The sequence below is a fragment of the Eutrigla gurnardus genome (genome assembly GCF_963514095.1).
Source record: "Eutrigla gurnardus genome assembly, chromosome: 8".
NCBI classification, from domain to species: domain Eukaryota; kingdom Metazoa; phylum Chordata; class Actinopteri; order Perciformes; family Triglidae; genus Eutrigla; species Eutrigla gurnardus.
This window is the reverse complement of record NC_139922.1, coordinates 11165230-11237318: the sequence shown is the minus strand read 5'-3', so window position 1 is coordinate 11237318 and position 72089 is coordinate 11165230. Positions and strand designations below refer to the sequence as shown.

At 42.7% G+C, this 72089-nt stretch overlaps 2 protein-coding genes across 2 annotated transcripts in view; one reads left to right on the top strand and one right to left on the bottom strand.

Annotated features, from left to right (window-relative positions):
• LOC311016651 (protein Wnt-2b-A) overlaps nucleotides 1–10498 on the top strand; it is a 13400-nt gene extending 2902 nt beyond the window's left edge. The window contains exons 3-6 of the mRNA XM_084014498.1: nucleotides 1243–1463; nucleotides 4521–4798; nucleotides 5969–6233; nucleotides 9239–10498. Of these exons, the coding sequence (XP_083870624.1) occupies nucleotides 1243–1463; nucleotides 4521–4798; nucleotides 5969–6233; nucleotides 9239–9468 (994 nt within the window). The 3' untranslated portion in view covers nucleotides 9469–10498. The remainder of the gene's footprint in view (nucleotides 1–1242; nucleotides 1464–4520; nucleotides 4799–5968; nucleotides 6234–9238) is intronic.
• Nucleotides 10499–36037: 25539 nt separating this feature from the next.
• Nucleotides 36038–54517, bottom strand: LOC311016751 (rho-related GTP-binding protein RhoA-D). The gene is made up of 5 exons (XM_084014673.1): nucleotides 54390–54517; nucleotides 42157–42312; nucleotides 40084–40204; nucleotides 38634–38764; nucleotides 36038–37896 (listed from the first exon to the last, which is right to left on the bottom strand). The coding sequence occupies exons 2-5, from the start codon at nucleotides 42310–42312 to the stop codon at nucleotides 37723–37725; spliced, it is 582 nt and encodes a 193-aa protein (XP_083870799.1). The 5' UTR covers nucleotides 54390–54517; the 3' UTR covers nucleotides 36038–37722.
• Between the last annotated feature and the right edge of the window lie 17572 nt (nucleotides 54518–72089).

Here is a 72089-nt window from a genome sequence, read left to right as displayed (position 1 = left end):
ATGCATTATATACCATTGCACTACAATTTCTTGAATATAAAGTTTCCAAGTATTTGTCAAAGGTAATAATCTAAACAGGAACAATTCGTGTGCATATCTTTGCAAGTTTTCTAACATAACAGAAAAGTGATTTTGCTCATTTGCTGCAAAACTTGGCAGAACATCCCAACAGTAAAGTGCAATGATTTTTAATGATAATGCTAGAAAAATGATCTGATTATTAGCCCTTTTTTTGTATTTCTTGGGTGATCCATAGGGCTTGAGATGACTGGGCAACAGGAGGCCGATGCTGAGTCATCCTAAGTCAAACGAACCCGTCCCCTGTTTGTGTCCCGCTCGTCTTTCTTCTGTGATTCCCAGTAAACTCATGGGGCTTTACGGCATGTTGTTTTAGACCTGTGGATAATGATTTACTATCCTATAAAATCCACAAGTCGTCCCGACTCTCAGAGAGAAAATCAAGTGTGAATGGCCGCTCTGGCTCTTTCCTTTGATGAGCACTCTGTTCTTATTCCTCCTCTCTAATCCCACTCTGGGGAGCAGAGAGCCTCCAGTCTCCATCCTCTCGCCCGGCCTCGTAAAAAACACGACCACACAACTACACGCTCCCTGACCTCCACTCGCTGACCCGCCAAAGCTCTGCAGCCACCGAGCTACAAGGGGTCCCAGACACGCACGATCAGTTTCAGAGTATCTATTTGAGCTCAACGCAGCAGTTTATCTTGATAGGATACTGCAGGAGTCTACTGCATAATGTTAGGTCAGAGAGACGGATTGGAAAAAGGCACGCTGAAGAGCTGTGAACGTGGCGAGCACAAGGGCGAGCAGGCAGAAGACAGAGCGGAGTAAAGTGAGTGAGGGGGGGTCTCAGTTTGACAGGGTTATTGGAGGCCCCGGACTCCGCGCGCTGATTTGTGACGACATGATTCCAACTATCCCATTGGGAAACATTTAAAACACACATACACACGCGGGTCTTGTGGGGAGAGGTTAAGTGCTTATTTATTTGGAGAGCGGAGTAAATGGTTTCCACTCCCCTCCCGCTTGCAAACCTTAAACTGTTAAGTGTAGTGAACTCTGACTCACGGAGGACTGCTACCGCAGCTCTCTCTCTCTCATGCCGCTCACCACCTTTGAGAGTGCACGTAACCACGTGTGAACACTATACCATCGATCACTATCATACGAGGCTCCTCCATGAAGTCTGCCGTCGGTTCAGTTCTTGTGTTTTGGCATTTTCAGGTACATCGGTGCGCTGGGGGCCCGTGTGATCTGCGACAACATCCCGGGCTTGGTGAATAAGCAGCGGCAACTCTGCCAACGCCACCCGGACATCATGCAGGCCATCGGCGAGGGCACCAAAGAGTGGATCAGAGAGTGCCAGCACCAATTCCGACACCACCGCTGGAACTGCAGCACGCTGGACCGGGATCACACCGTGTTTGGACGCGTCCTGCTGCGGAGTAAGTCGACGGGTGTCTCTGCACATCTCTCCCATCTGATTACTGACTGTGGGCCAAAGAGTAGAGATACTCTGCCGCCCCCCCCCCATCTCCTCGCCGTCCTTCTCCCCTCGCTCTGTTCTTCCTCCGATCTTCCCTTCTCATGCTCACGTATACTGCCGTTCCGTGTTTATAGTCGCTAATGGACTGTTGTAATGCCTCATGCCTCGTCAATAAACACACGGGGCTTCGAGACGCGGGCTTGTCGTCATTTTGTTTTTCCACTCCTGCCAGACCTCTCTGCTTTGTAACAGATTCATGCCTATACACACATGCACACATGCATGTTACAACATCCAACTATCTCCGTAGCTCGTGCATGTATACAATCTCCGTACCAAAGCTTTTAGAACTGCACACGGTCTGTATCGTGAATATTTACTGAGTAACAGAGTGACAGGCTCTCTTGATAACACCTGATCGTATCTTCAGCCAGCTGGCTGTTTTGCATGAATGTTAAATGATGGCGGTTCTATAACTTGTCAATCACACACTGTTTTGTGATAATACTGCAGAAGCCATTATCGATCAGCTGCATTCTGAATGAGGAGCCATGTGATGCATCCAGTAAAAAGAGTCATTCACTAATGCTTCATCTTTGGGGTTGCGAGTTACGCTTTTTCCTGAAATACTTGCTTCAGTTACAGCACTTCATTGCAGTTGATCTGGATTTAGGTTGCATAAAATAAGTTGCTCGTCTCCACAGCCGCAATATCCGACATTTCACTGTCCCTCTTCCAGCCATCCTAAACATGTGTGGGGGTGGACGATGCTAGGAGAAAAAAATAGCAGATATGGAGATACAGGCTGCGTGTGGAGGACAGGAATAAACAGTAATGTAGACGTAAATATTTAGAGATATTCTCACTGTCAGACAAACAGCGCAGGTTTGAATGATGACCAGTAACGCCCTCCTCCATCCTCCCCCACAAACGCCCCCTCGACAGCATCCACTGCCCCCGTCTCCTCACCCCGGAGATGGAATGGTACATTCCAGTGAGAGAAAGCAGGTTGGATCACACAAACTCATGTTCATCGGTTTGCGAACTGAGCTTTTGTTTAAGGGTATAAAAGTTCCCCAACATTAGTCATTTATAATGAGTAATATATCAGTAAGATGGAGTGCTGATACTTGAGTATTTCCCATTTCAGGAAATATCGCTTCACTCTTCTTGAGATCAAATTCAATTATGTGTGTAAGCACGGTTAGAAACAGAGACGGCTAAAAATAAGAAACAAATGTACTATGGAATGTTTTGTTAACGTGCACCTGCGAGCCACCCTGATATAAAACAACATCGAAGTCTAAATTCCTGTTTACACAGCCCTCAAAGCAACACATCCTCCATCAGTGTCTACAGAGGACTGAAGCTAGGATGCGTTCAATCACAGGGCTGGTTTGTGGTCAACGCTCAACGACCAATACATAGATGCTTCGGGTCATGGTTGCAAGTGAAACATCAGGCGTTATGCACCCTGTGTAGTCAGCTGATGGATGAGGACGGTTTTAATGGACAGCTCAAGTGGAGTCCAACATTTAAACACTGCTGTTTTGTTAAAAAATGACTTACTGGTGGCACAGGATGAAAAGGTTGCATGGTCACCACAAACGTCAGGAATCATGCTGTGGTAACTATGAATATCAGCAGCACATCTGATAGAATTTCAGCCAACAGTTTTGAGATTATTTGTCATGTTTATAGCGATGGAACCAGATGACAGACGGAGGGCAAGGAGGTGAACAAATCGTTACCAGCCATGAAAATACAAATCAAACGTCATGGCTTCATAGCTGTTTCAATATCAAAACTAATGCGTCTGATGAAAGAAGTCACAGACACCATGACCTACTAACTGACCAGGGTCATATAGTCAAAAATTGATTCACATATGAATTTCTATGATTCTAAATCAATTCACAAATATCAAGACATTTATTATAATGAATTTGAGTTGAAAAATCTAACTGAAGTGCAAGAGCACCCAGATGATTGACAGCAAGTACATTTTAATACCTTATCTTCAAAAAAAGGCAAACATTTACGCACATTTTTGGTGTAATAGTTCAATAATTACCTTTACGAGACGTGAAGTATTTAGCAGATACTTTGTACCTCATCACCCAGAGAATACAAGCTCATGTTAGCACTACCTCACAAGTCCAGCTGACCAACACACACCGCCGTACTTCACAAAACTCTCAGTCAACTCCGATCGGGTGGAGAAAATAAGGCAACTGTCCATTGTCCAGCGTTTTAGGTGACAGTGGCTTTGCCCTTTACTAACACTGCAGCACAGAGGCTGTTTGGTTGATAACAACATAGTTGGGCTCTCTGCTTCCTGAGCTGATTCATAAAGAGGATTTACAATCTAATTTCAGGTGCGTCATCTCCCATCTAGAGCAGCATTCGAGTTCATAAAACTTTGAGGAGACACACCAAGTAAAAAACCACATAAGGCTGTGACTAAATCTTCTGCCTCCGACTGTTGTATTTTGAGGCATTCACTCCCACGGGCGCCGCAAAAAGCAACTGTGACTAAACACTATATCTAATTCTCTATGTGTCTTTGGCCACACAATAGATGAGTCATATTCTAAGGAACCAAAAGAGACCAGAAAAGCACAGCAAAGCTAGAAAATGCTGTCATGACATCACCCTGGTGCTGATTAATGGGGTATCACTGTGTCTGTATTTAAACAATTTATGTGAGCAGAGGAGAGCCCGCAGCTGGGATTATTTCCATGATAATATTTAAACAGAGCTGTCCCATACTCTACATCAGGCCTGATATGCCCCCGTCAGCTGCACCTTCATGTCCTGATGGCCCACACCCAAGCCTGGTCATGGCATTATGTGTATCAGTACATGCATGTTAACACGGGGGGCTGCACAGTTTTACGTCTTTAGGTATACAAATATTTCTCTATTCAGCAATAGATGTTGAAATGTCATTTTCAACCTTTTTACCTCTGTTTGAACTCGGTTTCTTTTTCCGCTTTTGTGCTCTCTTTCTCAGGCAGTCGTGAAGCAGCATTCGTCTACGCCATCTCCTCAGCAGGAGTGGTGTACGCGCTCACTCGCGCCTGCAGCCAGGGGGAGCTGAAGACGTGTAACTGCGATCCACACAAACGTGGACGGTCGAGTGACGATAGAGGAGAGTTTGACTGGGGTGGCTGCAGTGATAATATCAACTATGGGATCAAGTTTGCCAAAGCCTTCATAGATGCCAAAGAGAGGACTGTTCGAGATGCGCGGGCGCTGATGAACCTACACAACAACCGCTGTGGCAGAACAGTAAGTGTGCCATTTCAGCAGATCGTTCTTTTATTTGCCAGAGATTTGATCAATCGGATGGATCCCATTTACGCCAATCTGTATCTGGCAACGTTCTCATTATCTGGTTGCACCTGCACTGTGATCAAAACTCTGGAATAGCATAAGTGGAGCAGACAAACTATAGTGGCTGCAAGGCATGGGATGATATGAAATCAATTTATCCTGGATAACATAATTATGAATCACGGTATTATCCCTACAATCATAAAACATGCACAAAACTTTAAATAGCACCAAAAAACCCTTGCATTCTGGGCTAGATAAGCTGGTGGGTTGCATTCAAATTAGTTTGAACTTGAATTCCCAGCAGCCCCACTGCTCCTAATGCTTAGATGGGTCAACGTGTCTCCATATCTCTGGGTTATCCAGTGACTTCACTGTCAACTGTTTAAATAGGCACAATTAGTAGCTTAGATGAAGAGTTTCAATGCTTTGAGCACTTAAAAATGCTCTATCTTGAAATATTGCTAGATTCAAATATCTATGAGATAGGGCTGTTCAATTTTGCCCCAAAATATTTTTTGAGAGATTTTCTTCTCTCAAAATCCGATTTTCGATTACGATTACGATTATTTTGTGAAATGACAAAAGGCAAAAAAAATATTTCAAATATGCTCTTTTTTATTGAACATTTGAGTGCAATCTGGTTTTATTAAACAAAAAATCCCTCAAGGGATTAATATAAAGAACAATTAATGAACTTTTGCCATCTGGCTTTGCTCCATGTTATCTTCTTGTAGACCTCTTGTAAACAAAAACAAAAAAACAATCCCTTTAGGATTAAGAGAAAAACTTCACTTTCACATGTATCTTATGGTGTGTCCATTAAACAAAAATGAATGAATAAAGTGAACAAAACTTTAACTTAACTAAAAAATAGATTTTACGATTTTCACGTTTTTAACATCGTCCTACATAATCGCGATTACGATTTAAAATCGATTAATCGAACAGGCCTACTATGAGACTAGATACCACTGGGGATGGATCAAGTGAGAAATACCTTTTTTCTCAATTGAGGGTAAACCAACCCTTTAAGAACCTGCCTTATCATTCCATTTTCAAAACCAAATGTCATGATGGTTGAAACAACAAACACACAATCCCCACTTCTCTCTATGCATTTAGGCAGTGAAGCGGTTCATGAAGCTGGAGTGTAAATGTCACGGGGTGAGCGGCTCGTGCGCGCTGCGGACATGTTGGATGGCGATGTCCGACTTCCGGAAGACCGGCGACTACCTGAGGAGGAAATACAACGGGGCCATCGAGGTGACGATGAACCAGGATGGGACGGGCTTCGCTGTAGCTAACAAAGCCTTCAGGAAGGCCACCAAGAACGACCTGGTCTACTTTGAGAACTCTCCGGATTACTGCCTACAAGACAAAACAGCAGGTGAGGCGGCGCTGGGAGAGACGAAGGTGGACTAGACGGAAAGACGCGGAAAGGCAGTTTCTCATGGGTGTTGATGGATTGCCTCGACTGTGTTATGTTTTAGGTGGTGTTAAGTGTATGTTGTGTGTATGTTCATGCATGACTAGTGTGTTTGTGTGTGAATGTCAGAGTGTGTGTGTGTGTGTGTGTGTGTGTGTGTGTGTGTGTGTGTGTGTGTGTGTGTGTGTGTGTGTGTGTAATAGTAGTCAGGTAACACAGCAGGACCCCTGTGTGATGTCGATGGAAGCTAATATCCTTGTACCCTGAGGACATGGTCATTCTGTGACCACCTGACCTCTATCAGTCTCTGTCAACACACACACACACACACACACACACGGTCAGAGGAAGTGTTGATCAACCACTGCACAATGTTCCCAATTAGTTATGACTGTTTCCGATTGGCCAAATGATGGATGAAACACCGCTAGACAAACTTTTACAAATATTTGCATCCATCAGCCCTTCCATCACTCAGAAGCTCTGTCCAGTTCTTCCTCGTCCTTGCTCTCTTTGTTTGCCACTCTCTTCGTCCATCCTCCCCCTCTTTCTCACCTTCCCAGTGGAATCCACAGCCTGGGGACACAAGCAGCTAATTTAAAAAAAAAAATCACATCTTTCTGTCTGTCTGAACTAATCGTAGCTGGAGGGCAGAGTGGGCCTCAGAGTGTGAGAGCCTGTCTGTCTGTCACGCTCCACTGTCCATTTAACCCTCACACTCTCTCACTCTCTCACTCTCTCTCTCTCTCTCTCTCTCTCTCTCTCTCTCTCACACACACACACACACACACACAGGCTTCAAAGGGAGTAGTGGCTTGGGAAAGGCAGTGTAACTATAGGCCACTCTATCAACACTGCATAGTTGTGTGTGTGGGTCTGTTGTTCTATGGGCAGCTTGTTGTGATAGGTAGCAGTTCAAACAGGGAGCTTCTCACACGAAACACCAGCACTAATCTCTGTGGGGATGACATTCACATAAGACACAGACAATATGCCACGGCATTAGGCAACAGCTAGTGTGCTAAACATTACGATACACTCAACGATGGGGAGTAGCATGCCACCGCAGATGAAACACTGAACCAAAATGCAGAGTTAAACTGTGAAACTGTGACGTGTGTAACTAGAGAGGCGCACTCAGCAGGGCGTAGATCTCTGCCAGGTGTGTCTGCGATGAGCACCGCTGTAATGTGTGATTGATTGATTGAGTACAAGTCACGATTGGCCAGCACCCATCTAGACAACAATGGCCTGTAAGGCGTCGTAAAACACTCTTTTATTCAAACTAAAAAAAAAGAAGAGGCCATCGGTGCACAGTTTTTGTTTAAGACAGATCATACAATCTTGCCAGAAACAAAAATGAATCCCGCCAAGTAGTCTGCCAAGTTGCGGAGGGCAGTGCGTATACTTGAAGTTCCGTAAGCCGTTAGCGCTTAGCCAAACACACTGTACAAAACAATAAAATGGTGCAAATTGTTTCCCCCCACTGTGTCTCTGGCCGCTACCAGTAATCAGACTCAGGCAAGACTAGTGAGTGAGGAGTCAGCAGGCAGTCAATGGCAATATAAAACAGGCAATAAAAGGTGTTTTGAGTGTGAGTCACCACAACCACGAGAGGTCAGTGAGAATGCAGCCATAACTCGTCTTCTAAAAATATTATGCAGTTTGCTGCAGCAAAATACGAGATTAGCCAAAGACAGACACAGAGGTGCACACTCACTCACTCACACACGGACGCACGCACACACATGACCGATGGCATGATCCTTCTGGTGGAGATAATAACGCAAATTACAAAAGGTCAAGCCTTCACATAAACTTGTTTACAGAATATATATACTGGGCTTAACTCTTTGTCAAAGACAGAGATGGTAAAAATCGGATAATGTTCTATTTATGTTTTAAATTGCTTTTGAGAACCATCATGTTTGCAAGCCAAGGGCTGTCGCGGCTTAATTTCATCCATAACTTTCAAACCATAATTATAAGTAGGAAAAAACATCCAGGTCAGCCTCCAAACAGTAATTCTGAGTGTGAGATATCAGGAATTTCTGACAGCTACGATATCTCTCGCTTGGTGAGAAGAACTACAGATATGTCAACAAAATACTGGCAACATGGCTGCCAAATAGGGTAGGTAGGGTTGCACAATTAATCAAAATGTTATCAACATCACAATATAGCCAAAACTAGAGGAAACACAATATCTGTTAAAAGGTGTCAAAAAAAGTGTCAAATCAATTTCAAATAAAAAACTGTCGTGCTGCAGAGAGCATCAACGCATCATACAATCATTTAAAAAAATATGAATCAAATTTGAATATAAAATTATGTAAAAATTAGTATTCCCTCTAATTTCCCATGATATTACCTTTGTAACATCAGTCAACATATTCAGAATTGGATATTTTGTGAAAATCTTTCATCCTGACTGCAAAGTCACCATCACCGGCAGTTAAATCTCAATAAAATACAATATTAAGACTTTTTCAAATGGTCCTATATATAGTTTTTGTATTGGGTTGTTTTTGTTATAAAAATGCTCCAAATGAACTTAATGATACTACGACAAACCTACACTTTATAGTGTGACTTTCTTGACTTGCAAAATTAAATTGACGAACATCATGTGTAATTCATGATACAATTCAAAAAAGATCAAGAAATTATTTGTGATACATATGACATCATCATACATCACTATCACACATATTTTTTTCCAAAATCCATGGAGAAGACTGGAAGAGGTCTCACGTAACCTCTCTATTAATTAGTTATCAAAGGAGTTGGAGAATAACACTTATTTGATCGATTAATAAGGTAATCATTCAAGGACTTTAGATCTCTCTGGAAAAACCAACCTGTTGATGTTTTTCAGTAGATGACTTGGCAGAGAAGTAAAGACCAGAAACTAGCTGTAGTCAACTTTTAGCTTCAATTATCTAACTCTTTTGTGCTCTATGCAGGTTCCCTGGGCACGGCTGGGCGGGTCTGCAACAAGACATCACGTGGCACCGATGGCTGCGAGGTCATGTGCTGCGGGCGAGGCTACGACACCACAAGAGTCAAGCAAATCACCAAGTGCGAGTGCAAGTTCAAATGGTGCTGCGCCGTGGAGTGTAAGGACTGCGAGGAAGCTGTGGACATACACACGTGCAAAGCTCCCAAACGAGCTGAATGGTTGGACCAGACCTGAGGACAAGACCCCCTGCAACCCCACCCCCTTTCCCCTTTATGGGACAATCTGTGGAACATGCCATTTTGGGAAAGTTTGTCCAAAAGTGCTCAGCATCTCCGCCCTCCCCTGCCCCCGTTCATCATTGCATGGCTTTTCTACCTGTCTCTGTGAAAGCACTAAAATTCAGTACCCATCAATATGAATTAACAACCATTAACCCGTTTGTGACTGGCCCTGTGACTGGACTGGTGGGATCAGAGGATGAACGGTGAAACCAGTGAACACTTAGGAGTTCGGGTGGATTTGGGATTATATGGAAGATTCAGTCCAGCCTTTTTTTTCTCTAGCGTGTGGTTCTGGGTTACAAATGGTTTGCTGCTTTAATGATGCTATAACAGACACATTGTTACATTAACTGAGCCTTCAAACGTAATCCAGTATTATTACAAAAACATCATATACTCACATAATGTTCTTTATTTTTTGGGGGGACATACACTTTTATCTACCAAAAAAAAACGAATACTTGGTTGGACTTTGGGAAGTAGCTTGAAAAGTGCACTTTGAAAAGTGGACATCTAAGCGCAAGTTTGGCTCTGTGTGGCCAAACAGAAGTCCAGGCAGAGACTACGAGAAGACAGGGGAGATGAACAGATGACAAATGAATAAATGGACAGACGCGTCAATGGGACTTTGAATGCAAATGTTTAAAAAAAAAAAAAATTTAAAGTGATTTATTTAAATTGTCAAGTGTTTCATTTCTCATCTGATGAGACTGCACTACATTAGCTGATACGAAGAGAGAGAAGAGCACTCCTATTATTATGATTATAGAGTGTACTCTAGTTTTCAGTGTGTAAGTCGATAAACTGCTGCTGAGAAGAAGAAGAAAAAAAAAGAAAAAGAAGATGGCTTGGATGGTCATTTAGTCACACATAACCGCAACATCAGACGGATTTCACTTCTCTGCTCTCCAGCTTGCTTGTATAACATTGTGTATATCGCCTTATCTAAACAGATGTTCATATGAAATATACGGTGCATTAGTATGAACACTGGAATCTTGTTTTTTGTTCAGACAGACAAAAATAGAGGTTGAAAGCAAGAAAGAGACTAGATGCAGACAGAGCAGAACTAATCAGTGTGACCGAGCAGGATAGTGAGTCAGTTCCTGTTGGACTGCTGTCATAACCCGCTGTGTTATTCCCATCACACACACACACACACACACACACAAAATTGCTGCTCCTCCCCAGTATGAGTTGAAAGACACTGGGGCAGTAATAATACAATCTATGTCGCTAACAAAGGCTGATTCTGTGTGAGTCGGGGCGGGGTGTGTTCTGTCAGTCAAGGGGAGGGAAGTGTTTGATTAAAGGCCCAACCTAAACCCCGACCACTGCTGGCCTCATCCCCATGTGGAATTCCAGGTGGGTCCTGGGCTAATGACTAGATGGCCGTAATTACCCGGGACTGTTGATAGCTGTAGATTTGACATGGTCGTGCCACAGAGGACCTAGTGTGGGCTCCTGCTGGGACCACATTTAATCAAAGGCTTCATGGCCGGCTTATCAAAGAGAATACTTTCCAGCAATCTTCTCTGCCTCCCCCCCCTCTCCTACCCTGACTATCGTCCAGTTCTGTCTCTATTACATTAGAGCCCAGAATCTCAGGATAATGTGAATTCAAAGGGACATTGCACACAAGCGAAAACTTAAGACAGAAGTAGCAGGTAACACAAATGATCCAGCATTAGTCCATTGCCTTTTGATGAAGAAAACCAACCCTGGTGTGTCCCGGTGATAAGCTCACCTCTCCTTGCCCTGGCTTGGGACAGGATGCAGCAATGCTAAGGCATGATTAGACACATCAATGCCGTTACACGGGAAGCACAAGGCATCTGCCCTGGAGATACCAGGGTGCAGGAAGCAGACACAAACTCAGATACACCAGCTGAGATGAATACACACAACTGCTCACCTGAGTCTCTTCAGTCAATACAACCTCGTTAATGTGATACTGTTTTATAAGCAACGTTCGTAATGGATTAATATCAGGAGTCACCTTTTAGTCGACCAACAACCCCCACAAGAGCCCTCAACATCCTAGAAGAGGTCTTTTAATAGCCACAGGGGGCCCATATCATTACATAAGATAAGCTTTATTGTCCCTCAGGGTAATATTATCAAGCAATTCCAGTCATTGTGACTATTCTAGTGCCAGCTTCCTGTGGCAGAGTCTATCTGTGTCCTGGATGCCAGGCTGAGAGCATTCCTCCTGCAGGGTTTCACAGGCAAACAATTAGCAGGCAGTATAAGAGATTGTACTTACTGAAGGCACAGCAATGGTATCAAGCAACACAGGAGGAGGTCAACTTTGATACTTTTTTGTAGGTTTGGTATCAGTTCCATTGGCTATGGGTTGGCTGTGATAACACTGTTCAAAACAAGTTGGTTACTGAGATCTGGGAACAGGAGTGTCAATATTACAAGACTATGAATTCTTGTAATCATCGCATGTAATGCCCTGCTTTCAGATCTCAGATATTAACTTGACGGGTTAGTTGTAATAATTATCCTTTCATTCCACAGCAAGGTCAAGTTCTACCCAAATAACAGGCAGAAGTAGTTCAGATCAGACTGTGATCCAACTGAACTTACATATTTCTTGTTGAAATGAAATGTAAAGGTGGTATGACACTGGTCAACATCTGGTAGGGTCACGTTACACTTCTGTCCTATGAACATTCACTCCATCACCCATTCAGTTATATTGAAGCCTGCACAGGCAAATTCAAACATGCATTTCCTGTTTCAGTGCGATCTTCAGCTGGCTCTGGAAAGACAACGCTTAGTCGGCCAATAGAAACACTGCTGAACAGTGTTTTGAAATACTGAATGTCTTTGAATGGAAACGTTATGTGACCGTACCTTTGCGCTGCAGTGACTTAATGCTGTTAACTATGCCGGCAGCCCAATCATTTATTTAACACCATCACAGTTATTCTCAACCTTTTTTTAAACTGTTGACTCCCCTTGTGTCTCGGTACTGACAGTTGGAAAGATTAGTTAGATTTATCAACCTTCTGTCCAGGCTGTAATGCACGTCAGCATGCGCTCTGGTTGCCAAATGACAACAACCCTGAGAATAGAGGCTCAAGCGCGCTCCGATTACATACACAAACATGCATGCAAGTGCACACACACCCACACATGCACCCTAACTCTAACATCTCAAACCCAGCTTACACTGAGAGATAAAACAAAAATAAGAGATGTGCGACAGTTAGAAGGAAGAGTCACATGGATGGATGAAGGGGAGAGAGAAATGTATTTGGTTACCTGGAGACCTGGCGGGCATGTTTATCAGCAGATCTTAATCTGAGCCGAAAGAACCGCGTTCCCCACAATTCATCATCATTACTTGCTCCACCTGCCACATCCCTCCGAATGCCCCCCGCCTCTGATGCAGGCTTCTGTTTGTGGGATTCTAGCCAGAGACCCCATCAACCATTGCCCTATAACATTCACCTTGGGGTGGTCCGGGTGTCAGCCATGCGATCTGTTTAGCACACATATTCACATGTACATACCTGCAAGCTAGGATGGGACCCCCTTGGTGCCCCATGAGCTCACCTATCACCTGTCTGGTAAAGCCCTCAATATGTTAGTGGGCCTTTCCACTCTATCACTCACTGTTACATGTGTGCATGTGCGATGGGGTGAATTTACCCTCAGGGTCAGTAGATCCTCTGTAATGTTTTTCCTGGGGGTTGGAAGGGGAGTCCCAATGTCAGAGGTCATAGAGTTTGTATAGAGTATCAAGGGAGAACCTTAAGCACTATGAACAACCACCACTGATCCGTCGCCTGTTTACACCTCCTAAACATTAATGGTTTGCTCATGGGGCTAAACTCTTCTCTGGCTGGCCAACAAAGAGGTGAATTTATTCGCAAGAACACCTGCTCTGCTGGATTAAAACCTGGCCTACAGTGTAGCTGCCTCGTCCATTCATCTTTCATCAAATGCTCGGCCTCTCTTTGACGGGGAGGGTGTCAGCCATTAGGTATTAGGTGGTGCAGCCTTGTTGGGACCAGGGTTGGGTTGGGAGGTTGTGGGAGCAGTACGAGGTGCAGATTTATTAGGGAGCTCAGACTAATATTTGTGTGACCTGCCAGGACCCGAGGGGTGTAGAGACAGAGGGGGGGGGGGGGGGGGGGGGGAGTAAAGGTATGAATTGCAGGGTCTTCATTGAGGGGGAAAAGAGGATTACAACACAAAACACTTATCTCCTGAGACCTACAGCAATAACTGCCTCCTTTCCTCTGTCATTTCCTATGATGGTTCACAGCAACTCATTTTGATAGCAACCACCCCGATAACGTCACAGGAACAACACCCAGTCTCTTTGTCAAGTAAGAACTTGGTCCAACAAGCAACTGATACCCAAATTAATTCTTTGAAATGGCAAGTTACTACCGTCGGATGAGTATTTCAGAATTCCCTCACTGCTGCATGGAACATATTTCAGGTGCTTCTATAATTGCTCCGACCACCGACACATGCTGGCTGCCCTCAATTCATTTTATGTGAGTAGAAAGCCGAAGCGACCTGACACAGCGCCAATTTGTCATCCCCAATTTATCTGCGATACGACTAGCTCACTGGTGGGCCACAAGTCAAGCGTCGGACGGTAGAGCATTTCTGCAGCCTCAGCTCACAGACAGCTACCGTCAGGCCGAAAGGACAAAGAAGTGCCGGCGCTGAGCCCCGAGTCGGACATTTAAGAGAGTCGGTCTGGTGAATTCTTAACCGTACAAGGTGTGGGCTGCAATGTGACGGGGTTTGCATGTGCGTGTGACAGTGTGAGTGTGTTTATCTCCCTCCCTGTGTGGGAATTTACAGACACACCTCGCAAGGCACAAACAACGGTGACCTGGAAAAATTGTCGAAATTCCACCAACATACCAAGGAATCTGGGGGTTTGGGCTGACAATACACACTGACACACACACACACACACACACACACACACACACACACACACACACACACACACACACACACAGGCAACGAGAGACAGAGGTGTGGGAAACAGGAGAGATACAGGGTCAGGGTCAAATTGTGTAGGCTTCACAGACAGAGATACCAGTGAGTGATACCAGCTGACACACGCTGATGCTGACACTAACAGTGATACCATGGCTACCTGAGTGACATTGATAGATAGCGCTGAGCCATCCCAGCATGCACACACAATCGAACCGAAATTCAGCTTGTCTGCACCAGTTTGTGTGCTCTGTCACAGGGAAGAAAAGCCGGTACCAGACGCAACTTTTACAAGGGTCGGAAAGTAACCACAGTTTTTTAAGTGGCCAGTGGGTGAAAGTTGAAAGCAACTGCTGTAGTGTCCACCTGTACTCGAACATGTTCACAACTGTGTGTTTATTGTTGCTTAGAGTGGAGAAGATGTGTTTACCACATCACTGGAGCCATCCCAGTCTCCTAGACTCCTCACCTTTAAAAACACAAACCACTAAAAGATACACACAAAGTCACTTGTACAACAAATCCCAAACTCACGCCACACAAACAAACACTTTCTGTGAGGAATGTCTTGTTTGTGTTTTGAGTTGCAGATTTCTCAAGAGCTCATTTTGCCGCTCATCTTCCTGGAATATACTTTACACTCCTGTTGGCACTTAGATTAGAGTTACAGAAACTTGGGATATCTTCGACTTCTTGCGCGTCTTTTTCCACAGCAGTCTGTCGGTAACAAGGCCCCACACCACCTCCAACTGAGCTTCACCTTCTACCAGCACAGAGACAGCTGATAGCGAGCAAGGACACAGTACAGTAGCCTCAGTCGCTCCGTAAACAGTGGTAAACAGAGCGAGCGCTCGGCATGAAATGGAGGAATACTGTGCACAAAACATTTACATAGAGCTGCCAGAGGAACAATATCATTTCGGTTTTACAATTAAGTGCTGGTGTAAGAAAAACAACAGGAGGAAACTTATCTGTCCCTCTCTCCATTCAGAGTGACTTGTTTATGCTTCGGCCTCCCACACTCTGTAAGGAGATAATTCAATCAAGTATAATAGAGCTTTCACACAGGCTTAACCCAGCTTTGATACTAATGCTACGGCACCCACATCTGGAGCCTGATCTCATATATCTAGTATTGTATTTTAAAACACGTCAATGGATTGGGTTTGACAGGTTGTACTGTTATTGTTAATATCTAGGCTTTGTTCATTTCTAAACTTTGTTAACACAGATTTGAAATCCCAGGTAAACTTCAAATTAGAGATGTGATGTAGTATTTAAGTATATAAGTAAGTATGTAAAATTATGTTTCATCTGCTAAATTTACGTTTATAGGAAACTCTACTAAATGCACAGTCCAAATCCTCCTGTTTTAAGTCACATCAGACAGGAAAACTGCTTCTCTTGTGCAGAGCCTGTGGGGGCAGGCAGCAGCAAACACTTCACTGTACGAATAATTCATACAGCCAACACTTGAACATGTATGTACACTGCACACGCAAACACTGATTTACACCGAGTACACACAGAGGGTGTAAATCCATGTATCACTCACGGATGTTTCATCGTCTCCCAAAACCCCTTGTGCAGGGAAAAGCTACGCCACTATGCACATGCATATAACGTATACAAACAAGGAAACCAGCTATTCAAATGTCTGTGTGTGTGTGTGTGTGTGTATGTGTGTGTGTGGGGCAGCATGATTTTGTTCTCACCACTAGTCACAGTATCATCACGATGCTCGCATCTTCATTATTGGCTTGGAGCTCTGTCTCTATCAAGTGTTTGAACCGGGATAGTTTAGGGAAGAGTAAACAACAGTCTAATGTGTTTATCAGACACTAGAGCACAAACCAACAGCTGTTTACCACACAGAGAGCCAAGCCACATACAACAACAACAGCACGAGGAACATGTGACCTGATGAAGTTACACGCTGTAAGGGTAGGTGATGTTGGATTGGTTGGTGAATAAGGACATCCTGTGGATATCCACCTGCCACAATGCACTCTTTCACCCTATAGCGTCAAAGAGGGAGCGTGATGGAGAGAGAACGCAAGCTGTGCATGCTTGAGAAGCCTCCTACTACTGGTAAAAATGAAATAAAATAAAATGATTCCCACTGCACAACAGATATATATGCAGGAAAACCCTCATCAAGAGTACATACTGTGCACACAAAAACACACAGCAGATTCCGTCACATAGACTATCCATCACAGTCCCAGTCTCTATGTCCTGAGTTTCTGAACATCTGAACATTAGGAATGGTGAGGTTGCACAAAAGACAGTTGAAGAAAAAAAAATAATAATAATAAAGAAATGACTAAAACCTAAAAAAAAACGTAAATAAATAAATGACAGAAAACTAAAAATTAAGAATGAGAGATCAATTACAGTGAATTTACCTTTACATGAGGATGAAAACAACATAACAAATATATCTGCAAGCAGCTCTGCGTGAGGTCCTTGCCCAAACACAAGTGATATACTGCAACTTGCCTATTTGTCCTCACTGGGAAACAGCAAGGAGCATCACAGACTGTGGTCTGACGCACTTTGTATGCTACATTGGATGTCTCTAGCATGAACTATTTAGGTTTGCACATCTTGAGTGTCAACATTGTTTGTGTGTCTTGGCCAAATGTAAATTTGTATCAAAATTCTCTGGCATCGAAACGTAATCCTTACTTCGTGCACCCTCGTGTCCACGTCCCTTTGTTCTCCAAGTCGTGATGAGAAAATAATTTAAAATACAATTAGAAAAAAATAGTGAGATATTTTTAGAAATATGCTTATTCACTATCTCGTGGTGTTAGATGAGACGGTTGATATACCACTGTCAAGGCACCCCGTTAGCGGAGCTTAGCACAAAGACTGGCAACGGTGAAACTGCTAGCTTGTCTCTGTCCAAACAAATCTCCCAACCAGCACCTTCAGGGCTCAACACCACCAGTGATCTCCCAGTCACTGTTCTCTGGTTGTGACTCCACGTTAAACTATGTCACATTGTTACACTTTGTTTTCCATAGAGTCTTTACAAATATGATTAGCATAGAATAGCATTTCATGTACTTTTTAATCTCGTTTGTTTAATCTGATGTACTACTTTTCGTGTTTGTATATTGTTGGGACCTCAGGGTTTGTGTCTATGAAACAATTCATGGATGCAGATTGAATTGTCTCTGAAAATTCAGATTGGAGCGTCCTCTGTGTAAAAACACAGCCACGCACCTCCACAGGGGGTCTTTCCCCCTCCTCTATCTGGCCTGTGTCACTAAAAGTGAAACGTACCTGTGAACTCCAGATTCTATTCTGATTGGTCAACTGCAGTGGAAGTTGGTTTCCTACCAAGCAGACCTAGTTGGAATCTCTTTTTTCCCTTTCTACCGAGATGTCGACCTGACCACAGGTCTCGTCCCTCTTTCTACTGGGACCTCAACCTGAACAGAGGTCCGCTCTTCCTCCTGCAATCTCAAGCTGAAGAGAGGTCTCCTCTTCCTCCTGTGACCTCGACCTGAAGAGACGTCTCCTCTTCCTCCTGCGACCTCGACCTGAAGAGAGGTCTCCTCTTCCTCCTGCGACCTCGACCTGAAGAGAGGTCTCCTCTTCCTCCTGGGACCTCGACCTGAAGAGAGGTCTCCTCTTCCTCCTGGGACCTCGACCTGAAGAGAGGTCTCCTCTTCCTCCTGGGATCTCAAGCTGAAGAGAGGTCTCCTCTTCCTCCTGGGATCTCAAGCTGAAGAGAGGTCTCCTCTTCCTCCTGCGACCTCGACCTGAAGAGAGGTCTCCTCTTCCTCCTGGGATTCCGCCCGGACAAGCGGTCTCCCCACCTCCCTCTTTCTCCTGGGATTTGGACCACAGGTCTCAAGTCCCGAAGCAGCCCCCTCAAAACAGCCAACAAGCTGGCTGTTGGAGCCTGCTTCTGCAACAAAGACAAGAATTCCATGTCGAGACGCATCTCACTAGAAATTCCTCCATCCACAACTCCAAGGTGAGCAACTTTCCTCACAGGAACCTGAAGACAGCAACCTTTCTTCAGAGGAACCACCAACCCTTCTTCAAGGGTAACAATCTGGGCATAGCTTAGGACAGAAACTCAATGTGATGACATTAATTGAATTAATTGGAATTAACCGAATCTGCTCCTGCTAGTTCCCCAACAACACATTATGTGTGTGTGTGTGTGTGTCCATGGTGGAGCTGGACAGTTCAAACATCTACTTGTGTTTCTCCCATCGGCAGACCTCACGCACTCCGCTTGCAGATATATATTATTCAATTCTGTTTTCAAGTATACAATAATATTAATTGAAAGTGTATTTTATATATGTTTTAATAATTTATAATTCTACTACAGTTACAATATACTACCTGGTTGAATCCATGGTGCTAGCTGTCCTGTGACTGTACAAATACATCACAGGTGCTCAAGAACGCAGAAGAATCAGCATACACGTGTCATTTCACTGGCACCCCTACATGTAGTTAGTGTTACATCCCTTTTGATCTAAACAATGCACAGCCATGGCTACCACTACACCACAAAAGCAACAGCCAAAAGTATATCATCCTGCTACTAAAGTCAAAATATTCACGGATACAGTCTGCCAGAATCAGCCATGGCAGCTGCTAGTTATAATAACAGTACAGATGTTCTGGGTAGGGCCCAATTTTAAGGGATGTTATAAAAAAAAAACGGCAGCAATAACCTCACAGACAAAACATCACATTATCTGAGCAACATCAAGATCAACATCAACAAATGAATGAAAAAACATCTGTTCAACACATCTTGAGTAACTGATTCAAAGTGTGACCTGACGGCACATATGAGGCAATGTGTGCCCTCTATGTTCTGTGTAGATTTCTCACGTCCCTCATGCCAAGTGAGGTAAAAGAAGATGCGTTACATGAAAGGATAGGACAGCCTATATAAAGTAAACTTTATAAAGTGTCATGTGATTTGTTGCACTTCCACTACCTTTTGGATAGAGACAGAACATGCAGCAATGTGAACAGCCAGATGGTAGAACAAATATTTAATCTGTGTATCGTTACTCTACACTTTTACAACATTAATCTGTGTGTGCAGATGGTCTGATATGTTTCCCCTTCCACTCCAAAATTTGGTTTAAAAGGACTAAAATGCTCACAATGAACAAGGCTGTCTGGAGGGCATTTTTAAATGTGTACAGTATGTGAAGATCGGTTGCTATAGCAGCAAGCATTGAGGATGCATGCCTCTCTTCCTGATCGTGTCTTTACTGTCCACAGAATTAGCAGCGTCTTTGGTGGTGGAAGCAACGTTTCTGTCAACATCATCACTATCGCCATCGACTGTCCAGTCCTCACACACAAGATCATTACCTTGAGTATCACGCAGCACTCTGTCAACCATAAGGAGGATGTGTGGTTGAGGGGCTCTGAGTGTGGGACTGAGCCCAGAGGAGGGAGGCCTCTCTGGTGTGAGGAGGTCTGGATGAGTGCGGCGCTCAGCTCTGTCTGGATCAAGGACAGAGTGAGAAGGGATGGTTGGAGATAAGTCCACTTCAGGAAAACTCAATGGGACACTTCAGTACAGGCGCAACTCTCACCCTGTGCCCTGTCTGCCTGCCTGCCTGTCACGACAGAGAGGAAAAAGGGACTTTGATTCTTAATTTGATTACAACCGGGTCAAACTGAAATACTAATCGTGAGTCATCTTTGGCCTGGCTAGTACCAACGACACAATAATGTGGCACTGATGCAATATCAGCGTCTCAAAAAAGGTAACGCTGCTGACGCCAGCTCATCGATGTGTGTCTGCGTGAGTGTGTGCGCCGGCTGCAGGCGCAGTGACAGAGACGGATTGGGTGCCTGAGAGGGAGAGATAGCCTTACAGCCAACCTCCACTCACTCATTGAGTGAGATAAAGAGGAACGTTCACTCTCTCTCTCTCACACACACACACACACACACCACACACACACTCTCCTCCGTTGGCATCCAACCGATCGTGTTAAGAAATAACTCAACCCTTAACATGGACAAATAGGTGTGGATAAGGCCTGCGTTGGGTCTGTTGAAAATTGCCGATTCATCACAAATTTCAAACAAACAGATTAGAAGAAGACTGTTGTGGTATTCAAATGGACTTATAGGATTTGCCCATGTATACACTCCGCCGTGCTGTGAGATTTGTAAGGGTATGCGAGTACTAGAGTGTGTAATGGGTGCCAAAACAGTGACAGGCCATTCTTCTGCAAATAGGTTTTCAACAAACTCTTATCTCCCTTTTGCTCTCTCCTCATCCATTCCTTTGTTTTTTTCCTCTCCTGGGAGAAAAGAAAACACACCCTTTGATTACAATTCCATCATAAATATAGTACTTGCTGCATTTGTCAGAAAGGCAGTGTTATAACAAGAGCCTTTAGTGGCATCAGCAGAAAACTGGACAGTTACGTGTTTATGCTTCTGTGGAAAAGCATTGGGTTTGTGTGTTTGTCCCAGCATGAGTGTGGGATGGGATGGGATGGGGGGGGGTTCCTGTGTTTCTGAGTGACCTCAGCGGCCCAGGTCGCCCGTCTATTAGAGCAGGGGCTATTAGACCATCAGAAAGTGGGAGCATCCCCTCTCGCCATAGTGATAAGATCAAGGCATTCCGACGGCCAGAGCGGTCATTACCCTGCTCTCTAGCGCATAATGTCCCTCCATTAAAACACCCTGTTGCCATGGAAACGCAGCTGCGGCCGTTTAAGTCATTTCTTGGCTCTGCTGTCTCTCTGGGTCATTGACACACAAACACACACCGCATCTACACGTCGTCAGATAAACAGTTAGGCTGCTATCGTGGGTCAGCGCGTCTGTCTGAGTGTGATTCTGGCTCATGTGGGGTCGTAGCCGCCGGGACAGCAAGACCATCACTGAGAGAGAGGTGATCACACAGTGAGACATGCTGGTCGGCTGAGTCATCGTGCGTTCTGACAGCATTCAGCGTCAAACACAAACATGGGCAGGCAGGCAGATACGAGGCTGACAAGCACGCACACACAAACAGACACACGCACAGCACTAACACTGATCAGGGTAAACAAACACCTCTGGTTGTTCTGAGGATCTTGTGTCAAACAAACCTGACCCCCTGTTCCTCTAATCCTCATTTGGCCAACACCAAACTTTCTTCAGTCATCTGTAGACACCTCCTACGCTGAGATGCACACACAAACTAGCATCTCCAAAACTCCAACCAGCATAACGGCTTACCCATTACCAAACGTTCTAGTGTTGCTGAACAACATGGTATTACCCAATTTAATCCTGTCTATATTTATTATTCCATTTCTATTTCTATGCACCGGCACACTTAGCTTGGTTTTACATTGTGCAATGAAAATAAAGCAATATTGAAATATTAACTGAACACATGAAGTAACAATGCCATAAAAACCACCATAATAATTCTGTCCTAATGACACCCCCCTCAGTATACTGTTTAATGTCACACATCTAACTATTTGACACAGAACACGTCTTCTATTTTTTCTGGCACTGTTATGATGAGGTTCTGTGTTTGGTGGGACAGACATATAGTGCTACCATACATGTTATAAAATCATTCTGGGCTCACAAAGCGTTGCAGACCCAAAGTCCTTACCCAGATGCTGCTCCATATAGAGTGAAAAGACTCATTTGAATCAAATCAAATGTACCTTGATGTGTGTAGCACATTTCAAGAGTGCAACGAATAATCTCAGGAATAAATCACAAAAGATATGTGCAGGCTACCATCCTATCCAGCATAATACATGGCTAAACACACAAAATCTAGTCTGCGATGCCCCCTAGTGGCAGTTCAAAGTAAAAAAAGAAAAAGATCAAACATACACCAGCTGTGTCTGACTCATCACGTCACTGCTCTGTCTGTTCATTGTCATCCGGACCAAAACTCAGTATGTCTATGTCCCTGACACAAATACACATCACTTGGTACATTTTATTTTATTTAAGATATTTTAAGCTTCCATAAAGTGATACCAGACACATGCACATTCAAAAACACTCACTTGCTAATAGTACAACCTCAGAGTAGGATTTGATCCACACGTTTTAAACGATACCAACTCATGACAGAAGATTAAACTAAATGCAGTAAAGCAATAATGGCCTAATAATTGTATTTTGGGTGCCGCTGTTGGTCCACAATTCGAACGTGTTGTGTTGACATTGAAGACTAAATTCCCCTCGTTGATGTGCGTGTTTCTTCATCCTAATTAAAATGTTTATCTCAATATTACCCTAACAATAAACTAATCTACAGGTAGGCCTATATGGAGGACTAAAAGTGCCATAATTAAATAATTAAATACACCACTAAAGAATCATTAAATGTGTCATTAATTCATTAAAATACCAATTAATTTAATGTAAAAAACGCATATAAATATTTCACTATTTAACTAATTATTTCATGGTCCTGTGTTGCAGTGCTTCATGAATTTATTTTATCTGTCAAACTCGCCCATCAAAGTCAGTGGGCGGGGCTAATTCGAATCTAGTCTAATCCATTGCTTTGGTCTGAAGTCTTGAATCCGAAAGAAGAAGTCTTGCAGAGTATGTGGAAGCAGGACCCTCTGACCCAGAGCATGTAGTGTGTAAAGCAGAGGAATTTATTGAAGTTGTTGGACTTATTTCCGCACTTTCCGACCAAGATATTGACCGTACAGTGACTGCAAATTTAAAAGGAGTACTCCACTGCTTCTCTGGTATCAGGGCGCAGCAGGCACAACACATACAGGGACCAGGGCATTGGCGTTTGACATACCGAGTGCAGTTCTTGAGCATCAAGTTCTCTGTGGATTACCAGCTTGTCAAATTGCAGCGATGTTGGGAGTGTCAAAGAGGACCATCAGGAGACGCATGAAACAAAGCAGAAGGTATTTAGGATATTAGGATATTACGTTTAGTGTAACATAACTCGATGTTAATGTTTTTTGCTTGTGCAGAAAGACTGACCTCTATTCAGCTGTGAATGATGAGGAGTTGGACCGTATTATAAGTGAAGTCCACAGAAGGCATCCAAACACCGGCTATAAGGTAATGCGTGGTCATGTGAATGCAAGAGGAGTGCGTGTTCCAAGTGAGTATCATATGGGCATTATTTCAATGTATTTTTAATGTATTTATTATTTGAATATGAATTATACATTAGTGAGCCTAGCTAACTTTAAGATGTTCGTGTATGTGTCCACTTGCAATGCATCAGTCATTTTATTTATTATTTATTTTAAGGTAATAGCATCAAAATATCCTATTCTAAAGTTTGGTTAAGCAACTTGTTTATTCTTTTTCAGAAAATTAAGTGAGCTCTGGTAATTTTTTAGGCTGTGGTGATTCTGCAGTGTAGTAGTTTTACACACTTCACTCTATTGTCTTTTATTATGACACCACTCTTTCCTCACAATAAGTAACTCTGCAAGTATTTTTTTGCCAGTACTGGTAAAGTAGATTGAATAGGTGTTTCTAATGAAGTTGAGTGTGAGTGTATGATTATTTATTGTATTTTCCTCCCCTCAGTCTCAAGACTGCAAGAGTCTTTGCGCAGTTGATGCAGAAGGAGTCCACATGAGACGTCTAAGGCTACGTGTATTACTGTAAGGCGACGGCAGTATTCTGTTCCTGGCCCAAACTCTTTATGGCATATAGATGGCTTGTGTTAATAACTTGTGTTAACTGACTTGCTTAATGCATCTCTGACTATGAATGAGTCCCTCATTTAAAAGAGTATCCTTGGAGGCAGATTTGAAGCGACCTAAGGATATCTTGTTAGCTAAATACAGTCCTCCGCTCTACCAACTGAGCTATCGAAGGGTGCTGAAAAACCAATATCCACTCCTAGAATGATTTCTAATACCTGTACTTTTCAGCTGTTTATTATCACCTTGTTGTAACAAGCAGATTATATCACATGAAACGCTGTCGAGTCAGTGATGATGATAGATCAGTGTATTGGGAGTAAACAGATGTAAGTTAGGCAAAGAAAAGAAATGTGAGGTCATTGTGCAAGCATGTTAAGTATGTTTAGGCTTGGGAAAATATGCAACAGGATAATTGCAAAAAATATTTTTATATCGTAGAACAAAATTGTAAATGTAACCTTTTTTATGTGAGTTGTGGGTGTGTATGTGTGCACCATACAACTCCTCTTGTGAAATCACTCACCTCAATAAGCCATGGCTTAAGCTTGTCATCGATAATGATGTCATACCCGTAACACTCAAAACAGTGCTTGTCATTGTTCATCACAGGCTGGGAGAGAGAAAAGACAGAAACTGAATTAGGAAGAGGAAGTGACCTACACATGGGTGATTGTGATATGTTGGGGACATTTTAATGCAATAGAGAAGGATTGAGCCGGATGAATGTTAGTTATACTGGATGAGACACACGGTAGCTTGTGTGTCAGGGCCAGAGAGGTGAAGTGAGTCAGATCACTTTGAAGAAAAGGGAAATGTGCATTAAGATGAGTGCGCTTGTGCTAAAACAAAACCAAAAATCCCACATTGAGGTGTTTTTTCTACAGCTGTATGCGATCCAGCTGAAATCACTGAATGCTAAAAACGCCCTCCAAACAGGAACAGACTAAAAACACAATGACTGGAGGCTTCAACATGTGTGGGGCAGGGATTTTTGCACCGCATGTGGTTCTAGCACAAGAGATGTGAAAGAAGATTTATAGACATCATTTTCCAAAATAAAGCCCCAGGAAGTAAATGCATCTTTACAGCGAATAAAACTATTGGCATTATTAAAATGTTTAGTGTTATTTATACAAATGTAACCCATTCGCACATTTCCAACTATTCTAACCTTCTTCTTACTGAGGCATTGTAACTGGAGACAATAAACACATTATAAAACACATTATAAAACAAATTTTCTCCAATTATTATCCAATAAATATCACAATATACAACAGCAAATATCAACATTACAAATTTTTGTTTCATGTTAGGATAAAACAATAAAGTCCTGCTGTTACTTCCACAGCTAGTTATCTAGTTATATAATGGCACAATCTCAAACTTTGATGATGTAAAAGTGTTGGTTTTTATTTGTATATTTTATTGATTTCTTTTATCCGTTTTTATGTATAAATATTAAATGTAAATATTGTTTTGAACCAGTTTAAAAATGCAAACCGGTATGCAATGGCAACAATAGAATACACATATCCAATAGCACATATGTATGTCACATGGAACAGGTTGATCAAGCCAATGGGATTTGATCTATGACATGTTGATGACATCACCGATCAGATTCCGTGGAGGACTATAAATACAGGGGCCCCAAGTTGGAAGTTGTTCTTCTTCCCACAAAATTACAGTCAGAGACAAGTTTGTGAGCGATGGCAAGTGCACAGAGCAACTACCTGAAGAACCAAAGCAGCAAGACCAGCAAAACAAGTACGAACTAACGGTGCTCTCCAAGTAAATACCCAAATTACTGCAGCCACACTTTTATCTGATATCTTACAACACACCCGAAGTCAGTGAAAGACTACCATTATCGTAGCTTTCACCAAAATCATTTCTCATTTTTACGACCACGGTACCAATCCCCTCCCATCGGGAAGTCGCCCTGATTATGCTTTGGCGTAGTGATAACGCAACGGCAACGCAACGGCCACGCAGTTGCTTGGAGACCGTGATGGTTCTGCGTTGGGTTTACGTGTCGAAATGCAATTCAATGCCACACCGGTAAAGGGCGCTATGTTTTTTGTAAAGACTGACCGACCGACCGAGACTCTTGGCGTATTAGCCTCGTTATAGCGTATTTGTTTACTTTCCGGCTTTAAACGTCCACTATTTTTCAGAACTTGGTGTTTTATTTCTTTGTGCAAAAGCGAGAAGGTGCAAACAATGAAACGAGGTGCAAACAATAAAAGTAGCCTTTTAAAAGTTTAAATGGCGGTGTTTATGAGTGGAAACCGGAAAGCGGTCTCCAGCGGATGTAGTTAGCGGACCAATCACAGCCAATGCCGCTGCGTTGGTGTTGCGTTGGCGTTGCGTCACCTCGACGCGCGTCTAGGATTTTTGGGAGGTGCACGTCAGGCCCTTGCGTTGGACGTAAGGGGGGTCCGCAAGGACGTTATGGTACAGACACACCAACTCCGGCAGCGACGGATATGGACGCAACGGACCGCCGAACGAACCGGCGAGTGGGCGGTTCTGTGTTCAAGTTGGATCAACTGGATAGACGTCCTGCGAAGTGGGCGGGACTTGAGTTTCGCTCTGCCGTTTCCAACATGGCGGCCGGGCCACAAACGATCTCATTTTACAGTTAAACTACACACTATAGCATGTTTCTGAAAACATTTGAGGCGGGAAATGTGTAGTGCAGTAACAGAATCTGGATTAATATTTGATCGACACTGCCTAGTTTGATAGTTTGAACGAAGTTTCTGGAGCCGGCGGCATTGCGTTGGACGGACGTAATTTGCATAAAGTTCAATCTATCGAACTTTATGCAAATTCACGTACGGTAGAGTTCTCAACGGGTCGGCCGAGCCCGACAAACCCGACGGGACCCGAAGTTTCGGGCCGGGTCCGGGCCGAAAAAATACACAAATGAGCCGGGTCGGGTCGGGCCTCGGGCTTCCTTTTTTTATAAAACACATTTCATTAAAAAAAAAAAAAAAATTGTAGGTTGTAAATTATATATTGTTTGCTATGAATCATCGCTGTTCACGTTTGGTCAATCTGGCTGCCTGCTTCATGGGGCAGAGTAAGTTTCATTTGAATTCACGTCTGCTGTCTGTCTGATCGTGATAACAAGTGTATGAGGAAAACAATGCAGGCCCGCGGGGGGTAGGGTTCGGGTCGGGTTCGGGCCGACAATTCATGCTGGTGTGTCTGGCTGCGTCGGGTTCGGGTTTAAAAACCCGCGGGCTGGGTCGGGTCGGGCTGTAATTTTCAGGCCCGTTGAGAACTCTAACGTACGGCGACTGGGCCGCTTTAACTGAACTTTTAACGTTAGCCCCATAACTCAAATGTTAGCGAATTAGCCACAGCCCCTTTGGTAAAAAGTTAACTGGTAAAACGCTAAACGTCTCGGTTTGAGCTTACAGGTGGCACAGGTTAAGTCCTCTTGACGGTTTAGGTTTAACCGATTGTGTTAATTCGCTCGGTGGGTGTCAACTTACAAATCTTTTGGCGCGTTTCTGCTCAGCAGCGGCACCATCGATAGACCCTGACAGACCTAGCAGTAGTCAGCCACAGCGCGGTGTACAACACCCGGTCGACATTTTCAAAATAAGACGGTATACCTTTACTCCATTACATTTGGGAAATATTGTCCTTTTTGAGAGGCTGTGAGAGCTTGAAATGGTAGAAATACAAATGGGACATCACTCCGCATGTCGCTTTACTTTGATGATCTAAAAGTGTTGGTTTTTATTTGTAGACAGTACAGCATTTTGTGATGTCGTAAAAATGATTCCAAATATATGAAGCTCGCGTAGAGCTACCAATATCAATATCTTAGATTGGTACTAATTCTCATTGTAGAATATTCAAAATAACTGGTTAGGTGTTTCACAGAATTCTATTCTTGGAGATGGTGTAAGGGGCTGCACAGTGGTGTACTGGGTAGCACTCTCGCCTCACAGCAAGAGGGTCCCGGATTCGATTCCCGGGTCGGCCCGGGTTCCTTCTGTGTGGAGTTTGCATGTTCTCCCCGTGTAAGCGTGGGTTCTCTCCGGGTTCTCCGGCTTCCTCCCACAGTCCAAAGACATACAGGATGGGGATAGGTTCATTGGTGACTCTAAATTGCCCGTAGGTGTGAATGTGAACGGTTGTCTGTCTCTACATGTTATCCCTGTGATAGACTGGTTACCTGTCCAGGGTGAACCCTGCCTTCGCCCAATGACAGCTGGGATCGGCTCCAGCCCTCCAGCGACCTTGAATACAGGATAAGTGGTAGATGATGGATGGATGCAGGGGCGAGGCCAGGGGGGGAAAGGTTAGGACGATTCCAAGGGCCCGGCACTGACAGGGGGCCCTTTGAGGGGCTAATAATATTATTTTAATAATGTTGCCCTGTTTAGGCTTTTGAAATAAAATGTATAATTTTGTCTGTTAAAATAAGCAAATTGAACATGGTTGTCGTTTTCTATAACATTTTTATAACAACATTTCATGTTGTTATAAAAATGTATAACAACATGAAATGTTGTCCCCCCTCCCTTTTTGTCCCCCCTCTCTTTTTGGTACAGTCTGATTCTGGCAGAGCGGGACACGTGAAATGTGTATGCTCAGAGCATGATCAGCTGTTCTGGCGTGAGCGCTACCGCTGCTTGCAGGTGCTTGCAGTCGCTAAGCAGGACTGATGGTGGGTCGTTAAGTGAACTGAACTATGAAGTCCAGTCACCAAAAGCGTAAAGAGAAGCAGCAGAAAGCTGAGAGGGAGAAAAAGGGCAGACAACTTGTCACTCAGTTTTTCCCAAAGAAAGGTATTAGTCACTCACCTTGGTGTTTACAATATGCTAGCGAAGGATAGACCAACAGATTTCGTATTAATGTGGTTGGATTAGCCTATCAAGAGAACAATTTACAGTTAGCAGTGCAGTGCCATTTTATTTAAATTATCTACCTGTATTGCCACGGGAGATCAGATGAATATGTAATGTAGGTCTGCACAAAACTAGATGAACTTGTGTGATAAACTAGGCTAATATGCAAGATAAAATATTACATTATGCTGGTGCTAATAACCAGTTTCATAATAAGGTGCCCTCAACATGCACAGATTCAGCCTCAGGAGGACACCTGCTCTCAACCCAAAACCCAGTTGAAGGAGAAGGAGGTGAGCAATACAATCCATAGATAAAGGCTTTAGGGTTAAAACAGGGTTTATACAGGGAGCAGCTACCAAGGTAGTTGGCATATTAAAGTTTTGGTGATAACAGACAACAGGCTGAATTAGGCTGAAAAGACTGTTACCTTAAAATGGAAAATCCATGGTCACGGAAATTAATTTAAGATATTTATTTTCTTTCATGAGCAACAATTGTTAGGCTACTTAGTATGGAGTTCATTTAAATGCAATGTTAATGTGGTGAGAGAACTTGCATGCATCACTGTATCAGTATGGATTTATAACAGACTGTATTATGCACATTATGGATACTTCAGAGCCAGGTCCCTCTTCAGGCCATGATGCAGCAGCCAGAGAGGAGGAAATGAAGGAAACAGAGGAATTAATTTTGAAATCGTGATTACTGATAATGTTTGCCGGAGAGCTCTGGCTCTGAAGTATACATAATGTACATCTGTTATAAATCCGTACTGATACAGTGATGCATGCAAGTTGTTTCAACACATGAACATTTAGAATTAACTCCATACCAAGTAGCCTAACAATAGTTGCTCATGAAAGAAAATAAATATCTTAAAGTCTAATTCTGACAGTGGTGCATTTAAAATGATGCCATCAAATGATGTTATCACCTAAACATGCTAGGTACATGATCACATTGCAGCATACCTTTTCGCAAAATAAGAGGGGGGGCCCAAAATTTTAATCTGTCATGGGGCCCAAGATTTCTGGCGGCGCCCCTGGATGGATGGATGGAGATGGTGTAAGTTAATTAATGACCTTGTGAAGAGAGTTTGCAAGTATTGTTTTGTCTGTCAGATATCAGGAAATAAAACATGCTCATTGCATTTTCTCAGAGCCCAAGGTGACATCTTCATCTTGATTTGTCTGACAAATAACCAAAACTCAAAGATATCCAGTTTGCTATTGTTAGACAAAGGAAACTAAAGGAAAAATATTCACCTTTGAGATGCCAGAAGCAGAGATTTATTTTCTTAAAAAAATGACTCAAAATGATTGATCAATTATCAATTTAGTTCCAAATAACTGTTCAATGATTAAATTAATCAACTACACATTGCAGCTCTAAGCTCTAAAATGACGAGGAGCATAAGATGTGAGTGACTGCTCCAGAAAAAAACTTTTAACGGGACCTTGAGTTTTCTCCCTCTAAATAACTGACTATTATTCAGGACGCCTAGTCAACAACATCTCCTCCTAATATGTCTCAGGCTTTCTTGCAAAGCAGAGCAGAAAATGTAATCAGTAATGCATACATTTCCCTCAGGATAAATAAGGCATTTAACTATCTATCCAAGAGCCACATTTGTCAGTCATGGACATACCCGTGCTGTCCCAGATATATCTGGCCTCAAGGCCAACGGCTCTGCAGCACAGTGTGAAACAGCGCCCCCTCCTGGTTTCAAGAAGCTTCTCAGGATTGTTGTACCTGGTATTAACATCACAGAAAACAAGCATGCAAATCATTCATTATGCTCCATGTACTTTGTGGTCAAGTTCATTCATACTCTTTTTACTCCATACTACTTTAAACACAGCAAAATAAAACTCTGTTTTTAACATTGAAATGTACAAACAGTAAAAACTTGCCTATACCTCTTTCAGCAACAGCAGCAGCGGCTGCAGGGCAGACAGTCGACCCAGGAGAAGAAGTCCTGTTTGAACCACCTGAGCAACTCCAGCACCAGGAAGTCCTCAAGTCCAAGTTTGCATTCTACAGACAGGAAAACAAGTCAATTGGTTGGTTTGCATACAGCATGATCCAGACATATAATTGATCATTTTGAATGAATAAAGGGATGTCACCTGGATCAGCCTCTGTTGCCTCCTTCCGCTTGTGTTCAGCAGCGGAGGACAGCTGCTGGTGAGGAATGTGGCTCCGGGCTTTTTGCTGCAGCTCAGGGTTTTCATACAGCATCACGTGTTAGAAGTTTGACTGGAGAGTCACAAAGAAGCTCATACTGCTCTCCTGACAGAAAGACAAGAAAACAAGATTATACACAAACCACAAATGAAAAATCAAAACAGAGACAATCTGAACTGAAGAAGGTATGCATAGGTGTTTATCAGTTGGGTGGAGCTGAATCTTATATTTCACTTTTTAAAAAGCCCTAGCCATCCCAAGTGTATTACCAATTTCTTTGTGCCCTCCCCTTGACTTACAAAGATGATTGCTTGTTTGACAGATAAAATAAATTCATGAAGCACTGCAACACAGGACCATGAAATACTTAATTAAATAGTGAAATAATTATGTGGGTTTTTTGTTAGATAAAATGAATTGGTATTTTAATGAATTAATGACACATTTAATTCCAATTTTAATTTATTAATGACACATTTAATTAATCAATGACACATTTAATTATTTCTTAAGTGGTGTATTTAATTATTTATTATGGCACTTTTAGTCCTCCATAGGCCTAATCCCTCAAACCCCAACTAGACATCGAGGAAGATAAATCAACATCAAGTTGATTTATCTTCCTCTTGTAGTCTTGTAGTTAACAGCACCAACATCACTTTTCTAACAGGGTATAAGGGTTAATTTAGTAGCTGACGGTGCTTCGTTCCTGGTGATTTACTGCCGCCTAGCGGACACATGTAGGCTGGCAACAACTAGTTGACATGAGAAATATTTTAGTTTCATTGTTGCATTGTTTCAAGTGTTTTCCTGTCAACATGTCTATTATGTCATTAATACATTACGACATTACGAATACCACAACTTGCAATTCCATAACTCCTCTGGTCTTAAAGTATGATAATTATAAATAATTCTAATTGTATGTATAGCAAAGGTTAATAACACTTAAAGCCATTTAATACTACTATATTGTGACTGCAGGATCATACAAACCTGTGGATAACTGGACAAAACTTCATTAATTACTGAGTCCAGGCCTTACTTTATTATTATTAAACACAAGCCAGAATCAAGGGCATCACACAACTGATGAAATGTTAATGCCAGCACATAGGGCAACTCATTCATACTGTGCATCCTTTCTGGTTAATTTTTTTTTTCAGTAGCTTCAGGACCAAATGAGTTCACTCCACCAGCAGCAAGGGCAGCCACAGATGCTGGACTGGAGCAACGTGGTTGCTCAAATGAACCACAAAATGCATCTGATGTTGAGGCGCAGATGGCCCGCCAAACCATCAGAGCCCGTCTGAAAATGACTAAAAGTTATTTCAGCGATACAAGTAAGAAAGCCTCCAATGAGAATTCTGAAGCTCAGATAGATTCAAAGTTGTAATAACCAAAGGTGCTATACTACTCAGGTTTCGTCACTTAAAAAAAATAAATTAAATAAATAAATCAAGTGTAGTTAAAATATTTGAAGTGCGCAAAGCCAGAACGCTGAAACCTGGTCACTTGAAAAATGTCCTGACCCTATGCTAAACTTTACTACTTTACTATGCCCTGATGAAGGACAGTGTTGGGTACAAGAAAATAGAAATACTTTGATAGTTATCTGTACCAAGCTTCCTGCTTTCTGAGTCAGATGCTCTGCTGTTTTTCTCACATTCCTTTGCTGATATCCTTTATATTCGCTAAATGTAATGGACAGCACACCCTGGATCCTTATAAATCAGTAGGAAATAATATCCCAGAGGAACAGTAGGGCGAATGACACCCCAGGGCCCAGCACCCTGTCACCATCCACAGTGGCTGTGAAGCATGGCCTGAGTGAGCTTTTCTTTTAAACATAGGGGTCACATTTTCTTTTAGGGTTCACTTACTTCCATTCTTTCTGAATGCTGTTTATTATTGCCTGAACCAGAGGAAGATGGAAGACATTCATTTTGTACAGGTGTGTCCATGTTGGAGTGTCTGATGAACAACATCAACCTTTACAAGTCAGATGAGACACACGGGTTCAACAAACACTTTGTGACAAAATTACTGAGGAACTACAGATGTGATAGTGGTGATGTTTAAATGTGTTGCTTTATCATCTTGCAGTGTTACATTGCAACTCTCTAAATACCTCCATCCACATGCTCGGTCTAAACTCTTCTATAATGGAGAACTTCAGCCTTACGCTCATAAAGCGACATGCGATTCATACTGCGAATGGAAACACCTGCCCAAGACAGTAAAGTAAGACACACAGTCGTGTTTTGATGACTTTTGTGGACATTCATTGTTTTACATTAATTTCCTGGACTTACCCTCACCCTAACCAGAACCGCTACAAGCCCATTCCTGACCCTAACACTAACCTTAACCTAAACCTAACCTCACCCTAACCTTAAACCAATTCTTCACCCTAAAATGTAAAAAAAAAAAGTGTGTTTTCAGATATGTCCCCCACATGGTAAACAAACACACGGACACCCACACAGTCTCTCTCTACAATAATACTACAATAATAATAACATGGTTATATTGTATATCCCCCCCCCCCCCCCCCACACACACACACACACACACACACACACACACACACACACATTTAATGCCCCCTCCAAGTGAGAAAGTCTGTTGGATGGAGAACTGCCTTCCTTTTACGAGACTTCGTCACCTTTGACCCTCCACAGTCACTAAAAGAAACAGATCCCAGTCAGAGAAACATTTTCCCGATTCCCGTAGACTGGCATCATAAAACCACATGTGAAATCATTGAAAGGACACTTTGAATGGCGAACAATTGTTTATCAATTATTATGAAACATTTACGTGTAATATTTGTTAGTCTTTTCTTTTTGTCGTATCTGATCTTGGAACCGGTCATTAAGTTCCATCAAAATCAACATCTGTTAAAGGTCATCCTGTTAGTTTTTGTGTCATGGCAGGTGGAGAAAATCAAGAATGCCCTTCAGACGGACACCGATCTCATGAAGGAAGGCTTGGAAAACGTATTGGTACGGAGACACAACGGGATTGTATGTTTGTCACAAACACACGTTTGAGATAACTTCAATAACAGAAATGTCGTTGACATTTCTCACAGGTTGGTTCAGTGGAGGAGTTTCAGGGGAAAGAGTTCACCGTGAGTCTGGTGTCTACCGTGCACAGCAATCCCAAACTGACAAAGCACAATCAACAATTCACTCGAGGCTTTGTTGATAATGACAATGTGAGAGAGGTTGAACAAACACAACGACTCAAATGCAATATATGATGTTGGCGTAAGATTTAATGCTGCTTTCAGAAGCAGCTTGGTATGAGTACATCAATTCAGAGAGTAGTATGTGCTCACTGACTGAAACGGTCTCTCCCAGAGGTTCAACGTGGCAATGAGCCGAGCACGAGCCTTACTGATCGTGGTCAGAGACCCGAGACTCTTGAACACCAACCAAATCTGGAACAAGTAAGGCTCTAGGTCCTCATTGGTCGAGTTAACTTTCTGTGGAGAACGATTGGTTTGACAAACACATCTAACTCTCTTTTTAGATTCATCCAGTACTGCTGCAAAGAAGAGGGTTACAGAGGCATTACGGTGTCTGATGTGTAGGAAGATATGCTGACTGACGTACATCCAACTTATCTAAAGCTTATCTTTTTTTTTTTGTAAATTTATATTTTATTTAAATTCCTACTTGTTGTAATAACAACCACAAAGAGAAGTACGATCATAAGTCTGCCAATGACTGTGATTCAGTCACAATGCAGTGGTTGTTCATTTGTGTCGACCTTTTCTACAAAGGAACGTCTCTCAGGCCACAGAAATGTTTATTGCAGTACCTGGAATGTGTCCTGGTTGATACGCCTGCATGCGACGCCAGCACTGATTTTTATCTGTAAACAAGGAAACCACAACTGAAACCAGTTATGTTAACAACTCACACCCTCTACACCAGAGGTTCTCAAGGTGGGGTCCGTGGGACCCCTGGGAGTCCGCGGCCCATAGCCAGGGGGTTTGTGAAATAATTCACTATAAATTACAAAATTGTGCTGGATCATTAAATAATTCCTATCTACAGATGGGGACCAATTGCGCCACTAAAACAAGCATATTGTGTCCATGACTCCCATCCACGTTAACTTTTGTCCAATAGAAACTCTGATATGATTGTGACATCACGTCATCTGTCAATCACACTTCACTCCCGCTGCTACTTTGCTTGGCAAAGCCCAAACTAGCCAAATTGAGTAAATGTGACGACAGTTAGTTTTATTGAAAACAGCGACGGGAGAAAAAAAATGCGTTGTCTTCAGGTGCTAGCAGAAGAAGCCCTGAAACCAATCTTTAATTCAAAAATCATATTATCTAATCTATTTTTACCAAATAGAAATATCAGTCTCAGGGTTGTTATTGATCTATTTGAACTTAACTCAATAATTACTGCTCTTTTAGAAACATGTAGATGTACCCCCCACCTCAAAGTGATACGCTACATCAAGTGCTGAAATCTAAAATTAACCACCCACAGTCAACACTCATGTTTGTGAGAAACAAAAAGTTAAAGTTCTTAAATTCAGCTGGGATCGCTCCAGCCACCCCCCCCCCCCCCCCCCCCCCGCAAGGCTGATTACAGGATAAAGCGGTAGATGATGGATGGATGGAAGTGTATCTTTTGAAATCAATATTACACAATACAAAACATTTATGGTCTATTTTGACTGTATATCCATAAAATATGCTAAAAGAAAAAAGTAATTTCCTTTAAAAAAGCAAGCTCAACCAAACCAGTTAAGATTACGTAGCATTTCAAAAATACTTTAATAACATGTTTGTCTCATCCAGACGTTTAACACATCCCACTCCTGTTTGTAAAGCGTCATCAACATCAACATTTTCTCTAGAACTATGGTGTTTAACATTACAGACAGAGGCACTGTCCAGAAATTAGCCCAAGCCCGCAACATTCCAATCTCTACGGATCTGAATTTACTGGACAAAAAGATAACCAGTTGTAGCTTATATGATGGCAGCAAGATCAATGTAGGGACCATTAAATGTACTTATCGTGTGTGGCGGGCGCGTTCATGATGGGACATGTATGTGTACAGCATGCATCTCGTTGCTTTAGTCAGGATACAGAAAGAGTTGTATCACAGAACTTTCATTACAATTCTCAACGATTTCTTCTGCAACTCCTCAGTGAATGGCACTCTGGTGTAAAACAATAATAAACTTGACCGTTTTACCTCTGTTGTACTCGGACATATCCATGATCTTTAAAGATAAATATTTTGACCCTACACTTGCTACTCAGTTATTCCAATCACATTTCCAGGAAGGCCTTTGTGTGTCGTGTGAAATAAAGGCCTCTTATGCAATAACAAAGCCCCGATTTCAAATAACCAAGAGAGCTACTGATCCGGTGAGCCAAACTGAGGAGATGGCACATTGGTAATGACATCTGAGCTGTCGATCGGAGATTTTATTAAAACCTTTATGCACAGAATAAGTCTGTCTGGATATTAACATGGCTGAATACAGTGTGCATCCATTGTAGATTCAGTACACAGTGATGCAGAATGACTGTTTACTGGATCTGAGCACAGAATAGTACAGAGTTCAGACAGGAGGCTTGTTTGGAGGGAGGCAATGGTGACGTCTTGGTGAAGGCAAGTCAGCCGGACTCTGAGCCAGCGTGAGCATGACTGAGCATTGTGTCCATGACAATAGACCACTGTCTCCATTGTGGGTTTAAGCGTCGCCATGGAAGAGAGTTAGGGCAAGGTGCAGTTCAAAGCCTCTCCACACAAATGGTCACCGCTGCTCTCAGTTTGTGGGTTTCAGTGGATTCATGCAGAGAGAACAGGCTCTAAATTTAGTCCTTTATGCCAGAAGACAAAGTTGGGGGGGAAGTGGAGCTCTGCTGACTCAGCACCCAGGTGAAAAATGACTTTAAAAAGGTGAATAATTAATAGTGGTGTGACACAAAAGGTGGATTGTGACTGAAACTGATGTATAAGAAGACAGTCTGAATGTGCATGTTGAAGAAAAGCCGGGGCTCCATACTATTAAATCAAATCTTAAAACCGTCTTGCCATTCAGTGGACATGTGAGAGACAAGACCCTTCTCTGTAAACATAACACAGACTTGATATATTTGTAAAGTATATGCACATATAAATACAAACATACATTCATATAGGGGGAAGGACAGGTCCTTCACACAAACAGGCTAGTGTGCTGGTGGAGGGAAGAAGAAAAAGATGAACAGAAACAAAAGTGAGCGAGTAGCAGGGGAAATATTTAAAAAAAAGGCTGATTTGTTTTGCTTTTAAACAGGTGTGTCAGTCTTTCATATTCTCCTGTGGCATTTCTGCATCTGTGAAGTAATTATAGTCCACGGAAGCCGTCGATTTAAGGTTTCTCTAGGTTTGCTCTGTGTATCAGGACGCAATCCTCCCTCAGGTGCTGATTGGCCAATGGACCCTTCACAGTAGCTGGCAGCCGCCCCTCTTTTTGCGCTTGCGGACCTGCAGCGCTGCTCTGGTGGCCATCTCGAACACCTCCCGCACACCGTCCTTGGTCTTGGCGGAGCACTCCAGGTAGCCAAAGGCACTGATGCGGTTGGCCATGTCTCTGCCCTCCTCGGACTTAACGGGCTCCTGTAGGTTAAATGTGCAGACGCTGGGTTAACATGACGCTGTGGGTGCACATATTCAACAGGGAGATTTGTTTCAGGCACTGGTAGAATGTTACCAAGTACATTCACTGACGTACTCTACTTAATTCAAGGTACTTCCCTTTATGCAACTTTATACTTCACTACATCTCAGGAGGCAAATATTTTACTCCACTACATTTGTCTGAAAGCTTTAGTAACTTTTCAGATTATAAGATTTAGTGATTTTCAATTCTTGTGATAAACTGAAGAATGAATAGTTATTTTATTGGTTGAGCAAATTCTCCAGCTTATAAAGTAAATAAACTATTTGAAATCCCTCCTGGCTTGGCTGGAAAAAGCATCGTCACAAAGCTGGAAACGGCTGTTTTTCTGAACTCTTGAAAAAGTTGACTTTTTAGGGATAAGTGGTTCTCACAGGAGAAACACAGGATCTTATGGACTATGATGCATTGCTGGAGATTAAATTATCCAACAGTATATACACACACACATGTTAAAATTGTGTATATACACATTTAACATACAGTATACAGCAGTAAATGAAACATACATTCATCCAGAAACTTGTAAAACACTGGCACAATAAATACATTTTTATAATATATTTTTCAAACTTTAAATACATTTGGCTGATAATACGTACATTTTACTGAAGTTTGAATACTTTTATTTGTAGTATTGGGAATATTTCTGGTACTGACACCCACACACACACACCTGTTTCATCTTGGCCAGCTCCCTGCGTGTGTGATCATCGTTCCTCAGGTCCTTCTTGTTACCCACAAGGATGATCGGGACGTTGGGGCAAAAGTGTTTCACTTCAGGCGTCCATTTCTCGGGAATGTTCTCTACAAGCATGAAAAAATAAATAAATAAAAAAACAAGTCAAGTCCCTGCAGAACAAATTCCAGACTTTTCCCCCTACAAGGACAGTTGGGAGGGCCCTTGCCGTTTCCCTTGTGACTATACAGACATAAACATCAAGAGGTCACTGATTCCTCCCTGATAGATGGCCCGGCCTGCTAGCCAAAATGCCTGCTCTGTGGGGAAGGAGAGGCCATACTGTGATAGAGCAGGCATGCCATCTGTGGCAGTGCCCATATCAAGAACACGGTGGGAGAAAGCCCCGGGGCTGAAGTCTCACTGAACAAGACATTTTCTTCATCTGATTGCTTTGCTGTTCGAGTGCCAAGAACGCTCCGATCGTAGACTGAAATACATGAGATCTGCGTCAGCTTCCAGAAAATGCTGTCATAATCTTGATCTCCACACGACAATAGCAGCAAGGTTGTTTATCAGGTTCCAATTTGGAAACAAGTGAATTGAACAAAAGGTCAATCTTTGATACTCAAACTACACGCTGTTCAATTCACTTCTACTCGACTTTGAAATGTACTTTTCTACTGTATCCAAGTTACAGCATATATTTATTCAAATTGCTATAGTTGAGAAGTCGTCTAAAATGTGAAATTACTTAATCTATCGACTAAAGCAGAACAGGAGAGCTGATTAATGGCTAACTGTGATGTCTTGATGGCAGCATCAGGATTAATTACAACACCAATCATTTAATCATACTCATGGAGACACCATCTGAATGAGCATTCAGTTTTCATAAAATGGATCATTAATTGCATTATGTCTGTACAGAGGCAGTAAACAGGGAGTAATGGAAAATACATAAATTATCTGAAGGGGAAAACCTATACCACCGACAGAAGAGCCAGACAGAAAATGAGAACATTTAATGGAAGATTTGACAAAATGCCCTCCTGCATCTATACAAAAAATATTATTGATTATTGCTTTTTCAATGCAAATGGCTCTCAACACTGGGTGTGAACTCCTTACCGGGTCCTTGTTTAGCAATATGGTGCATCAGTGTGGCATGTAAGCTCAGTATCCATCTTTGTATTCTCTTTTTGTGGATTGAATCCATACTATATATGCACTGTCTAGTTTCCTTACAGTTGCTTAAAACTAATTAAATTCTGTATGAAAAACTGAGGAAAACACACATTGTGTTTTTATAAAATATCTTAAATCAGGTTATTTCTATGTCAAAATCTCTCAGGTCACCCTGCTGCAGAGTTTTCACTTTAATGGGACACAACAGTTTTCTTAAATGTCGTATTCGAGAGGGTAAGCAATTGCTTTGCAGCCTTACCTAAACTGTCGGGGCTATCTATGGAGAAGCACATGAGGATAACATCTGTGTCAGGGTAGGAGAGAGGCCTCAGTCTGTCATAGTCTTCCTGGCCGGCTGTATCCCACAACGCTAACTCCACCTGAGAAAGAGGAGACAAAGAACCTGTGATGCATTTGAAGTTACACTATTCAGTAAAATATTACACTTCGTCGACAGTAGGATGAAGAAGGGGATAGTGAGAGACGAAGAGAACACGGGCAACAAGAACAGAGTGACTTAGAAAAATGAATTCCTATCAAGCCTAAAAAGCAACTCCCAAGGGTGGAAATGGCTCCCACAGGACATTCTTAAACTGTTAATCAAACCGATAGCAGTCCCAGAGTGCCTGACCTGCTCCAGATACAATAAATACCCAGCAAAAAAACAGTTGAGTTGAGTCTGTAGCACATGGATTACCCCAAAGCCCCATGCACGACTCTGACCTCCTAAATGGCTGTAGTCCGTTAGCTCTGAATGTAATCTTTGCAGAGTTTCTCCTGCATGCTGCTCATTTATTCCTAGTTACCTCACCCACATTACAATCACAGCTGGAGAACCTGATACAGCTGACGACCGGGGAGGAAGAAGCAAGAGGAACTATATGTCAGCAGACTTTCTTGACCTCTCCATGCACTCACGTCTTGCTTGTTGGCCGACAAGCTACTAGACTGGCTGGTACCTTCTGGACTTTCCCATATATCTGAGACAGTGGGCTGTGCTGTACCAGATCCTCTGTCATGACAAACATGTGTCCATTTCTGCTGCTTTTTAACTCTTTTACCACTAGATGTCTCTCAGGAGTCAGCCTCGCCTGTTTATTTAACTGACACACATCTTATCCGAACTCCTCTTTCCAGCCCATTCTTCTTCCTGGCTGTTGGAACAACTAAATACATTCAAAGAACGATAAGGAGTGGGAAGTCGTATGCTGAACTGTGACATAAATAATGTTTCACTGCACCAAATACAGCTTTTTTTTTAACCTGTCTACCAGTTGAGAGGCTGGGTGTACAGTCAACTTTGTATTACACCGCACAGGAAACCAGGACAGGAAATGGGACATTAGTCATGATGCATGAGGTGGGGGGTTTCAACACTGGGCAGGAAGGTGGCACTGATCCATTTCCTGTTGTTGGCTGGAGGTCTGTCGCTATATAACAATGAAGAGACCCAAGGATTTGCTAACAATACGCACTTATCCCCATCGGTCTTGATGGCACGTGGTTCTCAACCAGCAGAGCCAACAAGGTCACATTTTTAACACTACAGCAGCAGTTTTAGTGTCACATAAACCCATAAACTATTCTGAGGGATGCCTTCAATTATCAGTGGCTCAAGAAGTACTTCACTCAAGTGAAAGTCCTCATTATAATCAGCTAAATGTAGTTACAGTATAAGAAGTAAAAGTGCTTGTTCTGCAGTAAAGTGGCATGTGACTATATATATATATATATATATATATATATATATATATATATATATATATATATATATATATATATATATAAAATTGTATATTACATGATTAGACTGTTCATACTGATGGAACAATGTGTAAAGAGCATGTGCTGTTGTAGCTCGTCGGGGAGAATCTAGTTTGAGCTAGTTTAAATCACAACCAGATAGTGATGTCCAACCTAGAGGTTGGGCCGCACCAAAAGGTATTTATATGCATTTCAGGTCATGAGATGAGATTGAATTTCCTCTAATTTCTGCTTCTTTATAAATATGAGATAATATGACCCATTTAGGCTTTAGACAGTAATTCAGATGAGATCCATTGTTTCAGTTTCAAAAGGAAAATGGTTCTTTGGCTCAGACATCTGAAACGTGACAAGGAGCCCCAACAAGACTCTCACAAGACAAGTGATTTTTAATATAAAACCAGTGATTCCCAATGAGTTATATTTCAAAAGTGCATCTGTTGTTAATTTTATTCTGTAAAGTAACATGTCAGAAACAACATCACTGTTAGTTAACTTCCCATACTGGTAAATATTCAGAATCATCTAACCAAAACAAATAAAAAGTTACATTTTAAACATTAAGTACCTGTTTGCCGTCAACTTCAATGTCGGCGATGTAGTTCTCAAACACAGTGGGGACGTAGACCTCAGGGAACTGGTCCTTACTGAAGACGATGAGCAGACAGGTCTTTCCACATGCACCATCCCCGACGATCACCAACTTTTTCCTGATGGCTGCCATCTACAAACAGAATACACTTCAGTTAGTCATGAGATTCAGAACAGAGATGCATGGGAATGAACCAAACAATCTGGTAAAATAGCCAGAGTGAGAGAACGAGGGAGAAATAGAAAAAGATGATCGAAGTCTGTTTTAGAGCCGCACCCTTTTCCCTTTCCTGTGTGTGAGGTGAAAAACAAAGTTCAGCGCTGGTCTGGGAAAGCAGTGGGAAAAGCAGTGCTCTAAGGCGCTGCTGCACATGCACGGCCTCTGACAGACGCATTAAAAATGATCCTTAATGTGTCAACTCTATGTCCCTGTGATCTACAGCTCTTACTGGTTTTTGTTGACCCCTCTGTATAGCACACAATCCTCTCTTATTCACTTTGCTTGAAAGATGTGTATGAAACATGGCTTTCCAGAGAAAGAGAAAGAGAAAGAGAGAGCGAGCATTCAGCGTCACATCAGCGTTCACACATCTAAGATCTGCACTATAATGAAGATCTCCTCTGCAATCACACATCCAAATCTCAGCTGATGAATTGTGAATAAATATACCCGTAATTATTAAGGATTTTATTTTAAGCTATAATAATACTTTTACAACAGTTTGTGCAAAGTGACCAAAAATCATATATTGCAAGTTAAAAAAGAAAAAGAAGTAACACTTGTTCAAATTACTTCCATCATAATCATCATCAGTTCATCAAACCCAGCAGGTATACTAGTCACCCAAGGCCCAAGGTCCTGTTAATAACAGATATCCACAGAAACTAAAGCCAATTCAGTTCTTACAGGCAACATGGTGACCAAAACTATTTGCTCTGGCATTTAGAGACACCGGGCATGAATTTGATTTTCATTAGCTCTGTTTTTCTTTTAGTTTAAAAAAAAAAAAAAAGAACATTAGCCCAGGTATTTGGGCATGTTCTACAATGAAATGTGCATCTCCACATACTTCATTTGATTCTCTCAGCTTGCATTGGCCTCGGCTACCGTTTTCACCGCAAGAATCAAAAGGCAATTGTTCAGTTAGCTTTCTTCTCTCTCACGCATTAAATCAGGCCAGTGTGTTGTCAGTTTCTCTCTGGAGAGAGCCACCTGTTCCTAGTGATAGCAGGCTGCTGCTCCTCCATACATCATACTGTCACTGCCAGAAGGAAAGAGGCAAACACACACACACAAACGACTGGAAGCTACCGTGCAGCCCAAGAAAGCTTCAGAGAGCAGTGTTAGTGCTGCAGATCTTGTGCGTTACAAAATAATGCAGCTTATTTACGATGATAGCTCTCACAGCATGCTGCCTACTGTGCTACTGGCAGCACATGGTGCTTAGTGGGGATAATGGCCCCTTTCCTTTGCACTAATGTGTGTGCACACGCTGTGCCAGTACAAGGACGGGAACACACACTCCAAGGACTTCTTCCCTAAATAGGAGCTGATGTGCCGCCTCTTAAAATGTGGCATGAAACAATACACTTTAACAGTGATACGATGCAACGCGGGGATGTAAACATGTATAATAATAAATCAAAGAAACGAACAAACTAACATGTCAATGAATCAATACACGTCTCCATATATTTAGGTGTAAGAAAAACATGCCAGGCAGTGTTGTGGTGAGACACCAGCTGTTATGCTGGCAGACGTGGACTAGTTACATTAGTCATTGGTTTCATTTTATCATTAACTCATGAACCATCCATTCGTATGTTATTCCTGCTGGCAGCTCAGGTTCACCCAGCAGTCATCCTCTGTTAGGTGAACATCTGCAGGTGCTTAATGTGCTTTGTGGATTTTCCTACGCCATTTCTGTTCTCGTTCCGTCTTCCTCGCTTCCTTCCTGGTAAGACATAAACAGCAGTGACGGAGGGAAGAAAATGAGCCACAGGAAGGACATCTGGAATTCACCCATTTTGTAATTTTCCCACAATAACCCTCCTGGAGTTTCTCCCCTCAGGGTCAGTTCAAATGAGCTCTATTAGCACAAGGAGGAACACATAGATTGTATCTAAGAAGAGTAAGTAGTCATGGTGACGTCACCTGGTCCTACACAACTGCTCCTGTCTCCTTTTCCTTGGAATCAGACAGCTCTGGACTGTGGCATTTTCATGTTCACAAGAATCTGATGAATCACAGTTACACTGTGTGAGGGGATTTCATGCCTTTAAGTGAGTTCAACTCAAATTTAAAAATGATACCTTAATGTTATTATTCATACGACAAAAAGACCGCATTAATGACACATTTAAATGCATCCAAGAATATCAGCTTACAACCTGCAGCCTTCATTGTTTTGCCATTTGCGTTTGTATTATGACACTTTCTGGTGTATTCAACAATCAATAATTAAGTGTGGCCTGGATCTTGTGTAAGTAGGCCTGTGTCAGCATTTGGTGAAACATTTTTAAAGTGGAAAAAAAGCAGTCCAAATACACTTATTGTTAAGTTAAATAATTCAATCCTGGTGGTGTTTAATTGCTCACAGAAGCAGCAGTGAATTGGACGGCGAGCCATAGACCAAGCCAGCCACATGAAAATATAACTGGCGAACAAACACACACACACACACACAGTGTAGGAGTATAGGAGCCTGCGTGTTCACACGTGTCTCAGGATGATTTTCCTTCCTTGCGTAATGTTTGGCCCTGTGGGGTAGCAAAGGACAAAGTTCTCATTCCCCACACATGCAGCACAGATGCTCATTTCTCCCTGGCTGGCTTTGAGCCTCCCCCGCATTCGTTACACATTAGCCAGTCGTGTTCATTAGAAGCGGTGGGGGGCAACAATAGCAAAAAAAACCCCAAAACAATCACATCCCTGGAGGCCAGCAATAACCATGCCCATAAGCACAACAAACGCATTTTTTTGGAACCAAAATATTCACCATTACTTCTTAAAAACACTGTATTGGTTCTCATTTAGTAAAACAGCTAAAAACTAGATATTCAGATATACTATTGATAAAAACATAATGCTTTATATTCAAAAATGTATAAAACAGGCTGGGAAACTGTTGTGTGACTTCTGTACTGTACTGAATGAAGGTGAGTGAATTCAGTGCAGTAGACCCAACATAACCTTAGCTAAAGATGCTACCAGAAGTTACTGAATAAGGACAGAGCAATTCAAATATAGAATTATTAGAGATAAACTAATAGGCTTTCAGATGCTCAGCAGACCTTCAGACCACCAGTTAATAAATAATTCCCCACACATTGAACATCCTTTTTAGCGAGAAACAATCAAATAATCTTGTGATGATTGTGTGAATAACATCGTCTCCCTAAATAAAAGATAAACGCATTTTTTTTTTTTAAATCAGGCTCCATTTTTTCTTGATCAGGTTATCAAACAACCAAAGCAGGCCCCGCCCCCGCTAGTCGTCGATCACAACCTGAAAATGAGCGAGTTACAGGAGAAACACACAGAAAATTAAGATTTGGTTGCAAAAAAAAGCAACGTCAGTTCTATGGAATTATTTCAGCTACAAAAAGGATGATGTTGGCCAATAACAGGTGGGTTGTCAACAGTGCCTTGCAGTTGATGCCACAACACGAGGCAACACATATGATTTGTTTGACCATTTAAATCAGCGCCACAAAGCAAAAAACTATTTTGGATGCCTTTGCCAGTGTTGCACCACATGAGAAAGGTTCCGACTGATGCGAGAACTTTTCACCTCGTGAAAGACATGTACCAATTTACACAGTTACCAAAGAGGGTTTTAAAAACATGATCCAGTCGCTTGACAAGTGGTAAGTAATACCATCTCGCACCTATTTTCCCTCAAGTTGCCATCCCAGAGCTGTACGAGAAATGCAAGGCAAAAATTGAAACAGAGCTGTGGAATATTATGCAGCTACAACTAGAGCTGGGTTTCGATTAAAATTTCAAGAATCAATTCGATTCCGATTTTTAAGTTTCAGAATCGATTTTTTCCGATTTTCTCAGATTCCATCCGATTCGATCCGATTTTGATCTGATTTCCGATTCGATTTCGATTCGATCCGGGGGTTAATGTTATTAAAAATGAAAAATGTATTTGAACCGTTTCGGCTAACGTCACCATCACTGTCCGACGCCATGATTGTTTTCGAGTTATTTTTAGACCGAGCTCGCCTGCGTGAATTTAGTGAGCGCGCCTGCGTGAATTTAGTGATGCGGGAAATGTAGAAAATAATTTTAATTAAAAAAAATCAATCATATGTGACTGTCTGTTTATGTCTTGTGTTCTCAAGTATGTCTTGTATCACTCGGTGGTTTATTGTATTGTCTCACATTAAAAGAAAAAAAAAAAAAAAGGAAAAAAAAATCGATCTTTGGACGTACGAATCGATAATCGGTCATTAATATGCGAATCGATTAAAAATCGGAAAATCGATTTTTTCAACACAGCTCTAGCTACAACAGACTTGTGGTCCAGCCAGACAACGGAGCCCTACATAAGTCTGACCGTCCCCTTCATTACTGAGGACTTCCAACTGAGAAGTCGCTGTTTGCAAACAACATTTTTCCCGGAGGATCATACAAGTGAGAACATCGCATTGGGGATGAGAGAAGCGTTGGCTGCTTGGGGCCTAGATGAGAGATGAGTTGTATAACAACAGACAATGCGGCGAACATGGTGAAGGCTGCCACCCTCACCAAGTGGACCAGGCTGCAGTGCTTTGGCCTCAGACTGCATGTTGCAGTTGGTAAGTTATGCCCTTGCTAGATTAACTAAGCTGTTTTACTTAAGAAAACTGTTGTATTTCAGGACAGGTTGTTAAGTTTAATCAGTTTAATAAATGTAACTTTATAAGCAATTCATTGTTAAAGGAACACTAATTTCAAACTGGAGGGCACACCACTAATGTAAAACTCATGAGACACAAGTTATATTCTTTGAGAATTAATGGATTTTCATAGATCTTTAAAACATGGAAAGAGAGCATGCTGAAACTTTACACAACCTTCACCTCGACTCTACATAGCATGACCCACTAACACCCCCCCCCCCCCCCCCAAAAAAAAAACCTTACCTATAGCACTCTGATCGCTCTTGAAGTACTACTTTACTCAGATGAGGACCTAACACTTGTTCTATTTTTGGCTCTTACTTTATCGGCAATGATACGTTGTGGTTTCTTTGTTTCCTTCTTTTGACAAATGTACTTATTGTAAGTCGCTTTGGACAAAAGCGTCTGCTAAATGACCTAAATGTAATGTAAATAACCTATAGTTTAATCAGTTGGAAAAAGTTTTATGCACACTCTATTGTTCAAAATATACATGTGTATAATATTAAATGTGTACTTTGTTTTGTTTTTTCCCTTAGAAAATGCAGCGAAAAAGGATGGACGCTTCGACCGTGCTGCAGGTGTCTGCAAGAAGCTGGTGTGTCACTTCTCTCACAGCTGGAAGGCCAGAGCTGCTCGTGAAAAGCCCAGAAGGAACTCAATGTACTGTCACATTCCCCATTCCCAACAAGATGGGGCTCCAGACAAATGATGATTAGCAGGAGAGCAGCAGAAGGCTTTAACTCAGGTCCCGTCTGTGGACAAGAAGGTGCGGCATCTAATTCCAACCTGGCAAGATATAGATGTCCTGGAATCTGTCAGCAAGTCACTGGGCTGACTGCTGGACTTCACAGATGCACTTTCAGGGGAAGACTACGTTAGTGTCTCCTATGTAAGGCCAGTTCTTCAGCTCTTCAACACTTCAATGCTTCTAATGCAAGAGGAAGACACAGACCTGAGCAAGAAGCCAAAGAACGAGTTATTGAACTACATCAACGAGAAATATAAAGATGAAGCTACTCAGAAGCTGCTAGATATGGCATCTTGTTCATGGACTTCATCAGTGCACACAACAAGCCCCAAGTCAAGGCCAGAGTGACGTCACACTCACACATGATGTTGGAATGCCAGGAGACATCAAGCTGCAAAGAAAGCCAAGAAGTCCTTGGGAAGTTTCTTTAAACAGAACAGTGTATAGCTGCTCTTTTATTTATATAATTTTGTTAAAAAAGATGTTTACTACTGCCATTTACAAAAAAGAGGTTTTAATTGTTGAATAAAATGTAAAATTTTGTCTCATTAATTACCTAATGTGATAATGAAGCTTCCTTATTTGAATGCTCTGTTTTAACCTGGAGTACAGAGATATAGCCTCCTGTAATACCCTGGATCACTTCTAGACACCACCCTTCATTTTATGGATAATTTCACATGCATATTTCATATCATGACACTGGATTGAGTTAGATGGATAAATACAATGGTGTCATGGTGAGTCAACCAGTGTATTAAACTACCTTATTTCCCCCTCCAAATTCACTTCAGAAGAGTAGTCACAGCGCTCACCTGCATTTGTTTTTGGTGTGTTGAAACCAATTGGACAGCTTTAAAGTTCAAGAAAGTATGGTTGGCACTCAAAAAAAGAAGAAGCAATTTTTCAGCTTTTTCTTTTCTTATTATTTTTATTTTTCTATGCAGATGCACTCCTCTATATCGTGCAGCCCTAATCCCGATATTGGAAATGAACCACGATTGATAATTGTGAGTGTTTTTAAACCCAGATGCGCGATAAAACTCCTTTATGGTCCCATCCTTACATACAGGTGATTTCTGAACAAAGAGTTTCTGTTGTTACAGACAAATATTAACAAAGTGTTAAGAGTTCAGGTATTGACACACTTATCAGTCAAAGCAGGAAATAACATTCCATGCAATGATTAATAACGGGTTACTGAATGCTCACAATCAAACCCTGTCTGACTGTGGGAGGACGTAAGCTTTGAGGAATGTCTCACCCACTTTCAACAACCCTCACCCCTTCTCCTGAACACATAACATCCCTCCCTCCAACAGCATCTCTCACTCAGTCTCCTGGTTGAAATGCTGAGAACTTGATTATACATGAAAACCAGCTTCGGTAACAGTCATGATGAAAAACTGCAGCAACTAGTTTCCACCAACATTGTAACACTAACTCTTCTCCATCTGCAAAAGATTATGGAAATATTTTCAAAACATTGTTGTTTTCATTACTCTGCAACTTATTAGTTTGAAATTGTGTCAGCTTTTTTCCATAATTTCTGACACGGTATGCAACTGCTGAACAAGGATAGGACAGATGACGGGGAATACAGTACATAGATAGAGCGCAGAAAACATACAGTCCATGTGTACCAGGAAACCATGAATTGGTATTAACGCTGTTAGAGTCACAACGGGCAGTTTAAAAAATATCAAACGTCAACATTGATGCATCACACCTAGTGAAGTTATTCATTGGTTGTGTTGCTCCCAGTGCCATCTAATGAGCAGGTGAGAGAGTAGGCAAATGAGTATTGAAAACAATCCAGAATCAATGTGTCACCTGATAAGAATCAATGTGTCACCTGATAAGAATCAATGTGTCACCTGATAGGCTCTTCTGTCTCAATAGAGACCACCGATCAAACTACTCAGAACAAATATTGGCCGATTGGTGGCAGATTGCTTTGAGTCACCAATGATGACCTAATCAAAATGCAGCCGGTCTAAAAAGGAAACGCCTCTTGTATTGCAAATGATTTTGTGTATTTTCCCCTCTTCATATTTAACCAGTTAGTTACCGGTTGATTGTTGTTGAGCTAACCCTAACCCTCAAAAGCCAAACTACCCGAAACTGACATTACTTATCACAATCATGCATGCTTCTTCCTTGACAAAAGATGGCGCCTACATTACCCACAATGCAACTCCAACAGTGTGAGATTTGGGTGCTATGCTACAGAGGTCTGATAAGCTCACATATTTCCAACTCTACACCCTAGACCTTTTCCAACTATCAAATTTCAAATCCATGAGATCAAAGGCAGCTCTCTATGGAGCCATAAAAGGCTTTACACAGATTTTCCCCCCCACATATGCAGTAATACTCTCCTATAAGACCCGTAAACAGACTGATCCATAAATCAGTGCTTCCCCCTTAGAGGAAACCATTTAGGGAGGTGCTTAATGCAGAGCCATTTAGTTGACAAACATACTCAGCCTTCAGTAAGTCCACATTAAAACGAATACAGCACTCTATGTTTGCACTGTGAAGCAGTAAAATGTAGGGAAATATTACTAAAATATAATATATACTGGATCAAACTCTGCAACTTGGGATGCAAAAAACATTAGGATGTACCCACAAAATACTGCTGCATTACATCAAGGTATACCATCTCTCCTTAGACACACACAACAACTTTTAGCCTGAGGTTGAATTAGAGAAATGCTTGTTGAGAAATTCACATTTTGAAGGTTGAATCAAACTTGAGACCAGAAGTAGCTACTCGGATCCAGGCCGGGGAAGCAGCTAAAGTCAGAGAACCTAGCTGGAACCCAAAATAGGACAGAGCCATTGAGACTCCCCCGGCCCAATTTATCACAGAGCGCACAGCTCTGCTCAGTGCGGAGGACGAAAGAGAGAAATATCACACAGAATTATCCTTTCATCCGCCCCTGAGCCTCCGCTTGCAGTACAAACGGACAGAAAAGTCAGATAGATGGAGGCAGGGGAGGAAGGAGAGATGTGGTGGTCCAAACTAGAACATGAGCATGTTATACACAAGCAACAGATATGGAGGAACTTAAAACAGTCTTTGATTAATATTCCATGAGTACAAAATGAATACATGGATGAATTGGGAACAGAGCTAATCCAGGTTTGGTTAGAAATCAGAAATATATTTCTATGTGTGTGAAATATGTTTTTTTCCTCCATGTTTTTTTACTCTATTTGTTCCTTTCGCCCCCTCTCTCCCACCCATCCTCCAGTCTCTTGCTCTCACTCCATCCTCGTCTAATCCTTTTCTTTTTTGCTCTCGCTTCCTGTGTTGCAGTGTGATGTCACCATCAGGGAGCTACTGCTCTGTATCCTTAGGGTGCTGCATTCCTCCTTTGCGACTCTCACAAACCAAAGCCAAAGCTGACACATATGTATGCAGTCAGGATTGAAGCCCCACCACCCAACACTGACAGCTTATCTCATCCCTCGAGTCCACCGGCCTTACAGCTACGTGAATCGCTGCAGCGTTTCGGATGGTGTTCGACAGAATTTTAATAGTATTCAAATGCAGTAACAAACCCAAATCCTTTCAAACCCTTTATCTTATTAGGGTTTACCTTTGGCTGCAACTAAGTGCTTACATTGATGTGAGATGATGAGTTAAATTACTTCTCTAGGGAAGACTTTGTTATTCCTGTTAGTCCTTCCTGAACAACAAAAACAAACAGTCCCATCACAGTCATCGTACAGTGGCACTACAGAGAGTTCTGTGTCTTATAACAAACAATCATTGGCTGAACGCAGACACCAGCTGCAGAGAGCACATTAATCAGAGAACAGCCAATCTTTTCATTGTAGTCGTTACAGAATCAACGCTACAACTGATTGTGGCGTTTGTCGTTTCAACCAGCAAATACAAAGACTGATGCCTACGTGTTTTCCATTTAGCTCGTTGCTGACAGAATAGTGAGGAAAGATAAAATAAGAGATCGGTAAGCACCTCAGCTTAACAAATCTGGGTATTTTGCCAACCGGGGAACTGGATCCAAAATGGAGCCAGCTATCAGAACAAGTCCCTGAGGGCTCTGCTGCTAATGTTACTTGGAAGAAATGTTTAGCTTTCAAATGGACCTTTTAGGGACTTCCTGAAAATGCAACACCAGGCAAAAAGCCACCCCCCTCCCCATTTTGTCATCTGCTTACTGTCTGTGCGGTGATATACCCAACAGCCTACAGACAATGTTTCCATGCAGACGTGTTTACCGGTCACCGTCAGATGACTAAAACAACTGATAAGCACTGTGTTTAGAAACTGCAGTGAAATTCCTTTTCACTAAATGCCACCTTGAGAAATACTGTTGATGGAAAGATTCTTAAAAAAATACACAAACCAGCAACTCCCCATAGAATATGAGTAAGAGACTGAAAGATGGTATAAGTACCATTTGGGCAATCCCCTGTCCGCTTCCTAAATATTTGCCGAGGGGAACTTCCTACATTGGCCATCCATGAGGTTCGGCTGGCACTTACAGCAGGCGACAAGTAAACTACTAGTCGTGGGTCAGTGGTAGAGAGCATGCCAAGGGGAACATTGTGAGGAACACCAGGGTGAAATGACCTCCTGCGATCCTGGCATACACGGAGCTGTTGATCCCTAATAGCTTTCCATGAAGACTTCTGAGATCACCTCAATACAACAAGAAGAAAATGAGACTATGCAAGTTAGAGATGTCTTATATTTAATGTATAATGCATGATATTTGGGTCATAGGGGATGGGATGTCCTGATCAAGTTTGTTTTGGCCTTTTATAAACATATGAATATGTTATATGTATACATATAAAGATACCAAGACATCACTTTTTGCAAGCTACCTGATAACACATACTCAGCGTCTCGATTCAAAACTATGAGCTTGAATTATTGCTACGATATGCATGAAATATTTTATTTGAGCATTCTTGTTTATGCACCACAAAGTCAGAAATGTTTCACTATGATAAGAGATATTCAACTTCGTCATTTCTCAGATTTCATTTTTTTTGCAAGGAACTTCTGCAATGTATACTGTGATGTTAAACATGGGGTTACCAGGGGACGCAAGGGGCGTAAACAGAAAACAACAAACAAAGAGGACGGCAGATGGACATTTAGTCTGGCAGATTCAATTTAAACAGAAACATCAATAATAATGATCTGAGACACACAAAAACACATGGAATCAGAGGAATGCAAGGACAGGCGATTACACACCTGTTTTACTCATCAACCTGTTTTGACTCGTATTTGTCCAAACAGCTCTTATTTTACAAGCTCATTCATTGATTATTTGATGATGAACTCCCATCTTGTAAGGCAAGAGCCTGGAAGACGTTCAAATCAAGCAGTAAGAAAATGTAAAAGAAACCCCAGATTTTACATGACGTTCATCAACGTAGTGTTGTCCCGTGCTGTGCCGACGATGACATAACATATCATGACTTCTGCTTTCACATAAATGCAGTCTAGATCAAGGATGTCCACGTCTGTGCGTTTTGTGTGCGTCAGTGGGTATCACTTCCACTAGAGACCATTACCTGCAGACCGCTTGGTCAGCAGTCAGCTGTTCAGCTACAATGACATCATACTTTCTCCTGTAGTAGCCACACAAACGCAGACATTAGGCATACAACCAGAGATCCTAGGAAGACGTAGGGAGATATTTTAAGCATTCTTCTTACGTGCATGTGTCTGCCCTTTAACAACCTCTCTCTCTCTGGGTGTGTATGTGTCAAAACACAAATGGGAGTCGCCCATGCACGACATTAGTTTTACAGGTCTCAGACACCGGTAGTGCATTTTTGTTGCATGGACCACGCCAAGCTAATTAACAGGGGACGAGCCTGCGTGAGATACGAGGGTCTGCGCTACGGGAGCCGAGCAGCACAACAAGGGTGTGGTGACTCGGACGGAGGAATGTCCTCGGGACATAAACGCTTTAACAATTATTTAAAAAGGACAGGCGTTTCGACGATATACACCCGAGTGGAAAAGGCCACTCGCTCGGTAGCCTAAAAAGGGATTTTCATATTTGTCCTCAATAATTCCTGTCCAGAGTAAAGAAAGGAAAACTCCCCTGAAGTGAGCTAACAGGTTTCCAAAGAGAAAGAAGTTATTTTTGTTTTATAGCGAGTAAAGCCGTCTCTGCCCGCCTCCACAGCTGAAGTCCACACGATTACATTTGGTAATGGAGTATTTTATGGGGTCGAGACAGGGCTGGGTTCGTGTGGTAGGAATGCTGATATGATCCATATCTCCGACCGGGAAGAACAAACAGGTGTGCCCCCCTCACGATAAGTTATGTTTCTCCTTTATGTTTCGAACAACTAGACGTTTTAAACACATCCGCCATTCTGCTGGGTGAAAAAAACTTCCCAACAAGTAACAGGTTTTAACTGCTGGTCGTATCTCGGCTCATTGACGCGACTTCGTTCTGGAGCTACTTTTTCCGTCATACCTCTAACTCGCTTTACCAACTGTGGCTAGCAGAAATAAAACTTGTAATGAAAGGAAATTAATCATATTCGCTTACCTTTCCGAGAGTGTGCTTTCAAAAATCACAGAGCTCCGTGTCGCCCTCCCGCTCTCTTCCGGCTCTCCAAGCAGCTGTGGAGTTAAACGGACGAAGAAGCAACCGAACCGATACTCAGAAGCCCCTCCCATAACGTTGCATTCACGGTCCCCTCGGAAATTAGACATTAACTAATCGTTATCTCAAAAACTCTGGAGTTACTGGGGCTAAGGATTTAATTCTCGAATTAATCTGTTTACTTAATTCATTGACTACTTGTTTTGTATGAATAATGTTGAAACATAATCCCTAATATGTTCAAATATAGGCTACAGTGTTTTGCAAACCAACAACCCAAAGTCACCAAACAATTCAGTGTACTATCATCATAAATCATCAATGCTTCACATTTGAGAAAATGGCACCAAAAAATGTTTTTTTTGTTGTTGAAAAACTCAAACTGTCACATTGATTATCTATATTGACAAGTGAACATTGATTATCTATATTGACAAGTGAGATATGTATATACAGTGAGTTGCAGCTCGTTTTTATTTGATTTGCAACCATATTTCTTACATTTCCTTAAAGATCCCATATTATACTGTTATCATCAATTTCACATCGCCTACTTGGAGAGAGATTGAGATGATGCTGCTTACGCTAGCGTCAGCATGCGCCAATGTTTACGTGGATGTATCACTATGGCTCGCCTGTGTGGCTCAGGTGAAGTTGCTGGGTCCCGTATGGTTGGGACAGATCCTTTTATGAGGGTCAGTGTCGAGGCAAAGCCAGCTTTGTTCTGGCCCTCGTTACTGAAGCAGTCCGATGTGAAGTGGTTAGCACACACATACAAGCTAACACGAACCGTAGCCGACACATTGTCATTAAAAATGAAACGCAACAGGCCAGACCCAGACTGTCGTGCACAGCGATCTGTCGGACACATGCCCCCGGGTTCTGTCGGACCGGAGGCAGCAGTGAAGACGCACCAGAGCCCGTGAGACAGAGGGAGGATTGTCTCCAGCTTCACCCGCACCGGGATTTATTCACGGAGCACCAGCCGGATCACCCAGCGCCACAACCGGGAAGTCGAGCTGCGCTCTCCCCGCTGTGTAGCGAAACGCCCGCCTCTCGGATATCTCCTATCATCTTGCAGAGGAGGTCGGCCTATGCAAATGACTCCTTTCGCTATGTAACAATGGGAGCTGAATCTGAACAGCCTGTAGGAGTGCCGTTGTACCAGTGAGTGGCTGCAGAGACCATGCAGGAGTCGCTTGTTTTCCTCATTCTGGGAGTTGACAGGGTCAGGGATGACCAGTTTAGGTGTAGAGACCAGAGAAAACCTGTTTTTCATAATATGGGACCTTTAACATGTATGACTGGGCTTCTTTATTTTCCAAAAGGATAGTATCAAACAAATCCATTCTACTTTTAATTCCATACTAAATATCTTCTCTATGATAGCATGATATAGGCTATACACCATGAACTGATTATCACAGTGCAATATACTGATATCAAACTGTGACTCTGGTACACACAATTTCACATGTGATTTTTTTTTTTTTAAATAGCTTAACATTTTAAGTTTAAAGTTGCTCAGGTGATACTTACGTTCCCGATCTAGTTTGTGTCGTTTTTATTGAACATTCAAGGCTGCATTCTCGTGTCCTTAACATGCAGCACCTAGACAGAAATAATTTTGCAAGGCAAGTGTAAGAAATTAAATAAAATATTCTTAGATTCATATGTTTTTGGTGAGCTGTTTGTGAGCCCAGAGCACTACAATCAACATATATTTCAGAAGTGAAACGTTCCTGCAATCCCATCGTGTGTAGCATCATGTGAAAAAATGAGTTTATGAATACCACAAAAAAAATGTATGACTTCATTCAACTCAATTCGTCATTTTACAAGTGAAAGTGAAAACACTGGATTGGTAATTTGAGACAGAGGGTAAAAAAACACATTCAAAATTTAAGATTTCCAACTGCCCCTGAATGCAGCATAGTGTTTTCGTTTGAGATTCCAGTGTCTGCACACTATTGGCTGAAATGATTTAACCGTTACAAGGTCCCCTCCCCTTTATGGTTAGAGAATAAATTACATCATTTACATAAAAAGTTGGTCATTTCAATTGTCACCATTAGTTGGGTTTTCTTTTTATGTAAAATATACTTGTAAATAATACTTCTTGTTATTATTGTTACCACCACTATTATTGATATTATTATTATTCCCTTGTTGTGAAAGGAAACGGACTTTGACCCTGTTGCTTTTTTCCCCACAGTGCAACAGGAAACTACACAACAGGGATTTGAGCTTTTTAACATGCCATTCTTTCACTGAGGTCGAAAGTTCATTCACCACAGAGTGCAGTAACACAGCAGCTCCAGGGTAAGAACAACATTTCAGGGCATTGCAGGCATATTATTAAACCACAGTAGCCTATTCTAAACACACCACTTGCAATACAGAAGTCTTTTCAAGTCCATCAGGAAGTTTTACTGTACCCAAAGAAGCAAGTTTCTAGTGCATTGGTTGCGCCTCATATGGGGGAAAAAAGGAGTTGTTGAGAGGGTTGTGCCACAAGCCTCTACAACAGACATATCTAACTTCCGAGTATCCTGCATCTTTGACAGTCATTTGGACAGTTCTCTACAGTTTCCATGGTAATGCCCATATACTGTAGTTTCAGATAAAACGGTGCACAGTGGCACCTCCCAGTCCCATAGAATACTGATGCTATTTCTGTAAGCCGTCTGGGAGGGGGAGCTGCTGGCTGCTTCATGTTGACTGGAGAGAGATGAGCGTTTGAAGTGCAGCTGCAGTTCAGAGAGAACACAACCCCGCACATACTGCAACCACCCTCTCTGTGATTCTCGTGACTCAGTGAGCGTGTGTGCATCAGGGATCAGAGCGTATTTGGCCAAATGAGAAGGCACCACACACTCACACTAATACTCTTAATCCACCTGCCTCCTCTGTGTCGTGGCACTAAGGTGTGTGTTCTCATGGAGGCGAAGAACATTTCCCCCTCTGGCACAGAGCTTGTGTAGCTTTCAAAAGACATGAGAAAAACTGCCAGAAGCGGATGAAGAAAGTTGAAAAAAAAAAAGACAAACGGTAGACAAGACGTGTAGCAGACTATGTAAGAAGCAGACGTAGTCATCGTGACGTCACCCATTGGTTTGTGGACTACGGTTTTGAAGAGTTTGAAGGCCAGCAGAGAGAAGTTTAAGGCACTTCCGCCTTGGCTTCACTTTTCTGAACTCGAAGTTGCTGCCTATATGAGGCAGAGGTGATCAGACCCTTTTCTAGGAAGGATGGGAGAAGGGAGGGAGGACGGAGGTTGTTAATGGAAAGGTAGCAAAGGTGGCAAAATGTGTTGACCCAGCTGCCGATTTACTTTTTCCTCACCAGCGAGGAGTCCGTGTGGAAGTCCGCTCCCTGCTGCCTCCAGAGAATCACTGACAACTGCGTGTGTGTGTTTGACTTTAGAGTGTGGGTGTGAGTGCCTGGATATGTGTGTGTGTGTTTGTATACATGTATTTTCGCGCGTGCGCGCGCGTGCGTGTGTGTGTGTGTGTGTGTGCACGCGCCACAGGGAGGCTGGTCGGGTGCACCCCACCCTGCTGGCTCCTTTAAATAAGCACTGCTGTGTGTGTGTTTGAGGAAGGGCTGATCAGCCACGGTGTGCAGGAAGTCAACTACTCATGGGATTGCATACAAGAGCATTTACTCATTTATTTGTTTGTATTAAAGGCCATATTGTGAAAAACATGTTTTCTCTGGCCTCTACACCTATAAACTGGTCATCCCTGAGGCTGTCAACTCCCAGGATGAGGAAAACAAGTGACTCCTGCATGGTCTCTGCAGCCCCCCCCACTGGTGCAACGGCGCTCCTACGGGCTGTTCAGATTCAGCTCCCGTTATGTAACGAAGGGAGTCATTTGCATAGACCGACCTCCTCTGCATGATGATAGGAGATATCTGAGATGGGGCGTTCATCACGAGGTGAAGTTCGGTGTGTCCTGCAGTGAAATAGCAGAGAGATAGCAGTGTTTCACAATGTCGTCGCTCAGAGTTAGACATGCTAATTGCTCTGTTGTTGGTTGTACAAATCAACATGTGCTTATATTCTGTCCCAGCTACAGAAGAACAGAAGAGACAGTGGTTGCGTTTCATTTTTGATGACAATGTGCCGGCCACGGTCCGTGTTAGCTTCTATGTGTGTGCTAATCACTTCACATCGGACTACTTCAGTAATGAGGGTCAGTACAAAGCTGGCTTTGCCTCGACACTGACCCTCGTTAAAGGATCTGTCCCAACCATACGGGACCCAGCAACTTCACCTGAGCCACACAGGCGAGCCATAGCGATACATCCACGTAAACATTGGCGCATGCAGTCCTGTAGTGTAAACGGCGTCCTGTCGCTCTCGGAGTAGGCGTTGACAGACGGAGCTCATTAGCATTTAAAGGTGCAGACACAGAAACAGCCTGTTCTAAGGAGAACTCATTTGAGCAACTTTTAGACAGCTGAAATTCAGGACCACGGACGGGTTTGGGGCAATGCATATCGAATCCAGTGTTGTTGGACCTCTGACAGTGGTGTGGAATTGATGAAAATCAGTATAATAGGGGACCTTTAATTGGACAAAAATCTTTATATACAGACCCAGTAGTTAAAGCTTCTGCTGAACTACTGTTTTGCAGGCTGGTAATGGCAGGATCTCTTTGACCAAACCTCCTTCATAATCATATTTTTCTTTTGCCACAAAGTGGAAGCGATTGGGAACGACAGCAACTCAGCCAAGAAGTGGTAGACCACGTAAAATGACAGAGCGGGGTCAGCGGATCCTGAGGCACATAGTGCACAGAGGTCACCAACTCTCTGCAGAGTCAATCGCTACAGACCTCCAAACTTCATATGGCCTTCAGATTAGCTCAAGAACAGCGTAGAGAGCTTCATGGAATGGTTTCCATGGCGATCAGCTGCATCCAAGCCATACATCAGCAAGTGCAATGCAAAGCGTCGGATGCAGTGGTGTAAAGCACGCCACCACTGGACTCTAGAGCAGTGGAGACACGTTCTCTGGAGTGACCAATCACGCTTCTACATCTGGCTATCTGATGGACAAGTCTGGGTTTGGCGGTTGCCAGGAGAACGGTATTTGTCGGACTGCATTGTGCCATATTTTTTTTTTTCCATGATCCCAACTTTGTGGGAAGAGTTTGGGGATGGCCCTTTCCTGTTCCAACATAAAGACACGGATGAGAGAGTTTGGTGTGGATGAACTGGACTGGCCTGCACAGAGTCCTGACCTCAACCCGATAGAACACCTTTGGGATGAATTAGAGTGGAGGCCTTCCCGTCCAACATCAGAGTGTGACCTCACAAATACGCTTCTGGAACAATGGTCAAAAAGTCCCATAAACACACTCCTGAACCTTGTGGAAAGCCTTCCAGAAGAGTTGAAGCTTTTATAGCTGCAAAGGGTGGACCAACGTTATATTAAACCCTATGGACTAAGAATGGGATGTCACTTAAGTTCATAGAGTCAAGGCAGGTGAGCGAATACTTTTTGCATTATAGTGTAATATAAGGTGATTAGGGAAATGGTCAGGAAAACGCACAAATTCACTCTTCTTAAATAGGAGGCCTTTTGTAAATGTGATAATGTAAAGAAGGGGCAGGGCATGATGACCTTAGTTTCCTCCCGTCCCTCAAACCTTTTTTATTTATTTTTATTTGTATGATGCATCTTGTCATGTAATATTGTACTTTGTATTGGAAGTAAAATAAAGATCAAATTTTGATCTACGACGACATGGTTGGGATGGATCCATCCCGGCATGGCTGTGCCTGCTGCCATCGACTTCTACGGCTGATACTATTGCTTCCGTGAAATACTACCATTACTGCTAACTACCAACACCAAAGTTGGAACCCAAGGACCTGGGCTGCATGCGATTTCTGCCTAAAAGCCTATTAAGGCTCAAGTTTTTTCTCACCACTGTCGCAGTAACGCTTGCTCCTGGGTGGCGATGGGACTATTAAGTCTGAAAATCATGGGCGTGTTCTAGTCTTGCTCGATGTGTGAAGTGTCCTGAGACACTATAAATAAAACTGAATTGAATCAAATCAATTCACCGCCCCAGAAAAGAAGTTTGCTAGTTGTTTCTGCACTAGGCTGTGTCTTATAATTAAAAAGGCACTTTTTTTTTTTTTTTTTTTTTTTTTAAAACGTCTAGAAAGTCGCATTTTGTGTTGCCTAAATATTGAAGTATCAAACTGTGAAGACGAAGACGAAGAAATAGAGCAGCCCTGACATGTTAATCATGTTGAAGGTCTATTGTGATGTTTGTTTAGTAGTATATTATTTTTGTATCATCCTTTTTTCCCTTGTTTTGGATGAAGGTGAAAGGCTGTCCCCTATTGGTGGAGCATGTGGCCAAATATTACACATCACACCTTAAAACTTTCCCCTTTGAAGTCTTCGGCCCATTGACTGGTGTGGTGTCCCCCTATAACCTGGCCCTTGGGGTTGGTGAACAGATCTGTGTTGGACTGGGAGATGTTATTGTCCTATAAAACAACCAACATGATGTTTTGAGACAGCTTTTTACAGAAGGAACACACATGAAAGGAAAACTAATTCCACAGAAACCTGTTAATCACTAAAAGTAATTTTTCATGCAGAAATGTCAGAAAATGCTGTTTTCACTCTCTCATATATATTCTTTTCTCTGTGTAATATCATATATGTCATCCCATAGAACATCAATTTCAAGCACTTTATTCTAAATCCAAGCACTTTTCAAACCTTGCTCCTTACAGTTGCTGTGGTAGAAGGAAGCCAACTGCCCGTCTTTCATCTGCCTCATGAAGTTGCGAGTCTGAAGTGATGGATGAAAAAAAAGAAAAAGAAAAAGAAAAGAATAATTATCAGAAGGCTGGTGAGGTAACTCTCATATCTACCTGATAGTTGCGGACGCCGTCCCAGCAGCCGGTCTGATCCAGCAACGCCTTCGGGTCCTCGATCCCGAACTGCAGCAGGAAAAGCAGCACGCTCACGTTATCATATACATGTGGAAGGGAGGTATATTAGTCGGGCCCCTAAAACACGTACTAACAACTGGTCTGACACTGTCCCGTAATAAATAATAATGAAATCACTGTTTTAGTTTAGAAATGATTATATACAAACATAACAATGAGCTGGCAGATTATATACGATATACATTGTTTTAAGCCTTTGATAAACAAACAGCCTTTTGTTGCTTAAAAAAAAGGACGTTGTTAGTTGATAGATGATAGTTTGTGCCTTTTTTTTTTTTTTTTTAAATCTAACCATTTTCATTGTAAATAAAAAAACCCTCCCAAAGAGATTCAGTGTTTCGCCGCAGCGTTCCTTTTCGCGCCCGTCGCCGTCCCGGTCGGTTGGACTCGCTGTTCTTTTGCTGACTCTGCTTCTCGCCTTTAGTGGCATCTCTCCAATCTGTAAGCAGATGAAAAAACGAGCTGGCTTACTGGGAGTCTTCAAAAAGAGAACAGAGCCAACAGTAATGTCGTTGGTTACAGCTGTGCTTTTTCTGCCGTCAGTGACAACGGCTGCTGTGATAAAGAGCTCATAATAATAAAAATAATAATTATAAGAGGCAGCGACAGCAGGTGTGTGATGTCGAAGCTGAGAAGCTTTACTCTTCTGAACCTCTTTCATTGTCAGACCTTAAAGATGTGGCAAAATAAATAAATAGAATGAATCGTTTTGGCTTCACCAATAATCGATATAAATGCGTTTAATCGTATGAATCGTGATTCTTACTTATTAATGTTTTAATACGTTTAAGACACTCTCTCCCATCCAGCATGTAGTCTATTGAAAAATGTTAAACATAACTGAGCATTACATTTTTGTATTCAGCATAAAATATTATGCAGAACTACTTTTTTCTAGAATAAATATGTTATTTTTTCTCCTTTCAGAAGAATACAGATAGTCTCACTCGCATTATTGCATGTTTATTTCATGGATATAGAATTTTGGTTACAAGTTACAGAATCGAATCAAATCGAATCGTTACAAAAAAAAAATCGTCCTTGAATCGAATCGCCAACTACTGTATCGTTAATCGAATCGAAGTGAAGCCAGAGATTCACACGCCTAACACAGAGTAATAAAGAAATCTATAAAGACATGAAAATAAATCTGCTTTTTTGGACCCCTGCCTCCTCTAATGCCACTTTAGTCTAACTGTGTGTTTACAATGCAACAATGTCACCATCATGTCATACTATTCTGTTAAAGTTCTGCCATCTACATTTTACTTCAGTAAAAGTACACAATTATCAAATAAATAAAATATATAATCTGCAATCTATCCCGCGACCCTGAATACAGGATAAGCGATAGACAATGGATGGATGGATGGAATCTGCAAAAATACAATAAAATGATTATACTCCTCAGAAGTGTACCTTTAGAATTGTACTTACTGTTAGTATAGTACAATACAATACTAATACAATAATAGTTTTTCATTTTGGAGGCGACGTGTGTTTTGGGCTTCTTGTGTGATCAACCTACATGCAATCTTCTCCTCATTGGTCAGCTGGCTCCAGGGTCACTTCTCCTTCTGTTTAAGGCTTTGGTCAGCAGCAGTCAGGACGTCTTTGTAGGGTCTGTCAGGCAGAGGGGTGTCCAGACGGTCCCAGTACATTGGCTGAGACATGTCCACCGACTCGGCCACCTCTGGATGGACAGAGACAGGAAGGTCACGTTGGAACCAGCTGCTACACCAACAATGTACAGTTAAGTCAACATGTTTTAAAAGCCTGGTCTCGAAAACTGGAACTTGTGTCCTGTACTTGAACAATAACCACGAGGATCATCTGTCTACATGTATGCCGAGTCATGACGGTACAACAGCGCCATCTGCTGGTTTGAGGCCACTTTAGCCTGAGGCCTGTTCTGGTACATCGGCCTTCTGAATAATTGAAAAAGTTAGATCAAATTAAAAACTGAGTGAGTGACTAATCCAAATAGTCAGATTTGAATCATGTTGCATGCAGCTGCATCTACTGCTGTCAACCTTTGCTGTGTTCTTGTACCATTCCTATCAAGCAACGATTTTCAGGAATGCTTTTTGAAAAAATATGTACCCTTTGTTTATTTTTAATTCCTCCGGGCTCCCTGTTCCCCAATGTTTAATATCACAGCGCTATGCTTTGTGGGTAAGTCCCTCAGGTAAAGTCTGCAGACATACAAACTTACGGAAAGTGAGCATAAAGTCTCTTCTAAAAACACAACACACCGAGTTGCCTTCTCTGTCAGTGAAGCACTTTGTACTTTGTTTTGATAAGCGCTCTATAAAGTGTATTATTATTGTTGATCCCCGGATACGAGTATGGAAAGTGTCCTTCCATCAGCCCACTGCTCACAAACTGCTGATGATGGATTAAATGCAAGTCAAATGTCATGCGACTTCCTGTGTGCACACAAGGATTTTGAAAGCAGCCCCCCCCTCAAATCCTCTATTGAAAATGATTATGTAAAAGTATAATAAATATATTTAACCATTTTGTATAGGCAAGATATACAAGATACTGCAAGTAATGATTATTTTCATTATGGATTAATCTGCTGGATGTTCTCCATCAAAATAGTTGCCAGTTGATTTGATTAACTGAATCCTTTTAGCTGTAGTATACATTTGTCCTCTGAAATATAGTGGACAAGAAAGAAAACTGAAGAATGGTACAAATACTTCACATTTGTACTTAAATACACAGTACTTGAGTGAATACCGTCCACCAGCAAAAGCATGTGAAATAACGTTAGTAGGATTAAAAACAACAATATGGCCGACATTCCTATAATTGGGTTCCTGAATCTGACAGGTCACAGAATTTGGTGCAACACCTGTGTATACCCACAACAAGCTAGTGACCTTTGACCCGGTAGTTTATCATTCTGTCACACTTTAAACTGTGTCCATCCCGATGCGTTTCTACTGCTCTAGTTCAGAGGTAATCACATGACGTCATGTTACCGTGACCGTGGCTCGCCATCCTGGCGCTGCTGGCAGTGAAGGCCACCGTCGCGCGCCTGGCCGCCAGGCTTCCCACGCGCCTTCCAAACAGGTGTAGCATCTGGAAACAGGTGAGTGAAAGAAAACTTTATGAGGCTACACATTCCGACAACACAAGCATTGTTTTCACATTTCTACCGGTGTCCATCTCATAAACGCTATGCTAGGCTAGTTAGCAGTCGTCTAATTGTTGTATCGGTTTAACAATCGATGAATACGATTAGTCGTACACACGTGGAGTTATCGCTGCTGGATGTGAGGAAACATCTACTGCTGCTGCTGCACACACTCACATGCTTCAAAAGCCTTCTGATTAAGTTATTAAATTCAGCTGCTGCATCTGGTGCACTAATGCTGCCTTCAGGTGCTGTCGGAAATAAGTCTAAAAAGTAACGTTGCAGCACATTCTCCAGTCATGAATGTTACTTTGGAAATGGTAAGGAGCCTGTTTCAACGGGGCAATCCACATAATCCGAAATAAAGGTACAGTTACTCTGACGCTTTTGTCTGAAGCAAGTTCCTGAAGGTATTGATGTTGTTTTGTCCCTTTGACTAAAAATAATAATACATTTATAGAGCTCTTTTAATGGTACTCAATCTCGCTTTACAGTTAAAATAAGAACAAACAGACAAAAGTAGAACATTAGTCACATATTTAAAGCAGTTCTAAAAATTTGATTTTAACTTGTGTTTATAATGTGGATAGAGTAGTTTTGTTTACGTGTGAAACAACTGAGTTTGGACAGCAAATGCAAAGACCACCTACCATAATATTTAGAACCAGTTCATTAATGATCTTTTGTGCACACACAAATATGCACACTCCCCACTACCATATGATGTAATTGACCATTGAATCTCTGTTCAAGTGTTGTTATTCACATCAGTGACTGAGCAGATCTCATTAAGCTCATTCATCTCTTATTTACCTCTCTGACCGTGTCATTGACTGTTAAATATGCTGCAGTGTAACTTATAATATAAATAAACAAGCTGCCACTAAAATAGAATCAAGTTTTACTGGCAGCGGTGGAGGTGTGGCATGCTTACAGCCTAGCAACTACCTGTTTAAACTGAGTGACTGATGTGTGACCTTTGATAGTTCAGATATGCTTGATGAGTTCTTCCACAACATATTCTACTGTACTTAAACCATTGCATCACCATTATCGATGAAAAGGGCTTTAGGTGACAGTGAAAGTTACCAGGTGATTTGTGCAGGGATGAAAACAGCTGATAAGACATTACTGTAAAACTAAACTCGTTTAGATTTTAGTTTCCTGGGTGAAAGTAGCAGGTGAACTTCAGAATCAAATCTTTCAGCCAAACTGTGTCATGGACAGACAGCAAGAGATAAGTTGCAACCTTTTCCCCTTACTAACTACTCCACAAGTGCAGGTTCACTGAGAAAATGATTCTGAGAGGCTGTAGATGTAACACAATTACATAATGTGATATTAACAATGAAAATGTACGTTTCTATCTCTACAAAAACAAATCTAGTCCTGGACTTAATTTGCGTTTGTTCATATCACAAGACATTGTACATTTTTTCTTTAACAAGATGTACTCATGTATTCCGCGCCAATCTTTTTAGGTAAACGCACACAACAAGCAATGATCTTGTTTTATTTACTCTCTTCCAATATAATTGTGAAATGGGAGGAGATTTCCTGCGAGGTGCTTGTGGTCCGTCATTTTGTCTGCAGCCAGGTTGGCAGAACAGGTGGCACCAAGAAGACACAGACTGAAGTTTAAGGTAAGAATAAAGTTTGCAGAGTATTGGTTGATGCTACAGTTTTTTTCCCCCAGTGGTCGTATTGTTTTGTAAAAAACAGATAAATTAAAAACTTGACAGTCAAAATGTCCAGCAATAATGCTCACATTTTATGCTAGTTTAGATTGTGGCTTTATTTGAGCCTGCCGCGCTAGCTTGCAGCGTTATATTATATCAGCGTTAGCTTATCGGCGCTAGCTTATCGGTAGGGTTGGGCATCGTTTGGATTTTACCGATTCCGATCCCGATTCCGATCCTCTGTTTCGATTCCTGTTCTAAACGATTCTCGATTCCGATTCTTTGAGGTGCAGGTCAACAGGTCCAGTGTTGCCACAGTTACTTTGAAAAGTAGTACTCTTGACTTCACTTAACTTAAATAATTGTTTGCATATTGTAATGGCAGTAACATCATGAATGAACATTTTATGAATATTGAACCAGCATTAGAGCAGCAAGGAGTGTTTTTTATGGAACAAAGGATGAACACAGTCCTCAAGTATGAGCGGCGTGATGACGAAGGGAGGGGGCGGGGCCAGCAAGCAGCGAGACATTTCTCCACTAAACTCTCAAGAGAGACTCCGCTCGCATTTCAGCACAGACTGAAGGTGCGTGTCCACAGGCAGCGGTGTTTCCCCGCGTCCCATTCATTGTCTATGTGAAAAGCTGTGCAATGCATTCTGGTAGCGTCGCGGCGAATGTCGAGAGATGGCGCGCGAGTTGGCCGCTCCTCATTTGCCTAAAGTTGAAGTCGAATCTACTTTAATGCTAATCAGAGGCGCCGGGCTCGACTCGCCGCCTCGGGAACGCTCGCGAACGCTCGCAAAAATGTGTTGTTTAAAGGAGAGCGCCTGTCAATCATCCTCTAGTGGCAGCCCACCAAGCGTGCAATACCGGGAAGCGGCGCGTCCACTCGCGTTTAAAATCGCCCCTGTGGACACGCACCTTGAGTTAGCAGGAGCTCCGTGAAATCGAGAACTCGTCTTGTTTATTCACACGCTGCGCCTTTTCACCGTCACCGGGCGGGACCGGCTCGTTTAATGTGGTTGTGCCATGCTGTGACTCTAAATGTTTTTTCAAGTTTGATGTTGTATTCTTGAAAGTAGACAACACACTGTTGTTAACACAGAGTGTACAACGAACCTTTATGTTGCCATCTTTTGCTGAGATGAAGCTGAAATAATGCTTGTATTTCCAGCTGGAAAATGCGTATCTCTCCCCCTCCATTGTTTATGTTTCTGCCGGTATAGCGACTACACGCGACCGTCAGTGAAGGTGTCGGCTAACATACGTCACCCCCCTGAGACGCACGAAGAAAGCAGATCTTTTTTTTTACTGACAAAAATAGTAACGCACTGTGTATTTAGATACCGTAAGTAACTTTAATCTGACTACTGGTTTGGCAATAGTAGCGCGTTAGACAACTCGTTACTGATCGTTCTATCGCGGAGTCTCCGCACGCCGGGCGGAGTAATACAAACAAACTAATGCGGACGTTTAAGAACCAAAAAAAAAAAGAATCGCAATTCCAACAGCTTCTTAACGGTTCTGGAACCGGAGGTTGATGCCCAACCCTACTTATCGGCGCTAGCGTAGAGGCGTTAGCTTTTCGGCACTGTCTTATCGGTGTAAGTTTATCGGCGCTAGCGTAGCGGCGCTAATTTAGCGGCGCTGGTTTAACGGTGGTAGTTTATCTCGCAATTTTGCAGGGGCCTCCAAGCATGCTTAATCCCTGAATTACCTTGGCACTTATCAATTCCTATCAATGACCCATACCTACAACAACATTTGATTAGTAGAGAGAGAATGGGAAGTTAATACAAATCAGAAAAAAATATTTATGTTACGATATGATGAACATAATTCCCATTGAGAACATTGTGATCAAGTCTGTTTTTATGGCTATTTAAATATATATGTGTGTGTGTGTGTGTGTGTGTGTGTGTGTGTGTGTGTGTGTGTGTGTGTGTGTGTGTGTGTGTGTATGTATATATATACAGACATATATGTGCACTTTAAGGTTTTGCTTCTCTTGCCCTGTGTCTCTGTTTTCTTTTGTCTGTATCTTGTGATGTTTCTCCATTTTCTCATTTGGTCTCAATCTCTCAGATTGAGGAGGAATTTCGGAGGATCACACTGAAGCCACTCCAGTCCACATTCCTGGGGAAGCTGGACCAATACAGGCCCAAACTGTTGACACTGTACAGGAGGAAGGGAGGAGCCGTTGGAAAGAAACTTGATGACACCCGTGACATGTTAAATCAGTGTAGTAGTTTTATGTACAAGTAGAATTCTGACGTTTGTAGTTAACATAATTTCATATTTCATATTTTTGCAGGACAACAACATCGAGTCCAAAAGAGAAGCTGTCATCAAAGGCCTTATTCTCTATCTTGGGGAAAAGACAGAGGACTTAATCAAGGGATACCAGGTAAAGAAAATATAACTGTTTCTCTGATTCAAAGCCGTGATATATGAGACAAGGCTGTTAGGATAGTTTAGGATAGCTGATGGCTTAGTGGTATCATGTATGTTTCCACTCAATTATCAGTTTCTACTCAAGCTTGTGTTCATGAGCAGCTGGAAAACTTTGGTAAACTTCCCTTGCTGTTCAGCACAGTCTTTAAGGATCCTACATCCTCGTCCATCCACTCTTTGGCTTTGTGTGTTTTAATCTTCCTAAGGACAGCCAACACCTATGTTGTTGCTATTTGGAATGACTTGCTTCAATTTGCAACAGTGAAGGATTCTGTTGTGTTGCTTAAAACACCCGAATTAGGTATTGAATCAATTTGCAAATTTGGCAGAATTGTTGCATTGGATGCTTTTTTTGTGCTCTGCCCATCTTTAGGAACATACAGAAGCAACAGTGACAACAGGTTTGATTCTCTTTGGTGTATTTCACAGGTTTTTGACGACAGCGATGAGACAGCCTGTCAGGTTCGGGGCAAACGGAGACTCGGAAAAAGGGGGTGAGGACCCAAATGCAGTTAAAAGGTTTTATTTCAATAACAAACTAAATACAAAACCAAAAACTAAGTCAAAAAACAAAGTATCAAACCAGGGAGAACTCAGGGGCAAAAACACCAGTCAAAGAAACACTTACGAAAAAGGAACCAAAACACGAAGAGACACGGGAGGCAGAAACGAATAAATCCATGGACATGACGTGGTGCAGCAGACAGGGAGTGACAGACAGCAACAGCGACAAACGACAATGACCCAACAATGAGACAGGGGAAACACACAGACTATATACACAGGGAGGCAGGGAGCTGACGAGGAACAGGTGAAACACATCAGGGCAGGCATGGTAATCAACACGAGAGGGTGGGGGAGTCAAGACAGCGGAAACAACAAGGACCAGGAAGTACGAGACAGGGAATCATGAGGGCAAAATTACAAAATAAAACAGGAAATCAAAATCAAGAAAACACAGATCATGACACACACAGATCATGACAGTACCCCCCCCCTAAGGGACGGATCCCAGACGTCCCCAATGTCCATGATACGTAGGGCGGGTGGAGGGGGCCAGGAGGTGGGGTTCAGGATACGTAGGGTGGGTGGAGGGGGTCTGGGGGCAGGGCTCAGGAGGCCGGGCATGAGGGCGACCCAGTGGACGGGACCGCTCAGGAGGCTGGGCGTGAAGGCGCCCCAGCGGGCGGGGCCGCTCGGGAGGCCGGGCGTGAGGGCGACCTAGCGGGCGGGGCCGCTCGGGAGGCCGGGCGTGAGGGTGACCTAGCGGGCGGGGCCGCTCGGGAGGCCGGCGTGAGGGCGACCTAGCGGGGGGGCCGCTCGGGAGGCCGGGCGTGAGGGCGACCTAGCGGGCGGGGCCGCTCGGGAGGCCGGGCGTGAGGGCGACCTAGCGGGCGGGGCCGCTCGGGAGGCCGGGCGTGAGGGCGACCTAGCCGACGGGGCCGCTCGGGAGGCCGGGCGTGAGGGCGACCTAGCGGGCGGGGCCGCTCAGGAGGCCGGGCGTGAGGGTGACCTAGCCGACGGGGCTGCTCAGAAAGGCGACGTGGAGCAGGCGTTGGACGGCCCCCCGTCGGAACAGGAAGGGGCAAAGAGCGGACTCCCGGACGGCTGCGGGGAGCAGGCGTCGGACGGACCCCTGTCTGGGCTGGTGCCGGACGATCCTCCGCCGGGACTGGTGACGGACGGGCCGCCGACTGAAGACCACTGGAGGGAGTCGACCAGGCCGCCGACTGAAGACCAATGGCAGGTGTCGACCGGGCCGCCGACTGAAGACCAATGGCAGGTGTCGACCGGGCCGCCGACTGAAGACCAATGGCAGGTGTCGACCGGGCCGCCGACTGAAGACCACTGGCAGGTGTCGACCGGACGGCCGACTGAAGACCACTGGCCGAGACATGGGCTAGTGGCGCGGCTGTGACCGAGGCGTGGGCTGGTTGCTTGGCTGTGATCGAGGCGTGGGCTGGTTGCTTGGACGGGTGGGCCTCCGCTGGAACTGGTGACGGACGGCCCCCCGTCAGAACCGATGTGAGCAGCATCGGGGAGGCTCGCTTCCTCGTGCCGCACCTCCTCCTCGAGGCCGGCAACCAACGAGCCAACTGCCGGTTAGCCAGCTGGATGCTCCTTGGCCCTCCCAGGGCCAGACGAGTACCCCTAAATGGGTTCGGGCAGGAGCTGGGAAGCTGTGCGGTGGCTGAGACATGATCTGGTGGCATGGCTGTGACTGTGGCATGGGCTGCTAGCATGGTTGTGGCTGAGACATGGGCTGGTGGCTTAGCTGCGGCTTCAAAAAAAAGTTTGCTGGCAGCAACTTGGCGAGCCCTGCTAGCAGGATTCGTCATAAAGTCCTGAACCCACCTGATAATGTCCTGACCATGAGCTGCTAGGTCCTCTCTTGGTTGGGTCATTCTGTCAGGTTCGGGGCAAACGGAGACTCGGAAAAAGGGGGTGAGGACCCAAATGCAGTTAAAAGGTTTTATTTCAATAACAAACTAAATATAGTTCGCTGCCCTTTAAATGGCACATAATTCAGCTCTAGTCAAGCAAATCACTATCGCCTATATTATGGGAGTAAATCTGTCATCAGATTTTGAAATTAAAAAGGCATTGAATTTCTAGCACTGAATATTTATGCAGTGAAAGTTAATTTTCTGAATGTTTTACCTCGGAATTTGTCTCTTTATTTTAAAAATTTCAACATAACAAATTCAGAAGCGCAATACAATGTATACAATTCAATTCAAAAAAATAATTAAATGTGGTGTGTGTTTCCCCGTTGAATATGATAACGTTGTCCGACACCACGCAGCGAAGGTCAGCCCTGACATACGTATCATGTTCGACGGAAAAACACGCGCCGGCTCCCACTGATGATCGTACGGGGTGGCTGCATCTGTCTGTGGCTGTAGCCACCACTGGTGGGAGCTGACAGACACCTGCTGCTTGAGGCAGAGCTTCAGTCTGACTGATTAAGATTTTTTTAACATTGACATTTTTAACATTGAAAAATAGCATTAAATTCAGAAGCAAAACATTCAGATACATAATTTCACTGCATAAATATTCAGTGCTAGAAATTCAATGGCTTTTTAATTTCAATATCCGATGACAGATTTACTTCCATAATATATTTTCATATAACATGTTAAAACAAATATTAAAACCTGTTTGTTGTTTGACTTGTGTTGGCCTGTGTATAATACCTTGCATGTAGGTGACCATCCCTATCTTGACATTTGACTCCATGGCAGCATTTATTCAGAGGGAATTCAATTGAATGTTATGAGCACATTCAAAATAAATCCTGTCAATTTTGGTGACTTGATCTTGACTGATCTTTTCTCTGGCACAACTAGGTAGTACAAGTACAAT

Excerpts from the sequence above, each read along its gene's own strand:
- LOC311016751 (XM_084014673.1), bottom strand. The coding sequence starts at position 42,312 with ATGGCAGCCATCAGGAAAAAGTTGGTGATCGTCGGGGATGGTGCATGT. Across the intron at positions 38,765-40,083 it reads AGATAGCCCCGACAGTTTAG|AGAACATTCCCGAGAAATGG; the intron begins GTAAGGCTGCAA and ends TCATGCTTGTAG. Across the intron at positions 37,897-38,633 it reads AGCTGGCCAAGATGAAACAG|GAGCCCGTTAAGTCCGAGGA; the intron begins GTGTGTGTGTGT and ends TTTAACCTACAG.